General features: G+C 44.6%; 1 protein-coding gene across 2 annotated transcripts; it reads left to right on the forward strand.

Moving 5' to 3' along the window:
- Positions 1-635: 635 nt before the first annotated feature.
- Positions 636-49,268, forward strand: LOC126425254 (GILT-like protein 1). 2 transcript variants are annotated; one of them, XM_050088224.1, is made up of 6 exons: positions 636-850; positions 25,516-25,665; positions 29,165-29,338; positions 37,528-37,674; positions 43,157-43,225; positions 48,989-49,268. In XM_050088224.1, exons 1-6 carry the CDS (start codon positions 791-793, stop codon positions 49,031-49,033), a joined length of 645 nt encoding a protein of 214 aa, XP_049944181.1. In that variant the 5' UTR covers positions 636-790; the 3' UTR covers positions 49,034-49,268. The 2 variants fall into 2 exon arrangements, with proteins under 2 accessions (XP_049944181.1, XP_049944182.1); XM_050088225.1 differs by lacking the exon at positions 636-850 and adding an exon at positions 18,370-18,471.
- Positions 49,269-72,089: the final 22,821 nt, after the last annotated feature.

Raw genomic sequence — 72,089 nt, forward strand, 5'->3', positions numbered from 1 at the left:
TCCTCCGGTTAAAAGGAACCGATTATCGGTTATGTTTGGCTGCTTGGACACCATTTGCAGCCATTCAAGTGCTTCATGTCCCCAAACAATGACGAATTTTTATGGGTGACAATTCGCTATGTCACCGGGCGACAAAAGTTCGCTGATGGTTTGAAGAATATTCTGGACAGTTCGAGGGAATGATTTTGCCACCCAGATCGTTCGATATGCATCCCATCGAACATTAATGGGACGTAATCGCGACGTCAGTTCGTGCATAAAATCCTGCTCCAGGAACTCTCCCATTTACTGACTGCTATAGGAGGAACATGTCTCAGTTTCTCTGCAGGAGACTTCCAACCACTCGTTGAGTCCATGCCACGTCACGTTTCTGCAATACGCGTGGCAAAACGAGATCCGACTGGATATTAGGAAGGTATCCCGTGACTTTCGTCACCTCAATGCAGAAGCAGACGCAGATGCAGAGAGCTCCTGCCTGCGAGCGCCACACTTGTAAACGACATTTTGAGCGAGCCGTAGCGTCGAGGAAGGTCGCTATGGCTTGGAAGGTCGGCGAGTGTCTAGGTGGACGTGTGACGGCTCTTATCTTATCCTCGCACGGGCGACCATAGCTATTGCATTGGTGACGGCTGCGCGGCGGAAACCGAGGCCGAAACGCAGTCCTAGTAGGAGCTACGAGACCGTGAGACGGCCCCTGACGTTTCTGCCGGTACCCGTCTGTCTCGCGTGTGCTGTGCGTTCCAGCTCCAGCCGCCCCGCATCCCTCCACTGGACGCAGTCACCCCCCAGGATGTCCCTGCCGCGTAGCTTCGCGGCGTTCTGCCTCGTTGCCACCGCCTTCATAACTCAGGTAAGCGCTTTTAGTATCCAAGCACGGTGGAACTTCGTTCCTACGGACTTACTGGGACAGTGGGTCATCCGTTTTATTGAAAAGCCCCATAATTCGGGAATTCCGGAAAAAATAGTGTCGCTTGAGGTGAATGTCATAAAGACACACGTTTATTTATTTACATGTAAACACGAATGCTCTGTTTCAAATTCTAAACGTGGCAGGAGGAGAAAGGCTATTTACAATTTGTGCAGAAACCAGCTGGCGGTTATAAGAGTCGAGAGGCACGAAAGTAATGCAATGGTTGTGAAGGGAGTGAGACACGGTTGTAGCCTACCCCCGATGTTATTTATATACTCAGCAGGCAATAAAGGAAACAAAAGAAAAATTTGGAATAGGAATTAAAGTCCAGGGAGAAGATGGAAAAACTTCAAGATTTGCCAGTGACACTGTAATTCTGTCACAGACAGCAAAGGATTTGGAAGAGTACAGTAGTTAAACGGAATGGACAGTGTCTTGAAAGTAGGATATAAGATGAACATCAATAAAAGCAAAACGAGGGTAATGGAATGTAGTCGAATTAGTTGATGCTGAGGGAATTAGATTAGGCAAGGAGACACTTAAAGTAGTAGATGAGTTTCGCTATTTGGGAAGCAAAATAACTGATGACGCTCGAAGTAGGGAGGATATAAAATGTAGACAGGCAATGGCAAGAAAAGCGTTAGTGAAGAAGAGAAATTTGTTAACATCGAGTCGAAATTTAAGTGTCAGGGAGTCCTTTCTGAAAATATTTGTATAGAGTGTAGCCATGTATGGAAGTGAAATATGGACAATAAAAGTTTAGAAAAAAAAAAGAACAGAAGCCTTTGAAACGCGGTGCTGCAGAATAATGCTCAAAGTTAGATGGGTACATGACGTATCTTATGAGGAGGTACTGAACAGAATTGGGGAGAATAGAAATTTGTGGCACAACCTGACTAGAAGAAAGGATCGGTTGATAGGACACATTCTGAGGCATTAAGGGATCACCAATTTAATACTGGAGAAAAGCGCGTAATGGCTGAAAACCGTAGAGGGAGGCCAAGAGATGACTGCAGTAAGAAGGATGTAGGTTGCAGTAGTTTTTTTGGAGATAAAGAGGCTTGCACAGGGTAGAGCAGCATGGAGAGCTGCATCAGATCAATCTTTCAACTAAAGTCCACACCAACAACACAGATACCGAAATCAGTACATTCACAAACTAATGTAGTAATGCGTTGACTATGCCTCCGAAACCAGCCACCGCCAATCACTCGCTTTTGTGTCTGATGCTGCGCTTTGTGTCATCGAGTAGTGGTTGTGCGGTGGCGGCTGCTGTTTTTTTGGACAACTGAAGTGGTACGGAGTGCCCGAAGCTGTCGCCATCGCACCACGGTGGTCACCACGACACCCAACTAACAGAAGCCAGTATGTTGTCCTCGACCGCGAGTGTTGATCAGAGGCAATGGATCCCCAGGAGTGCCCGAGGGAAGTGTGACAGGACCGCTGCTCTTCTTGTTATGCATAAATAATCCAGCGGAGAGGGTAAGCAGCAGTGTGCGGCTGTTTACCGATGATGGTGTGCTGTATGGGATATGGTCGACGTTGACTGTAGGAGAATACAAGAGGACTCAGGCAAGATTTCTAATTGGTGTCATGAATGGAAGCTAGCTCTGAATGCGGAAAAATGAAAGTTAATGCTGATGAGTGGGAAAAAAATCCTTAATATTCGAAAGCAGGGTTCGTAGTGTCCTGCTTGACACAGTGGCGTCAAATAAATGTCTACTCGTAACGTTGCATACCGATATGAAATGGAGTGAATATGTAAACGTTGTAACAGAGAAGGGGAATGATCGACTTCATTTTATTGGGAGAATTTTAGGCAAGTGTGGTTGATCAGTAAAGAAGACCACATATAGGACAATACGAGTAGTGCGACCTATTCTCAAGTACTACTCGAGTGTTTGGCATCCGTATCAGGTCGGATTGAAGGAAGACATCGAAATAGTCCAGAATCGGGCTACCAGATCACATACCAGTAGGTTCGAACAACGCACAAGTATAACAGAGGCGCCTCGGAAACTCAGAAGAGGATCTCTGGAGGGAAGCCGACGTTCTTATTGAGGAACGCTATCGAGAAAATTTAGAGAACCGGACTTTAAAGCTGACTGTAGAGTGATTCTACTGTCGCCAACCTACATTTCGCGTAAGAACCACAAAGATGAGCTTAGAGTTCTCAGTGCTGGTACGGAGACTTATAGACGGTCGTTTTTCTCTTGCTCTGTTTACCAATGGAACCTAAAGCGAAACTACTAGTTGTGGTAAAGGGTACCCGCCGGCACTCACTGTACGTTGGCTTGCGCAGTATGTATGTAGATATAGATATAGACCTGTCCCTTTCGTATCAGTGTATTTTTCACGGAAAAAATATCGAGATTGTTCTGTAATGAGCTCGAGGTTTAGTTTACATTGTAAAAAGTTTTTTTGATTAAGTAGAACTGAAACGATTGAAATTATAATACACTACTGGCCATTGAAATTGCTACACCACCAAGATGACGTGCTACAGACGCGAAATTTAACCGACGGGAAGAAGGTGCTGTGATATGCAAATAATTAGCTTTTCAGAGCATTCACACAAGGTTGGCACCAGTGGCGACGCCTACAATGTGCTGACATGAGGAAAGTTTCCAACTGATTTCTCATACACAAAGAGCAGTTGACCGGGCTTGCCTGGTGAAACGTTGCTGTCATGTTTAAGGAGAAGAAATGCGTACCATCACGTTTCCGACTTTGATAAAGGTCGGATTGTAGCCTATCGCGATTGCGGTTTATCGTATCGCGACATTGCTGCTCGCGTTGGTCGAGATCCAATGACTGTTAGCAGAATATGGAATATGGAATATGGAATATGAACGCAAATTGGAAGCGTGCATTCGTCATCACCATACTGGCGTATCACCCGGCGTGATGATATGGCGTGCCATTGGTTACACGTCTCGGTCACCTCTTGTTCGCGTTGACGACACTTTGAACAGTGGACGTTACATTTCAGATGTGTTACGACCCGTGGCTCTACCCTTCATTCGATCCCTGCGAAACCCTACATTTGAGCAGCATAACGCACGACCGCATGTTGCAGGTCCTGTACGGGCCTTTCTGGATACAGAAAATGTTCGACTGCTGCCCTGGCCAGCACATTCCCCAGATCTCTCACGAATTGAAAACGTCTGGTCAATGGTGGCCGAACAACTGGCTCGTCACAATACGCCAGTCACTACTCTTGATGAACTGTGATATCGTGTTGAAGCTGCATGGGCAGCTGTACCTGTACACGCCATCCAAGCTGTGTTTGGCTCAATGCCCAGGAGTATCAAGGCCGTTATTATGGACAGAGGTGGTTGTTCTGGGTACTGACTTCTCAGGGTCTATGCACCGAAATTGCGTGAAAATGTAATCACATGTCAGTTCTAGTATAATATATTTGTCTAATGAATACCCGTTTATCATCTGCATTTCTTCTTGGTGTAACAATTTTAATGGCCAGTAGTGTAAATAGGGGAGCGAACTTCCGTAACAAAATAGTTCAGTGTTACCAATATGATAGAGCAAGAAAAGGTTCTAAACAATGTCATAAAAGCGGATAAATTAACAGGAAAAAGAAAGGCAAGACAGTACTTATTCGCGAATTCCTGTCATTTTAACTAATTTAACATTCAGCTTTAAATGTTTCTAATTTCTGGTAAGATTAGCGTGCATTTTGACTATCAGTGTAGCAGAAGGGCCAACAGTTGATGATAGTCGAATGTCTTAAAAAGAATAAATACCGTAGGCATATCAGTCAAAAAATAGAAAATGGGGGGAACCAATTTATAAAGTTTTGAAACTTTCGGAAAATACTCATATGGAGTGTAGTAGTGAGAAACCTAACCCCCCCCCCTCCCCCCTCTCCTGGTACCAAAGGAGCGTCTTCTCTTTTTCTATTCCACTTTTCAAATTTTTGCTCAAAATGATTCATTTTTGTAAGAGAACTGTAATTAGAAAATATATTTGGTACCGTATACGCAACTTAATTTTTAAACAATTTTTAAAAAATTAGATTTTTACAATTTTAATTATTACATTGCAAAACGAGACTAAAGAAAAATTCTTAGTTTATAAGACAAAACTGGCCTTTAAAACACCCGAAAATTGTCGTCTTCTGGCTTTGGCCATTTTGCATTCAGTCCTCTATTTACAGATTTAGTCTTCCTCATTTTTTCGAGCTCTTCTTTACTAGCCCGCCAGTCGTGGATGTTTTTTTCTGCTGGCGGAGGGCCGAAACGCCACTCAGCTGCTCTATTTCCACATTCTTCTCAATATGCCATTACTTTCTATTTACAACCCACATCATTTTTTTCCGTTACGAAACTAGCTGCTAACAAAAATATTGTATGTAGCCGATAACACAGATCACTTTCAGTTCAAGCTGAAGTCACTGAGGCTTTTTGCGGATGATGCTGTGGTATATCGAGCGGTTGTAACAATGGAAAATTGTACTGAAATGCAGGAGGATCTGCAGCGAATTGACGCACGGTGCAGGGAATGGCAATTGAATCTCAATGTACACAAGTGTAATGTGCTGCCAATACATAGAAAGATCCTTTATCATTTACCTACAATACATGAAGCAGTTAATTCCATAAATTATCTAGGAGTGCGCATTAGGAGTTATGACCATATAAAATTAACCGTCGGTAAAGCAGATACCAGACTGAGGTTCACTGGAAGAATCCTAAGGAAATGCAGTCCGAAAACAAAGGAAGTAGGTTACAGTACGCTTGTCCACCCACTGCTTGAATACTGCCCAGCAGTGTGGGATCCGTACCAGATAGGGTTGATAGAAGGGATAGAGAAGATCCAACGGAGAGCAGCGCGCTTCGTTACAGGATCATTTAGTAATCACGAAAGCGTTACGGAGATGATAGATAAACTCCAGTGGAAGACTCTGCAGGAGAGATGCTCAGTAGCTGGGTATGGGCTTTTGTTGAAGTTTATTGTTGCAGTTTCGAGAACATACCTTCACCGAGGAGCCAAGCAGTATATTGCTCCCTCCTACGTATATCTCGCGAAGAGACCATGAGGATAAAATCAGAGAGATTAGAGCCCACACAGAGGCATACCGACAATCTTTCTTTCCACGAACAATACGAGACTGGAGTAGAGGGGAGAGCCGATAGAGATACTCAAGGTACCCTCCGCCACACACCGACGGGTGGCTTGCGGAGTATGCATGTAGATGTAGATGTAGATGTAGGTCTAGATGTAGATGCAGACGAGCACCGTGTACTGCAGTGACGCCTCACAGGCCAGACGGTGTTCTGGGTTTGTGCCGCCGATGCTGGAGGGAGGCAGTCTCGGCACGCTTGCGAATCCCCGTAACTCATGTTCGTCGCATCGGTGCACTGCTGCTGCCAGTTGAGCCCAGTGTAGTCAGACAGAGACAGGTCTCGCGCGGCATCGAATATACGGCCATCTTTAAAACTGGCGGGATTATTAAATCAAACACTGTACGTTTTCATATTAATGTAGAGTATAAGACGCCCCGAAATTTTGTAGGCAATTTTTCTAAGAAATAAATGCGTCTTCGTAAAATACGGTATATTTTCTACTTGATGGAACTGTCTTGTTAAAATCCGGACTAGGTGCCCAACAATGAAATCGGGAAGTTCTCTTCCCATTCACTCACCGTTCGTCTTCTACTGTCACTGCTGTTTTTCTCGCATGCGCCCAGTTCAGTTGAGTTTATGTCGTAGACTTACTAAAGCCGTGCGGGGCGCTCCAGTTTTTTATGTTATGTGGTATTTCTTGTTAATCTCTTTTTTTTTGTCTTCGGAGAGAAGAATAACGCTGGACCCAACCATCTACTTTATTTGCCGTAAACCTGTTTCGGAAAGAGAGACGCCGGCCGCGGTGGTCTAGCGGTTCTAGGCGCGCAGTCCGGAACCGCGCGACTGGTACGGTCGCAGGTTCGAATCCTGCCTCGGGCATGGATGTGTGTGATGTCATTAGGTTAGGTAGGTTTAAGTAGTTCTAAGTTCTAGGGGACTGATGACCACAGATGTTAAGTTCCATAGTGCTCAGAGCCATTTGAATTTTGAAAGAGAGACGAAGAAATTGGAAACATTTGTGCCTGTAAGCAAGTAATGGAAGGATGAGGCTCACACTCTTCTACACGACTGAAGTGAGTAAGGTATGTCGGCATGAATATATTAAGCAACGTAATTAACCAGAAAGCTGCGCAAGTAGATAGCACGCTGCGCCGACAACATTCATGGGACACCTCTCTATGTCGGGTCGGAGCTCCTTTTTCCCGAGATAGTGCAGCAACTCGACGTGACACGCACTCAGATGGTTCAAATGGCTCTGAGCACTATGGGACTTAACATCTTACAACTTCTTAAACCTAACTAACCCAACGACATCACACATATCCATGCCCGAGGCGGGATTCGAACCTGCGACCGCAGCCGTCGCGCGGTTCCAGACTGCAGCGCCTAGAACCGCTCGGCCACCGCGGCCGGCACATGCACTCACCAAGTGGTTGCAAGTCCCCTCCAAAAAATATTGATCCATGCTGCCTGTGTAACAGTCCATAATTGGGAAAGTGTTGCAGATGTAGGAGTTTGTGCACGAACTGGCTTCTCAATTACATGCCGTAAATGTTATATATGGGACTCATGTCGGGCGAACTGGGTGGCCAAGTCATTCGCTCGAACTGTCCGGAATGTTCTTCAAACCAGTCGCGAAGAACTGTGCCCCAAGGACATGGCGCATTGTCGTCCATAGAAACTCCATCGTTTTTTGGAAACGTGAAGTCCATGAATGGCTGCACATGGTCTGCAAGTAGTCGAACAGAACCAGTTCCAGTCAGTGATCGGTCCAGTTGGACCAGAGGCACCCAGTCCATTTAATGTAAACACAGCCCACACCATATCACTGCAATCACCTCTTACCAACTGAAATCGGGACTAGTCCGAGAAGACCACCGTTTTCCAGTCCTCTAATATCCAACCGCTATGGCCACCAACCCAGCAGAGGCGCTGCAGGCGATGATGCCGTGCTGTTAGCAAAGGCACTCGCGCCGGTCGTCTGCTGCAGTAGCACATTAACGCCAAACTTCCCCGCACCGTCCTAACGGATACATTCGTCATGCGTCCCATTGTTTTTTGCGGTTATTTCACGAAGTGTTGCTTCTCTGTTAGCACTGACAGCTCCAGGCAAACGCCGCTTCACAACGCGCTTCACAGCTCCTTCCACACCACAGATAAATTCTTGGATAGGAACCAATAAATCTATAGGTATAATATATGCATTTCGTCCCATTTAACGGAATGGGGTAGGTAAAAAAAATTTAAGCTTCTTTCTTAAAAAACATTGCATGTTGTACCACCATACACCGAGACCTTCAGAGGCGGTGCTCCAGATTGCTGTACACACTGTTACCTCTAATACCCAGTAGCACGTCCTCTTGCGTTGATGCATGCCTGTATTCGTGGTAACATACTATACACAAGTTCATGAAGGCACTGTTGCTTCAGATTGTCCCACTCCCCAATGGCGGTTCGGCGTAGATCCCTCAGAGTGGTTGGTGGTTCACGTCGCCCATAAACAGCCCTCTTCAATCCATCACAGGTATATTCGATAGGGTTCATGTCTGGAGAACATGCTGGCCACTCTAATCGAACAATTTCGTTATCCTGAAGGAAATCATTCACAAGATGTGCACGATGGGGGCGCGAATTGTCGTCCATGAAGACAAATGCCTCGTCAATATGCTGACGATATGGTTGCACTATCTGTCGGAGGATGGCATTCACGTATCGTACAGCCGTTATGGCGCCTTCCATAACCATCAGCGGCGTACGTCGGCCCCACATAATGCCACCCCAAAACAGCAGGGAACCTCCACCTTGCTGCACTCGCTGGAGAGTGTTTCTAAGGCGTTCAGCCTGACCGGACTGCCTCCAAACACGTCTCCGACGATTGTCTGGTTGAAGGCATATGCAACACTCATCGGTGAAGAGAACGTGATGCCAATACTGAGCGGTCCATTCGGCATGTTGTTGGGCCCATTTGTACCGCGCTGCATGGCGTCTTCGTTGCAAAGATGGACCTAGCCATGGACGTTGGGAGTGAAGTTGCGCTTCGTGCATCCTATTGCGCACAGTTTGAGTCGTAACACGACGTCGTGTGGCTGCACGGAAAGCATTATTCAAATCTTGGCGTTGCTGTCAGGGTTCCTCCGGCCCATAATCCGTAGGTAGCGGTCATCCACTGCAGTAGTAGCCCTTGGGCGGCCTGAGCGAGGCATGTCATCGATAGTTCCTGTCTTTCTGTATCTCCCCCATGTCTGAACAACATCGCTTTGGTTCACTCCGAGACTTCTGGACACTTCCCTTGTTCTGAGCCGTTCCTGGCACAAACTAACAATGCGGACGCGATCCAACCGCCGTATTGACCGCCTAGGCATGGTTGAACTGCAGATAACACGAGCCGTGTACCACCTTCCTGGTGGAATGACTGGAACTGCTCTGCTGTCGGACACCCTCCGTCTAATAAGGGCTGCTCATGCGTGGTTGTTTACATCTTTGGGCGGGTTTAGTGACACCTCTGAACAGTCAAAAGGACTGTGTCTGTGATACAATATCCACAGTCAACGTCTATCTTCAGGAGTTTTGGGAACCGGGGTGATGCAAAACCTTATTTGATATATGTGTAATAAAGACAGAACAAATTCTAAACCTCAAAAATCTTATGGCCTACCAAAAATCGAGAGCAAAAGCGTATGTCATCACATTCATTGACTTTCAAAAGGCGTACGACTCCATAGACAGGGAATCTCTAATCTCCATATTAAAAGAATTGAACCTAGACAATAAAACTACAAACCTAATTAGAGAAACCATCACCAACACATACTCCAAAATTAAATTTATGGGAGAACTCTCAGACCTATTTGAGATAAAAACTGGAGTACGACAAGGTGATGGACTCTCTCCATTGTTATTTAACTGTGCCCTAGAAAAAATAGTAAGAGAATGGAACAAGAAAATCAATAGTGGAATCCGACTAGGAACAAAAAACAAAGGCATCAAGGTTAATTGCCTAGCATTTGCAGATGATATGGCCCTACTAGCTGAAACATGGGAAGAAGCCAAAGAACAGATCCTCGAATTACAGAAACAAGCAGAGAAAATAGGCCTTAAAATTTCTTTTGAAAAAACCAAAATAATCACAAATATAAAAAAGCCAATGAAATATCTTAAAGTAAGAGACCAAAAGATCGAAATTGTTAAAGAATTCAAATATCTTGGTGAATGGATTGAGAAAAAAGCAATAGAATTAAGAAGAAACAAAGTTGAACTAGCCTTTCAGCTTACTAAAAATACTTATAATAAAAAGTCCCTCTCATGGAATTCAAAAATAAAACATTACAACACTGTCATTAAACCAGAAGCACTATATGCAGCTGAGACATTATCTATCACTAACCATGGCCCAATTGAAAGGCTAGAGATCAAGGAAAGAAAAATATTGAGAAAAATTTTAGGCCCCAAATTTCATAATGACAAACTAATTCATACCAAAAATGAAACACTCTACAAAACCACAGAAAAACTTTCGGATACAATGAGGAAAAGAAGAATTGAGTTTTATGGGCACATTCTCAGAATGAACCCAAATAGACTTACAAAAAGAATGTTTGACTACTTCAGGAATAAAAAATCCAAACCAAATTGGTTTATCCAAACAGAGAAAGACTTAAGAGAACTACTCATCACAGAAAAAATGCTCACAGACAGGACCGCAAAAATGATAAGCAAAGACAGAAAAGAGGGATTCCAGCTCCAAAATAGAAAGAAAAGAACGATTGTCATCTCTGATGAGGAAAGAAAAGCAAGATCAGAAAGAATGAAGCAGTACTGGGCGAAAAGAAAGGCACAGAACACACAGAAGTGATTGATTCAACGTACCCCAAAGTTGGGTGAAACGAAGAAGAAGAAGAAGAAGAAAGACAGTAGTAGTTGATTAATTCTACAACAATTCTTAACTCTCATGTCAAATGATTTTGCATGTGATATGAATTTTAAGGAGCGTAATCCTGAACAAAGAGCTGTATAGTAGAGTTTCTCTGAATCAGTAAAAGTCAGTTTTAAAACGAATTTTTCTTTTTACCTTCAGATTTTAGTGCTAAAATTTATTTGCTACACATATGTTTCTGTATATACAAAAGGCAAGTAGTTTTGAAGAAACAGAAGAAAAATTTAAAATTGTGACAAGGTCTTAGGGTAATGGATATTTAATCTTCGAGACAGAATGTGTCACAAACTGGTTATCGTGCTTGAAACGTATATATGACCTTCCCTGAGCGGAATTTCACTATTTTTTATTTTTTTCATAGGAAGTGTCTTCAAGAAATGAACCGTTTTTTGATAAACATTGAAAAATGTTTAAAAGAAGCTGAGTTAAGGGGTGCGGACTTTCAAATAGAATGAAATGTGGTGTGGCCCTCAACTATATTCCCTCAGACACAGAGTTAAAATATTGAAAGTTTTGGCTGGTTTCGTTGTCTAGGGGCTGGGATACATAGTTACCGCATTACAAGCCAAATATTGCTGAGTCTACAATATACAATATGAATATACACATGAATCAAATGGTCGAAGGTTCCTATCACTCGGCAGTTGCGAATTTTGGATGTTACATAGAAATTTACAAATGAAAGATTGCAATTAAATAAAACATGCAGGTACCATTTTAACGACTTTAACTGACGAGTACGATAGCAGAAGTACCTTTAAGAATGGCCTTTATTACTGTAAAACACTTACTGGTGTCGATGGTCCAGCAATTAAATAAAATATAAGTTGAATAACAGGGAAACTACAAATTCCTACTTCACGTAATCAGTTATGAGCAACAACATGGCTCGCGACATATTCACTTCTAAACGCATACCATGTATCCACTGCAGAAGCCACTGGAATCTCACAAGTGCACAAGTCGGCACCACGAAATATTTCTATCTCCCGTGACCACGCACAAACCGCTCCACACTCTCCAAGTCTCTCCTCGTGTCCTGTGCGACTCTCCCTCGCACCGTACTGCCCAGGACTCTCCCGTGTCTTCTCCCGTACTGCCCACACTTCCACCCAGTCTCCCCATTCACGAGCGCTGTGATTGGCTAGAGTGATCCCACCATGTCTTCAAGCCAACGCACACTCACAAATATAATGAAACACATTCAAAATAATGGATTTACACTCAAATAACTTGAAATTAAATAAATATTCCTATTACTGGACCACGCTCTAACACACATTATTAAATACATAAACAAATCAAATAAACATATATCAAAGGAATAGAAACAAAAGGTAGGTCAGTAGCCTAATGTCTCTGTGCTTTCTAAAATACAGTAAATATTTAACCAATTTATATATTCAGTCTCAGGACTGAAGACAACAACAACAACATATCGAATATAAACAACGACATAGACGAATAAATATATTTATAAGCATGCTGCTACTGTTTTTTGGTGTAACTGTGGAGTACTTATGGCCTGACGCGATTAATAGTAATCAGCCACTTTGACCTCCAATAACTCACGTACTGTACAAGTTACATGCCTGTAGTTTATACCAATTTAGGTTTACACCAATAGCTTTCTAAAGACACGTCGATCGACAAAATCGGATGAACCATTTAGATTTTGGAAATTCGTTGTTGGGTGTTACTTGTACAATTTATCGTGAGATACTAAACTTTAAACTAATAAATATATTGAAAATCTGATTGCACTATCAGAATCGTTATCCAAATAATGGTAATGTACATGTTTCTTTTTGAAGTAACATGATTCGTCTGGCTACTATTAGTTTCTATAGGAACTGTGAAATGTCAGCCATTAAGGTTTCACAAAGTCCGCCAGCTTTGGCACTCCCGGCGTGTCTCCTTCATTGACACAGTGTCACCATGGAACTCCCAGCCACGCGGTCCCCGGACCACGTGCTTGGGCTACCCCTCTTGTCCGGTACCATGTGGTTGGCCTGCCGAGGGGCCTGCATGGCCACGCCAACACCAAAAGTAGTACGTTTTCAGGGCGCCACAACTCGCCTGTTGTCTCACCGGGTGTGGTGGGTGGATGCTAACACGGTAGAGGAGGAAACTTTTCTGTTTATTACTACTGCATCCCTTATGGGTGTTTTCCCAAATTTTCAAAACTTTATAAACTATTTACCCCACTTCCCCAATGTCCCTGGTTTACAAATATGCGTAGCGTGTCGAAATTCTGGATAAACACAGAGCTTACTCGCCCTTGCAACCGAAAAAATTTCAATTTCAGTTTGTAAAGAAATACTTCGAATAAGGTAGGTGCTACACAAATGAGACGATTAACCTGAACATTTTTCACCAGTTCAAGAAAGAAATGAAAAGAGAAAGCCCGAGCAAAGCATGTCCCGTTCAGAAAGGCTATATATTACTTTCATATAAATTATGGACAAATACTGAAAAAGAAACACATTGAGTTTAATAACCTCAAATAATGAGTAAGTTTGTCTTCAGCAAGATTCATAGGTCGCTGGTGTTCTGCACCAACATGATAGCGTTCCGCCAGCATCAGTTTGATTGAAGTCGTTTCTGCCTGGACTTCTAAACCAGTCGCCGGCCGCGGTGGTCTCGCGGTTCTAGGCGCTCAGTCGGGAACCGCGCGACTGCTACGGTCGCAGGTTCGAATCCTGCCTCGGACATGAATGTGTGTGGTGTCCTTAGGTTAGTTAGGTTTAAGTAGTTCTAAGTTCTAGGGGACTGATGACCTCAGATATTAAGTCCCATAGGGCTCAGAGCCATTTGAACCATTTTGATTCTATACCAGTCAACAGCGATCCCGTGTGTTGTGCCCTGTGTATGTTTCGCGATGTCCTCAAATTGAGAGCCAGCGTCCTCAGCTATAGCATGATCACTGTCGTCATTGTCTGCAGATGAGCAGATGGCTATAAGGCTATAATTTCGTAATCAGCGATCGTACGGTGGCCTGCATCATTGTCATTTCCATCATTAAGACCTCCTCCTGAACATCGTGGAATATTTGCTAATGCTTCAACGATATCATTTCTCAATAAATGGTTCAAATAGCTCTGAGCACTATGGGACTTAATATCTGTGGTCATCAGTCCCCTAGAACTTAGAACTACTTAAACCTAACTAACCTAAGGACATCACACACATCCTCGCCCGAGGCAGGATTCGAACCTGCGACTGTAGCAATCGAGCGGTTCCGGACTGAGCGCCTAGAACCGCTAGACCACCGCGGCCGGCTATTTGTCAAATAATTCTTCTTTATTCGTCCTATTCAAGTCATCTAACGCTAACTTATCTTTGCTGTAATTTTACACTTCTCTTTGCTGTGATTTTACACTCGCAAGAATCTCGCCAGTACCGGTATCGCACAGCTTCGTATTAACACGTGAACACGTTGCTCGAGGATTCTTAATTGTCGTAGTCGTTTGTTGCCGCTGTTACCTGTACAGTTACTGGACTTATAAAAGAAGTTCAAATGTGTGTGAGATCTTATGAGACTTAACTGCTAAGGTCATCAGTCCCTAAGCTTACCCACTACTTAACCTAAATTATCCTAAGGACAAACACACACACCCATGCCCGAGGGAGGAGTCGAACCTCCGCCGGGACCAGCCGTATAAACGAAGTGAAGAGAAATGGGGAGAAGGTTCACTTACATTACAGAAACAATGAAATGCATTAGTTTCCAAACTGGATCATGGCCTAAAGCCGTCGTGTGGTAAATGACCGAATCGTCTACAATTGTCACACGTAGCTGGTACTGACTTAGTGCATGGAGTACAGTGATGAAGGGCGGTCGGTGCTCTGTGTGCTAATGAAATGATATTAGCCACATGTGCTGTGAGAGTGCTGAGCGGGACACCTTTATGTGGTCAGGACGGTGATGTGGTCGTTTTGGCGCTAATAAAACGTGACTGGCTTGTTAAGAGTTGTTGGTTAAGACGCACAGTTGAGTGTCTCCTGGTCAGCCTCGGCTGACGCCTCCTGCCTGTGACACGGTGGAACTCCACTGGCCCCTGCCGTTGCCGCGTCTCGGTTCGTTGCCGAGGCTGCTACCCCAGCAGTTCAACTGAAGTGTTGCGGGCTGCCGCCCGGCGACCTGCAGGCGAACGCGTAGTGTACGAGTGAGCCGCCAGTGTTTGTAGGGTACTCAGTGTCGCTCTGGAAGATGAAGACGACCGGGACGCTGTCGGAAGTGCTGTGGTCAGATAATCCTGGCCTGACAGGAAGGTAGGCCCCGGCACCCCAAAGTGCCTGCCGAGACGATCAGGAACAGTGGCAGCCTCTCTCCCAGCAGCAACGGTGATTTCTGTGCGATAAGCACTGTGAGATGTGTTTGGAGTCCCTCTGTCTCTCAGTCAGCAATGCGGTAGGCGGCAACGAATGCAAAGTCCCACGAGTGGGAGGTGGTGGTTACTTTGGATGTTTTCATGTCAGCAGCAGCAAGCAGCGTTCGCGAGGAGTGCTTGCACATCTAACACGTGGCTGTCAATACACGTAATAGCCATCTGTATTCAGAACCGGACAACTGGGGTATTTATGGAGATTGGCGTGAAGTAATGACGTTAGGACTGAATGTCGCATGGAAGTATGAATTAAAAAACGCCCTCAGTCGCAAATTCTCGGGATTTATTAAACACACGATGCATTTGAGACCCTGAGTGGCAATCGTCAGGTGTAAGTTGTCTCAGTACATGATTTATTTTTGCTCCTGCATGAGGTGAAATGCACGTTTTTCTCACGAAAAGAACAGGAACATGCACTGACTTCATTTAAGAGCAAAAATAGATCATGTACTAAGACAACTTACACTTGAGGATGCGCCCACAGTGTCCGAAATGCATCGTGTATTCAATAAAACCCGAAAATTTGGGACTGAAGGCGTTTTTTAATTCATAATTCCAGTGTGTTGAATACAATCACGTCTGTAGGTGCAAAATAAGGATAAAATGTGGACTGCTTCCTTACGAGTCCTCAGCGGTTCTCGTTCCACTGCGTTTGCTTAACAGTTTGTTGTGGGCTCTGTAAAGATTCCCAACAAGAAGAGGATGGCTGAGATGGCGCTGACATCAGCAGAGCTCCCTGTCGTTCGGGACAGCGTTCTGCGATCTCTGGCCCAGCGACGCCCACTGCGATGACAGGGGGGGACTGCCGTGCGCGGGACACGACCCACTGCCCCCGGAAGGCGTGGGCGGCGGGTTAGCGGCGCCGTGCCGCCAAGCCGCAAGGAGACTCAGTGCTGGAGGCAGCTGGCCCGATCTGGTCTCGAACCCGTGGCGGTGCGCAGTCGTCTTGTCGTCTAGCGTGACCGCCGTGTCGTGATGTTGCTGCTGGACTCGGAAAATCTCTGCCTCAAAATCCGCTGCTATTTGTATGGCTCTGGTATGCACCTGTTGCAGTAAAACCTCAGTCGCTCATAACAAGAGTTTAGCGCTGGTATGGTGACGCCGTCATGCCTGCTCCAGCTATTACTGCTGTGCGCTGCAGTTTCCCACTGAGTACGACAGGCTCGTCCTGCAATCCTTTTCGTATACATTGCTGTGACGCATATGCTGTCCGGCAGCTTAATGCAGCGCTACACTATGGCTTCCTATAAATTATTCCAAGTTCTACTGAAACTATCTAGATACTGACACTACAGTGTAAATGCAGCCAATAGCGTGAGCATAAAACAGCAATACGAGGGGCGTTTGAAAAGTCCGTGCAAAAACAAAAACTACTTTCGTGTTTGGCGTAAACCTTTTTTATTTTTCGACATAGTCTCCTTTTAGACTTATACACTTCATTCAACGCTGTTATAATTTGTTGATCCCTTCCGAATAATACGAACTGTCCAAGTCTGCAAAATAGCTATTAGTTGCTGCAATCACCTCCTCGTTCGAATAAAATCTTTGTCCCGCCTGCCATTTCTTCAAATTTGGGAACAAATAGTAGTCCGAGGGAGCCAAGTCTGGAGAATAGGGGGGATGTGAAACGAGTTGGAATCGTATTTGCAATAATTTTGCGACCACAACTGCTGAGCTGTGTTCTAGTGCATTGTCGTGATGGAAATGGACATTTTTGAGGTCCAATCGTCGGCGTTTTTCTTGCAGTTTGGTTTTCAAGCGATCCAATAACGATGAATAATATGCACCTGTGATAGTTTTATCCTTTTCCAGATAGTCGATGAGGATTATCCCTTGAGACTCCCAAAAAATAGTCACCATAACCTTACCGGCCGAAGGAATGGTCTTCGCCTTTTTTGGTGCAGATATCCCTTGGTAACCCATTGTTTAGATTGTTGTTTGGTCTCAGGAGTATAGCAATGTATCCATGTTTCATCCGCAGCGACGAAACGACGCTTAAAGTCCTGCGGATTCTTCCTGAACAGCTGCAAACCATTCTCGGAACACTTTACACGATTCCGTTTTTGGTTAAGCGTGAGCAATCGCGGAACCCATCTTGTGGATAGCTTTCTCATGTCCAAATGTTTATGCAAAATATTATGTACCCGTTCATTCGAGATGCTCGCAGCACTAGCAATCTCACGCACCTTAACTCTTCTGTCATCCATCACCATATCGTGGATTTTATCAATGACTTCTGGAGCCGTAACCTCCACAGGTCGTCCAGAACGTTCAGCATCACTTGTGCCCATATGGCCACTCTGAAAAATTTCAAAGCACTTATAAACTGTTCTTATCGAAGGTACAGAGTCACCGTAATGTTTATCAAGCTTCTCTTTAGTTTCCTGAGGCGTTTTGCCTTTCATAAAGTAATGTTTAATCACAATGCGAAATTCTTTTTCGTCCATTTTTTGACAATCACTCGAGTTCTTTGATTCACACCAATGGCGAACACAAAGAAATAGACCAACCCAACATGGCTGAAACTTCGTGTGCGTTCTTTCCAAAGACGCTACTAACTAAACATGACCTCGATACGCGCCGGTGGTGCCATCTCTCGGACTTTTCACGGACTTTTCAAACCCCCCTCGTGGATTAGAAGTTGTCGTCCATGAAAAGGGTGACGTTTTTTGAGCACTCGCTTCTTTGAGGAGTCTTAAAATGGTCACGCCCTTACTGTCTGGAAGAGAAGCAACGAGGCTTCTAGCTGTTGTCAGGTATCGTAGAGATTCAGGTGAAGGTAAGTGTCGAACTGGTTGACAGGATACAGGTGACTTTCAAGCAATACTTACATAAAACACTCCGGGTTTTCGAGTACCTGCTCCTCTATCAATAGGTTTCTGGATGAGTGACACGAATTTATCTTATCGCCAGGAGACTTCTTGTGCTACTTGTGAGTCCGCTTGGCACAAAACAGCGCTGGTATAGCGTGATACGGACACAGCAGTTCTGGTAGCAGCAGCGGACGTTTCCTTAACACCCGTCTACTAGTTGTGCCATTGTCTGGCGAGCCGCGAGTCCTTTGAGGGATCCTAACGACAACTGTGCTTAAAAATGCACCCCGTGCACACTGTAGCATTTCTGTGCGTGGTCGCAGCACTTGGCGGACAGGTGAGTACTACAGTTATACACAGGGTTCCAGAATGAGATTTTCACTCTGCAGCGGAGTGTGCGCTGATATGAAACTTCCTGACAGATTAAAACTGTGTGCCCGACCGAGACTCGAACTCGGGACCTTTGCCTTTCGCGGGCAAGTGCTCTACCAACTGAGCTACCGAAGCACGACTCACGCCCGGTACTCACAGCTTTACTTCTGCCAGTACCTCGTCTCCTACCTTCCAAACTTTACAGAAGCTTCGCAGGAGAGCTTCTGTAAAGTTTGGAAGGCAGGAGACGAGGTACTGGCAGAAGTAAAGCTGTGAGTACCGGGCGTGAGTCGTGCTTCGGTAGCTCAGTTGGTAGAGCACTTGCCCGCGAAAGGCAAAGGTCCCGAGTTCGAGTCTCGGTCGGGCACACAGTTTTAATCTGTCAGGAAGTTTCATACACAGGGTTCATTACCAATGAAATTTATTCATATTGCAATGGAACTGTTTGAGCTCTTCGATGGTATTGTTTGCTGTTGTGACTTGTGGTTTGAGGCAGCTCTCCACGCTACTCCATCCGGTGCAACCCCCTGGTCACCTCTGCGTAGCCACTGCACCCTACATCTGTTTGGAGGTGCTAGTACTGTGGTCAGGTCTCTGCCCCAGATGCAATGATTACCCTCTACACGTCCCTCCTTACCAAATTAACCTTCCACTGGAGCATCAAGATACGTCCTGTCAACCGATTCCTTCTTTTAATTCTTGCTGTACGCCTCTTTTTTTTCTCCAGCTCGATTCAGTACCTCTCATTAGTTAGTCGATCTATCTGTCTTCAGGACTGTTCTGTAGCACCACATTCCAAAAGCTTCTATTCAGCCCCGTCTATCGCTCACATTTCACTTCCTCACAAGGCCACCCCTCAAAATGTGTGTCTGTGAATTCCTAAGGGACTCTGCTGAGGTCATCGGTGGTCATCGGTCCCTAGTCTTACACACAATGACTTATGCTAAGAACGAGACTCGAACCTCCGGCGGCAGGGTCCGCGCAGTCCATGACATGACCCCTCAAACCGCGCGGCTACTCTGCGCGGCATCCACCCTCCAGAAAAACATCATCAGTATACACGGTTTTCCAGGAGCAATGGTCAATATGCAGGAACGTGACAAGAATGACTATTCTAAACAAGAGATTCAAGTAAACATGGGTTCTAAAACGCGTTTCTTAGGAGCTATGAGCAATTCTTGATCTTCGATACCGTGAAACAAAACTCTTCTCCCGGAACCTCTTTGCTTTCCATAATTTGAGATGTGGCAGTGTGGACCAAAATAGGAAAACTAGTCCTCATGACGATGCTTGGAACCGTCCTGCTACGTGCATGCATCCATATTCTATTATGACATTAATTTACGTCGTGCTATGCATACTCTTCCAGCAGCCAGAAAAAGCATTACCTCTTGAAAGAATGCACACGAACAACATAAGGTAATAACAAAATACGGGACCTGAAGATAAGAGCATGTTGGCGAAAGACTGCCAAAATGTCGCTGTCGCGCGGGGTAACCGCCCGGTTTGAGGCGTATTTTCTCCGGCCGGGCGGCCCCCCCTGTCGGAGGTGCGAGCCCTCCCTCGTGCGTGGGTGTGTGTGTTGCCCTTACTGTAAGTTAGTTTAAGTTAGATTAAGTAGTGCGTAAGCTTAGGGACCGATGACCTCAGCAGTTTGGTCCCATAAGACCTTACCACAAATTTCCAATGTCGCCAACTAGTTTTGTGAAACGGATATAAAAAAAGAGTCTGCGGATTACTTTTTTAAATTAAAGTAGATTTGCTGTAGACAGATTACGTTTCAGTTGTTTTCCGTATTTCCCTTTTGATAATTATGTGCACGAACTGTTGCAATGTGTCACGTCTCTAGTGGTTAATGATATCAGAATCGTCCCACTCCTCGCTTAGCAACGAGGGTCGCCGACATCGACTGTTGTGTTTCCACAGAGTCCTGTTGAATACGAAGTAACTCTCACTTTATCCAGATGGCTACACTGATACGAGTGATAGAAATAACAAAAATTGTCACATTTATTCAAGGCAAAGCACATACAGTTGAACTCGTACGGGGAAAAGCAATGTAAAATAAGCAACTCCACTAATGATCACTGAGACAACAAAGTAAGTTGTATGTGACCGGTTCTAAGCGGAATCCGTGAGCACTGCATTGCAGCGCGTCGTCCACCAGGTAACTCGAAGGCCGTTCCGAGGTGACTCGACGACCGCTAGTTGACAACTCGCTGATACCTGCTGCTGTTGCTGACAACTCGTGGGGAAGTCGGAGCTAACTGCCGCTAACTCCCAACTCGCAGGTGACCGCTCGACTACTTACACGACTTGACTTGACTGCCTGTCGTGTATCTGTGTGGCCTCCTAAAGACAAGCTGGGCAGAACGTTAGCTGCCCTGGCCCTGCTCTGTTTCCGCACATCTGACTCGTGTAGGGAAGTATTGCGACGGCTTTGGCGCCTACCGTAAGCATGATCGTACACACATGTTGTTGTTACGCTGTTGACATCTGACGGGAACGCAACCCGTCAGACACGGCTGTACTGCAGGAGGCTATAAGCCCCAGGGTACAGCACCGACCCCATCCCTTTCCTTCTGCAGCGAAAAACCAAACATAAGAGCCACTTGGTTAAGCCCCGTAAGAAAGAAAGTGTCAGATTCAACGAAATTCTTTTATTTTGTTTGTAACCTCATGCCACAAAAATCGGTGGGTTTTCACTTACCAGTGAATCGTCAAAAGGTGGTGGGTTTAGAAATAGGAAGATTTAAGATATTACTTTGTACTTTTATGTACTTAACTGTAGCCTTAGTTTCCAACAATCAGAGGTGGATTGTTTACACCGCGAACTCTGTAAGAGGCACTAGTATCGATAGTCAGCCGTACCCTTTGCCCATCGCTGGACCTCTGGAACATTTGGACTGGCCGCGCCTTCACCGACAAGAGTCCTCGTTCAACACTGGTCAGCCACTGCTGTCTGCGCGCCTTTATTCGAGGCGAGGGTAGTCGTGGTTCACGTTTCGTGTTAAACGATAGCATGTTGTTGAGTCGCACAGATGTTGGTAAACTGTGAGTCTGGAAGTATTTAGTCGAGTGATAGGATAACAGTGAATAATTAATCGGATTATTCACAGAGGTTGCGCGTAATTACATAGGAAATCAGTGCACAAATCAGTATCGTATTTATTATCCATTAGCAACAGTTAACGGACTCTTAGTACTTGAACAATTATGAAGGCTACAGTCGACATTTTATAGCGTGAGAATTTAGTTTGGAAAAGCATTATAGCAATCACAAACTTCAGTGTGAAAGTGGAAGTAAAGTTAACTGCTAATACCAGCACCATTCGGTGTAGCCATTGTTAGACAGTGTTTTACTAACGAACTAAAAAAACGAAGTAAATGGTCTGAGCTACTATCCTTTCAGAATGAGATTTTCACTCTGCAGCGGAGTGTGCGCTGATATGAAACTTCCTGACAGATTAAAACTGTGTGTCCGACCGAGACTCGAACTCGGGACCTTTGCCTTCCGCGAGCAAGTGCTCTACCATCTGAACTACCCAAGCACGACTCACGACCCGTCCTCACAGCTTTTGGAAGGTAGGAGGCGAGGTACTGGCGGAAGTAAAGCTGTGAGGACGGGGCGTGAGTCGTGCTTGGGTAGTTCAGATGGTAGAGCACTTGCCCGCGGAAGGCAAAGGTCCCGAGTCTCGGTCCGGCACACAGTTTTAATCTTCCAGGGAGTTTCATATCAGAAGTAACCTCAGTTGTAGATGAGGCAGTTATCTATAATGAAGTACTGCCCGAAAAAAGATTCATAAATATTCAGTCAGGTCTTGATAAGACTTCAAAGTAGTGCAAAGATTGGGAACTTGCTTTAAATGTTGAGAAATGTAAAATTGTGCACTTCAGAAAACGAAAAAATGTACAATCCTATGACTATAATATCAATGAGTCACTGTTAGAATCTACCAACTCATACAAGTAGCTGCGTGTCGCACCTTGTAGAAATATGTAATAGAATGACCACATAGATTCAGTCGTGGGTACAGCCTTTGGTTTATTGGTAGAGTACTGGGGAAGTGCGATCTGTCTGAAAAGGAGGTTACTTGTAGATAACTCGTGCGACAGGTTCTAGAATGTTGCTCAAGCGTGTTCGACCAGTTCCAAATAGGCGTAACAGGGGATATTGCGCCGGCCGAAGTGGCCGTGCGGTTAAAGGCGCTGCAGTCTGGAACCGCAGGACCGCTACGGTCGCAGGTTCGAATCCTGCCTCGGGCATGGATGTTTGTGATGTCCTTAGGTTAGTTAGGTTTAACTAGTTCTAAGTTCTAGGGGACTAATGACCTCAGTAGTTGAGTCCCATAGTGCTCAGAGCTATTTGAACCATTTTTGAGGGGATATTGCACGTATACAGAGAAGGGCAGCACGAATTATCACAGGTTTGTTTGATCCGTGGGAGAATGTTACAGTCATGGTGAAGAAACTGAACTCAAAGACTCTTGAAGATAGATGTAGACTATCCTGAGATAGTCTACTAACAAACTTTCAAGAACCAGTTTTAAATGACGTCTCTGTTAAAATCCACTGCGTGTCGCTCACATAGGGATCGTGAAGACAAGAGCAGAATAATTGCAGCACGCACGGAGACATTGCAACAGTCATTCTTCCCGCGCTCCATACGTGAATGGAACGGGAAGAAACCCTAATAAATGGTGTAATGGAACACACCGTCTGCCATGCACTTCACAGTGGTTTGCAGAGTACGGGTGTAGATGTAGATGTAGATGCAGATCTATTAGACGTCACGAGCGACGTGGGGCACTGCCTAATACCCCGTGTTGAAAGTCACAAAGAAGGATCAGTTATGGTGAGAAATTACTTACGCAACTCTGTGGAAACGTTAGAGAGCGTTATTGAGAGATTAATATGAAAAAGACAAGAGAGTAGGTTTGTTTTGAGTGATTATTTTAAATAATTATTAAACCAATCTACTGTCTTATCTCTTTCATACTAATGTACTGAAGGAGAACCAGTGTACAAGCCGAACCGATACTACGAAACGCCACGAAGTCCCACCTAACCATATGTGCTGATGATCACAAAGTCTCATTGCGTAATTCAGATATTTGCAAATGCCGAAAGTGAGAAAAATATTTTAAAAACGCTGTTTCAACCATTTTAACGCCGAAGAGACTAGGAAATCGGTAACTGCATGTATATGGCCTCAGATTCTAACACTCTGATTAACAGGGGACCCATAGAGCTTCTGGAAGCAAACTCCGTCGGCCTGTGACCGGACCTGGTGGGAGTTTGAAGTTTTGTTACGATATCATTTCTTAAACGATGACAACACTTTTGCTGTAAGCCAGTCTTCTGGAATTTTAATATTTTAGCCAGCAGCTGTCGATCAGATGTTAAATTCTAAAATTAGCCAATACTCCCAACGCCTTTAATCTGTTCTACGCAAATTCTGTCTGGTCCTTGGAATTTCTTGAATTTTTGATTTTTTTTAATTACACATGGTTATGTCAACACATTTTCAACATATCCTCGATGGTGAGTGTTCATCGGAGGTGAGGGTATCATCTGGAGTGCCCCAGGAAAGTGTGGTAGGTCCGCTGCTGTTTTCTATGTACAAATGGCTCTGAGCACCATGGGACTTAACATCTGAGGTCATCAGTCCCCTAGAACTTAGAACTACTTAAACCTAACTAACCTAAGGACATCACACACATCCATGCCAGAGGCAGGATTCGAACCTGCGACCGTAGCGGTCCCGCGGTTCCAGACTGTTGCGCCTAGAACCGCTCGGCCCCACCGGCCGGCTTTCTATCTACACAAATGATCTTTTGGATAGGGTGGATAGCAATGCTGATGATGATGTAGTATACGGGAAGGTGTCGTCGTTGAGTGAATGTAGGAGGATACAAGATGACTTGGACAGGATTTGTGATTGCTGTAAAGAATGGCAGCTAACTCTAAATATAGATAAATGTAAATTAATGCAGATGAATAGGAAAAAGAATCCCGTAATGTTTGAATACTCCATTAGTAGTTTAGCGCTTGACACAGTCACGTCGATTAAATATTTGGGCGTAACATTGCAGAGCGATATGAAGTGGGACAAGCATGTAATGGCAGTTGTGGGGAAGGCGGATAGTCGTCTTCGGTTCATTGGTAGAATTTTGGGAAGATGTGGTTCATTTGTAAAGGAGACCGCTTGTAAAACACTAATACAACCTATTCTTGAGTACTGCTCGAGCGTTTGGGATCCATATCAGGTAGGATTGAGGGAGGACATAGAAGCAATTCAGAGCGGGCTGCTAGATTTGTTACTGGTAGGTTTGATCATCACGCGAGTGTTTCGGAAATGCTTCAGGAGCTCGGGTGGGAGTCTCTGGAGGAAAGGAGGCGTTCTTTTCGTGAATCACTACTGAGGAAATTTAGAGAACCGGCATTTGAGGCTGACTGTAGTACAATTTTACTGCCGCCAACTTACATTTCGCGAAAAGACCACAAAGATAAGATAAGAGAGATTAGGGCTCGTACAGAGGCATATAGGTAGTCATTTTTCCCTCGCTCTGTTTGGGAGTGGAACAGGGAGAGAAGAGGCTAGTTGTGGTACGAGGTACCCCCCGCCACGCACCGTATGGGGGATTGCGGAGTATGTATGTAGGTGTATGTAGATGTAGATATAGGTTCAATTACGTTCTCTGTTCCACTTGAACTTTTGATTCGAATGTGGAAACTGTAACGTCATCCCTTACGTTTTTGTTTTATCGTTTCAGTTGGCTATGCAGTTGGCTCCACTTTTCGAGTTTTATTCCTCTTTCACCTGTATTCTTTCATTCTCTATTCCTCTTTCACCTGTATTCCTTCATTCTCTATTCCTCTTTCACCTGTATTCCTTCAATCTCTGACTCACTCCACTTCCGACAATACTCTTTCTGCCGATACTCCACTTCGTTCGATATGTTGACACCTTCCGCCTCTAGTTGTTGTTGTTGTTGTTTACTTGCAGGGCGTGAGCTCCTCGCCGGTGCTGGCGACCGTCTACTACGAGGCCAAGTGCCCTGACTCACGCGACTTCGTGGTCCAGCAGCTGCTGCCCGCCGTCCTTAGGGACCCGGAGCTGGTGCGGCCGGTGCTGATTCCTTTCGGGAAGGCAACCGTGAGTCTGTCCCCTTGTCCAGATTACGTCCCTGTAACGATGCTACGATTTATCATGTTCTACTGTATCAAGCCAGAATATTTACACAGAATTGTACAATAACTTTCTTTTATTTCATGTCTGCGGTCACAAACTTGTAGGTCCTCAGACTACCAGTTTCGGTCAGCAATGACCATCTTCAGGTCCGTTTTATAAAAACATGTCCTAATAAACTGAAGCCATAGTGTCATCGTCAATTGCTCCACAATATTAGAACGTGTTCGTATAAAACAGATCTGAAAATGGTCATTGCTGACCGAAACCGGTAGTATGAGGACTTACAAGTTCGCGACCACAGACGTGGAATAAAAGAAATTTATTCTACATTTTCGGGTCACTGTTCCATTCGCGGCTATGTCGCAGCTTGGTAAACAAAACTGGGAAATTTGGACTGCCTAGCAGTCAGTAATCTTAACTGTTTTATAATTTATATTATTGGCTCACTTCTGCCTCTGCTACTACTTTTACACACTGTACATTTACCTCTTGTTATCCTATCTTAAACTAATATCTAGTTTTTTCAGTAACACATAGAAAGCCTGCAAAAACTAGCAGTCTCCCTTCGTAGAAATAGATAAGTTCACTCTGACACCTAAAGTCACACTTTATACGAGATTTACCCTGTTCACTGAAATATTTTTTATGTGCAGAAGAAAGTTTTGTAGCACTATTAAGAGACACTGGTACTCTTTGATGGCAGAAGAAAACTAAACTCCGTCCGAACAGGCCTTGGTAGGCGTGACGCCACCAGCAGCCGGCCATATGTTGGCCCTGAAGATGGCCCTGCCATTGGCTGAAACCGGTCGGCACTAAATAAACAAAAAAACGCTATTAAGGGGGGTAGGACGTCAAACTGGACGACTTGGAGCAGGAGAGACAGCACAGGAATTTTTAATATAGATTGTCTATACTTTTAAAAATAAATTCATAAAACTTGGCCAGAATGACCAGAAAGGATTCAGGATTTACACGTATAGTGGTGGACATTCAAAAATAAAAGAAAATAATTTATTTTTTTACATTTGTATTTCACCTTTTTTTCACTTACCATTGGCTGCATTTGTTGCTATAGGTACACTTTTCCTCATAAGTAAGGGAGATTCTTCAATGAATTTTGCACAGCATACAAACCATAGGGTACAGGTGTATAAAACTAGAATTTTCCAAATCTATTAAAAACTGTGGTAAAAGTTGAGTTAAGTAACTATAAAATTTGAGTTTTTTCTAAAGATGAAGTTTAAAATGTAACAGCACATTGATATTCTCATTAATTAAATAATTTCTAGTGTTTCGTACACCTGTACAAAATTCATCGAAGAATCTCTCTTACTTATGAAGAAACGTGTGCATATAGCAACAAACGCAGCCAATAGAAGTGAAAAAATGATGAAGTTTCACACGTAAAAAAAATTATTTTGTTATTTTTTTGAACTTCCACTGCTATGATTCTGAATCCTTAATCCTTCCTGGCCATGCTGACAAAGTTTGATGAATTTATTCGTAAAAGTATAGAGAGTGGAAATTAAAATGTCCTGTGGTGTCTCTCCTACTCCAAGACGGCCCGTTTGACGTCCTACCGCCCTTAAGACTGTTTTCTTAATACTAAGTCTCTGTACGATGTACGGCGAACGGTTCCGTTTTGCCAGTGCGGCGAAATTTGCCGTTGATGGGCTGTGGCAGCGGACGACAGACGCGAGTGCCTTTGCTAAAAGCACGACATCGCCTTCAGCGTCATTCCTGGTCTCGTGACCGTATCGTTTGGACCCTAGACGACTGGAAATCCGGGCCTGGCAGCTGACTACCGATTTCAGATGGTATGAGCAGATGGTAGGGTTCGAGTGCAACGTGGACCCCTCGAAGCCAGGGACACAACTTGTCGGCAAGGCACCGCGCCAGCTGGTGGTGTCTTGTGTTTACATGGGACGGAGTGAGTGCTCTGGTGCACCTTAGCCTCTGGCGTGCCACAGGGGACTGTTGTGGGACCATTGCTTTTCACAGTATATGTATGACCTAGTAGATAGTGTCGGAAGTTCCATGCGGCTTTTCGCGGATGATGCTGTAGTATACAGAGAAGTTGCAGCATTAGAAAATTGTAGCGAAATGCAGGAAGATCTGTAGCGGATAGGCACTTGGTGCAGGGAGTGGCAACTGACCCTTAACATAGACAAATGTAATGTATTGCGAATACTTGGATCCTTTACTGTATCATTACATGATAGCGGAACAAACACTGGTAGCAGTTACTTTTGTAAAATATGTGGGCGTATGCGTGCGGAAGGATTTGAAGTGGAATGATCATATAAAATTAATTGTTGGTAAGGCGGGTACCAGGTTGAGATTCATTGGGAGAGTCCTTAGAAAATGTAGTCTATCAGCCAAGGAGGTGGATTACAAAACACTCGTCCGACCTATACTTGAGTATTGCTCATCAGTGTGGGCTCCGTACCAGATCGGGTTGACGGAGGAGATAGAGAAGATCCAAAGAAGAGCGGCGCGTTTCATGACAGGGTTATTTGGCAAGCGTGATAGCGTTTCGGAGATGTTCAGCAAACTCAAGTGGCAGACTCTGCAAGAGAGGCGCTCTGCATCGCGGTGTAGCTTGCTCGCCAGGTTTCGGGAGGGTGCGTTTCTGGATGAGGTATCGAATATATTGCTTCCCCCTACTTATACCTCCCGAGGAGATCACGAATGTAAAATTAGAGAGATTAGAGCGCACACGGAGGCTTTCCGGCAGTCGTTCTTCCCGCGAACCATACGCGACTGGAACAGGAAAGGGAGGTAATGACAGTGGCACGTAAAGTGCCCTCCGCCATATATCGTTGGGTGGCTTGCGGAGTATAAATGTAGATGTAGATGTTCACCTGCTTGAAGACCATTTGCATCCATTCGTGGATTTCATGTTCTCAGACAACGACGCACGATGTCACTGGGTCACACTATTCTACTCGACTGGTTTGAAGAACATTCCGGGCAATTCAGCGAATCGTATGGCCACTCTCATCGCCCGATACGAATCCCCTAGAACATTTATGGGGCGCAATAGAGAGGTCAGTTCATGCACAGAATCCTGCACCGGCAACACTTTCGCAGTTATGGACGGCTGTAGAGGCTGCGTGATACATTATTTCTGCAGGGGACTTTCAGTTAGTTGTTGAGTCCATTCCACGTCCAGCTTCTGCCCTACGCCGGGCAAGAGGAGGTCCGACACGATATTGGGAGGTGTGCCACCACTTTTGTCGCCTCAGTGTACGTTGCTAGAGCTAATACTCTAGCTCTGCCCTGTCACGTGGAGACTGACGCCCTTGCTTGCAGTTATAAACAAAGGGACGGTGGCTCAGCCGACACCTCAAATTCTGGAAAATCTGTCATCACTGGTCTAAGTATTAGAGAGAGTTGAGCTTTACATATCACTTTACATCACTGTCTTTTTGCGCTAACGTTCTTATCCTCCTCTTTCCAGGTCACCACGACCTCAAGCGGCTACGAGTTTAGTTGTCAGCACGGGCCGACGGAATGTCTGGGCAACAAGCTACACGCGTGTGGCATTGCACTGGCTGAGAGCAGAACGCTGCAGGTTTCGTATGCCGCGTGTATGATGAGCAACTACACGGACGTTGAGTCAGCTTCAGAAAAGGTGAGTACAGTCTGAAACTTTATTTCTGCAAACCAGCAGCACACATTATACTGTGAGCAATCTTTTCAGGGTCCTTCGTAACCCAAGGTCACTGATATTTCAATACGTATGAATCTGTACACTGAGCAAGTACCGAAGGAAACAAACAAGAAATTTGGAAAGGGAATCAGAGTTGAGGGTTAATGTTGGTAGGAGGAGAAGCTTTGTTGAATTGTCGGTCATTAAAAAGGAGAGGATTTATGTCTCTATAAATGGGGTATGAATCCATTATCTCAATGTGCTTACTTTTTTGTAATATTACTTTACTCTAAGAGATTGTAATTCCGGCATATCTAGGAAAGGACTTGGAAGGCCATTTGAAACGAATGGATAGTGCATTGAGCAGACATAATGTCGTATGTTGTAACCATAGAACTCCGCAAGTTCATCATAGAAGTAAAACAAGAGCAAAGGAGTTCAGCCTACTTGATTCAGGCGATGCTCAGAAACTTACATTACTATATTGCAGTACCTGTGTTGTTCTAATGTACAATAACGCAAAAACATCGCACCACGAAAAAAATAATGTAGCGTAGTGAAATTTCTGGAATATATTAGTCTAGGTAACATGTGTAATTTATGAACAGTGCATGATCGCAGGTTAATGTAAGCGCGAGATAAGCCATTGAAAGTGTGAAATGCTGGTACATTAATAACCGATGTGACCGCCAGAATCTCGAATGCAAACATAGAAATGTGCATGCTTTGTGTTGTACAGTCTGACAATGCCACCACTTGCAAAGTAGGTTAGAAATCAGATTAGTAATGTTGCTCACGCAGCATATGTTCGCTTTATCGGGCAACAGCAAAGTTGTTGATTGTGGATGAGCCGGCCGGGGTGGCCGAGAGGTTCTAGGCGCCTCAGTCTGTAGCCGCGCGACCGGTCCGGTCGCAGGTTCGAATCCTGCCTTGGGCATGGATGTATGTGATGTCCTTAGGTTAGTTAGGTTTAAGTACTTCTAAGTTCTAGGGGACTGATGACTTCAGCTGTTACGTCCCATAGTGCTCAGAGCCATTTGAACCATTTTTTTGATTGTGGATGGTATCCTCAGAATGGAAATAATGAAGTCACTGTAAAAAAGTCATTAATTTTGGCACTTATCTTGAATGGATTCCCACGTAGATTTCTTCGAAGTTGTTATGGCTCATCTTCTTGATTCTAGGGTGATTTCACTTTGACTGCTGGAAGGCCAGATCTGTATTTTAGCAATATTTGAAGACCTAATGAATGCGTTTTTCAGGAAATTCTTAATGATCAAAGAATCCCAGATCAGAACAATGGTATAGTAGAAATAATTTTTGACTTGGTGTTCACGATCCACATTTTTATTGATTTTCTTGTAAATTCACATATACGTTTTCTTTATTGTCACATCATCAAGAAAACAGTTTTGTATCAATCTTCATATATTTAATTTCCACTTTAACCAAACACAAGACTTAACTCTTCTTTTATAAAGCGAAATAATAACTTCTGCAATGTGAAACATGGACTGCTCTGTGCGCATTCGCGCCAAAACGGTCACAAATAAGTCAAATATTATGACAGTCTCACAGAAATGAATACACACAAGAACCACATCACTGTAATATATCGATACATCGGAGTAACTATACATTAATAAAACCGAATGTGAATATTGTCACAAAAATATGTCTGTTACTTCGCAGAAAAGTAGTACGATATTATTGGTATCGAGAACTGGGGTTGGAGTGCCGTAATGGCCACGTAAATAGAGAACCATTACAAGAGGAGCCGAGTGTCAGTTTGTGACACGGAGGTTCACTTCCCCGGTCAGTACGGGGACGGTTAATGCTGTGTGTGAATGACGCTGCAGTTGTCGTCCGAAGATGTCCCATACGTGCTCCATTGGAGATAGATCTGGTGACCGAGCATGCCACGGCAACATGTCGACACTCTGCGGAGCATATTAGATGACTATAGCAGAATGTGGGCGAGCGTTATCCTGTTGGAAAACACCCCCTGGAATGCTGTTCGTGAGTGACAGCACAACAGGTCGAATCACTGGAGTACAAATTTGCAGTAAGGGTGCATGGGATAACCACGAGGGTGCTTCTGCTGTGATACGAAGTCGCACCCCAGACCGTAACTCCAGGTGTAGTTCCAGTGGGTCTAGCACGCAGGCCTCCTTCTAACCAACACACGGCCATCACTGGCACCGAGGCGGAACCAGCTTTCATCACAAAACAGAGGAGACCTCCACCCTGCCCTCGAATGATCTCAGGCTCGGCACCAGTAAAGTCGCAAATGGCGGTGGTTTGAGGTCCGTGGAACGCCCGCTTACAAGTCATTTGGCTCGGAGCTGTAGCCCAGAAGTAATCGATTTGTGACATTTCGTTGCATCACTGTGGCCTTAACTGCTGCTGAAGTTGAAGCTGCAGGTGCAGTACGATTTGCCAGAGCCATGCGCCGAACACGGTGGTTTTCCCTCTCGGTAATGCTACGTGGCCGTCAAGAGCACCTTATTTTTGCGTCTGGTCCCGGCGGAGGTTCGAGTCCTCCCTCGGGCATGTGTGTGTGTGTGTGTGTGTGTGTGTGTGTGTGTGTGTGTGTGTCTGTCCTTAGGGTTATTTAGGTTAAGTAGTGTATAAGCTTAGGGACTGATGACCTTAGCAGTTAAGTCCCATAAGATTTCACACACATTTGAACATTTTTTGAACTTCTTCTTGCGACCAAATATTCTTGTGAACTTCGCTGCCGGAAATCGTGTACTGCTGCCACATTCCTGCCAGGCGTTTGTGCAGTATCGCAGAAGGAACAGCCGCCTTCTCATAGCCGTATTACACGTCGTTCAAACTCAGTGAGGTGTTGATAACGGCATCTTTGTCACCTTAAAGGCGTTCTCGACTAGCTTCAACTGACAACGTCCGATCTGAAAGGTAAGTAACGATCAGGAACGTTACAGTGTACATTTAAAGCAACCTCATTTGCGCCACTCTTGTGCAAGTGGCGTGAATTTTCAATATACATCGTCTTTTGGATGTAGAAAGACGTTTATGTTGTACAGCTCCTTATCGATGTTCCAACTTTTTCCGTCTGTGTGTATGTAAATAGCTTTGTCAATAACGGTTATGTGCATATGATAACAGTTTTAATGAGCTCGTCGCACTAATGAGAGATGAACCCAGTGTTTAGATTTCTGGTATTTCGTCTGGAAGTAGATTTAGTGTTTTCAGAGAATATTCGAAACTTTAACATTGTCTATGTTAAAAAATGACGAAATTCCTCCAGCCGTATTAAGGTGTTGGTTTTATTGGCAGGTAGTTTCGATGTTGTTACAACATCATCTTCAGGCCTATACTTGTTGACAGCAACTGTATGTGTGTGTACAACTGTAGGTAGGTAGGTAGGTAGGACTACCTGCCTTCCGCATGGAACACGCCTATCTCAGCACTGACTACTAGTGTTAGACACATACAGTTGATGTCAACATGTATGGGCCTGAAGATGATGTTGTGACAACATCGAAACTACCTGCCAATAAAACCAACACCTTAATACGGCTGGAGGAATTTCGTAATTTTTTAACATATTATACCAGCTGACGTCCCAGCTGACGAAGATTTAACATTGTCGGTTTCTGGCCATTCTGCTCCACTTTCAAGAGCGTGCTCCGTCGACTCCCTCGGTATCTCTTTGGGATCTCCAGTTGGGTCGCCCACCCCCTTTCACTGCTCAGTGCCTGCTCAGCTCACATGGCCCAGCCACCACACGGCATCTTGCCAGCCATATACCGCCTATCGAAACATTCCGCTTTGAATATAACTGCACAGCGGACTCACCTTTGGTAATGCCACCAGCCCGTGTGCTACTGTCAGCTATTATTCTTATGGCCCTGTTCTTAACTGCAGAGGTAACGATGCACTTGCATGGGCGATTTTTTTTCGCAACCTACGATTGGTTGCAAAACTGAATCCACAGTGAAAATCCGGCGAAGCTTCGTGCAGATGTGCTGCGCTGTTTCGCTAGCATGTCCGTCTGTCGCATCATGTCGAACATTTTAGTTCTGATTGCACTATGATCACGGCAAGGTGCCCGAAAAATTTTCTCTCCCGCCAAGTCTGAACGACCCGCTGAAGGATTTCGCCTGATTTCATGCACCCCGTATAACGTAAATGCCATGCGTTTGCCTCTCCATGCCAGTTTCAGCCACACTCCGCACGTGCAATGATGACGCTCCTGCAGCGTTTCCCATGGGAAGTGTTTCATTACCCACCATACAGCCCGATCTTGTCTCCCTCTTATTTTTATCTCTTTGCTCACGTGAACTTCTGACTACGAGGAGAGCATTTGGGCCCAGACACCCTCGGGAATTGACGGAAATCACTAGAGGAACGGAGTGACGAAGGTATCGGAAAGTTGGTACAACGCTTCGACAAGCGTCAGAATCGGAGATGTGACTATGTAAAGAAGTACCTGAAAGGTGTAGCTAAGTATTGCAAATAAAACATTTTTGGTTTACACTGTGGTTTCCATAACGCGCCCGATCGCAAGTTGCGGCGGCGGGACGACACACACACACACACACACACACACACACACACACACACACACACTTCATGAAACGGTACATAAGAGCAAATCACTCTCTGTGTAAAGGGGCAGGGCATACGATTCATGTCGAAAGGTGTCCGACGTGATTGTGGCCACACGGTGGGAATTAAGAAACTTCGAGTGTGGAGTGGTAATTAGAGCTAGATGCATGCGACATTCCACTTCAAAAACTGTTAGGCAATTCAGTTTTCCGAGATTTATAGTATCAAGTGGGTGCCTAAAATACCAGATTTCGGGCATTACGTCTCACCAAGGACAATGCAGTGGGCGATGGGCTTCACTTAACGAACGAGAGCAGTGGCATTTGCGTAGACAAGTAGGTGCTAACAGACAAGCAATACTGCATGAAATAAGCACACCAGCCAATGAGGGTCGTACGGCGAACGTATCCGGTAGGACAGTGCGGCGAAATTTGGCGCTGATGGGCTACTGCAACAGGCGACCGACGCCAGAGCCTTTGCTAACAGCACGAGATCACCTGCAGCGCCGCTCCTTTGCCCGTGACCACATCGGTGGGACCCTAGACGGCTGGAAACCGGTGGCCTGGTCAGATGAGTCCCGATTTCAGTTGGTGAGAGCCGATGGTAGGGTCCCAGTGTGGCACAGACCCCAAAAAACCATGGAGCCAAGTTGTCAACAAGCCACTGTGCAGGCTGGTTGCGGCTCCATAATGGTGTGGGCTGTGTTTACATGGAACGGTCTGTGTCCACTTGCCCAGATGAACGGATCACTTCAGCTGGTGAGAACCGATGGTAGGGTCCCAGTGTGGCACAGAACCCGCGAAACCATGGAGCCAAGTTGTCAACAAGCCACTGTGCAAGCTGGTTGTGGCTCCATAATGGTGTGGGCTGTGTTCACATGGAACTGTCTGTGTCCTCTTGCCCAGCTGAACGAATCACTACCTCGAGACCATTTGCAGCCATTCATGGACTTGACTTTCCCAAAAAAGATGGAATTTTTATGGATGACAGTGCGTCAGATCACCACCATAATTGTTCGCCACTGGTTTGAAGAGCGTTATGGACAATTCGAGCAAATGATTAGGTGACCTAGCTCGCCGGGCATGACTCCCATTGAACATTTATGGGACGTAATCAGGAGTCCAGTTCGTGCACAAACTCCTACACCAGGAACTCTTCCGCAGTTATGGACGGCTATAGAGGCAGCATGGCTATTTTTGGAGGAGATTTGCTACCACTCGTTGAGTCTATGCCACGTCGAGTTGCTACAGTCCGCCGTGCGAAAGGAGGTCCGACACGATGTTAGGAAGTGTCCCATGACTTTTGTCACCTCAGTAATATATATACTCGGTAAGCCACTTTATGCTGTGTGGCTGGGGGTACGTACTCCCCTCCGCCACTCCCCTTCCATTGCCAAGGGTTCACAGGTAGAGCGCCTGGTGGCAAACCTCTATATGGCCGCATAAGATTGAGTTACACCAATTTAAAAACGTGATAATTTCACGAAATTTACGCATGCTGCCTGACTCTTGCTGGAACGTAAGGTCTAGGAATCTCGGCGGTTAACCTTTGCGAAATGCGCAACGCCTTTTATCGCCTGCCACTGGAGTTTGTCCATAATGTCGTCACGTTGGCGAAACGAAGCCGTGAATAATCGACGCTGTCTTCGTCGGACCTTTTGCCTCTCCTGCTTTAATCGTACTAAACTACGAAGTTAACGATTGGAATGTATGCGGGATTTCCACACTACCTGTTGCATGTGTGAATTGTTTTCCATTAGGATTCCACTAATGAATCTCGGCCTGGCATCTGCCACTACTCCAAGTAATTTTAGGAGGCCATTCCTCTTTAGGCCCCCACCAGACGTAACAATCGAGCCTCCACACGTCTTTCTGGACTTGACTGCGGTTTTCCAGCGTTTCGAGTTCCCCGTGTGTGACAACTTTATCTACTGCTTCCGACACGAGACCATATACGTGAATATAGTGAGCGGCAAGGGGCCTGCAACGACGCCTTCGATTTGTTCTCAGCAACTTTAACATTTGAATGCTTTTTGTGTGTTGTACACTACTGGCCATTAAAACTGCTACACCACGAAATGTATTACAGACGCGAAATTTAACCGACAGGAAGAAGACGCTGTGATATGCAAATGATTAGCTTTTCAGAGCATTCACACAAGGCTGGCGCCGGTGCCGACACGTACAACGTGCTGACATGAGGAAAGTTTCCAACCGATTTCTCATACACAAACAGCAGTTGACCGGCGTTGCCTTGTGAAACGTTGTTGTGATGCCTCGTGTAAGTAGGAGAAATGCGTACCATCACATTTCCGCCTTTGATAAAGGTCGGATTGTAGCCTATCGCGATTGCGGTTTATCGTATCGCGACATTGCTGTTCGCGTTGGTCGAGATCCAATGACTGTTAGCAGAATATGGAATCGGTAGGTTCAGGAGGGTAATACGGAACGCTGTTCTGGATCCCAACGGCCTCATATCACTAGCAATCGAGATGACAGGCATCTTATCCGCATGGCTGTAACGGATCGTGCAGCCACGTCTCGATCCCTGAGTCAACAGATGGGGACGTTTGCAAGACAACAACCATTTTCACGAACAGTTGGACAACGTTTGCAGCAGCTTGTACTATCAGCTCGGAGACCATGGCTGCGGTTACCCTTGACGCTGCATCAGAGACAGGAGCGCCTGCGATGGCGTACTGAACGACGAACCTGGATGCACGAATGGCAAAACGTTATTTTTTCGGATGAATCCAGGTTCTGTTTACAGCATCATGATGAACGCACATTGGAAGCGTGTATTCGTCATCGCCATACTGGCGAATCACCCGGCGTGATGGTATGGGGTGCCATTGGTTACACGTCTCGGTCACCTCTTGTGCGCATTGACGGCACTTTGAACAGTGGACGTTACATTTCAGATGTGTTACGACCCGTGGCTCTACCCTTCATTCCATTCCTGCAAAACCCTACATTTCAGCAGGACGATGCACGACCGCATGTTGGAGGTCCTGTACGGGCCTTTCTGGTCACAGAAAATGTTCGACTGCTGCCTTGGCCAGCACATTCTCCAGATCTCTCAGCAATTGAAAACGTCTGATCAATGGTGGTCGAGTAACTGGCTCGTGACAATAGGCCAGTCACTAATGTTGATGAACTGTGGTATCGTGTTGAAGCTGCATGGGCAGCTGTACCTGTACACACCATCCAAGCTCTGTTTGACTCAATGCCCAGGCCTATCAAGGCATTCATTATGGCCAGAGGTGTTTGTTCTGGCTACTGATTTCTCAGGATCTATGCATCCAAATTGCGTGAAAATGTAATCACATGTCAGTTGTAGTGTAATATATTTGTCCAATGAATACTCGTCTATCTTCTTCTTTTTTTCTTCGTGTAGCAATTTTTAATGGCCAGTAGTGTATCTATTGAAGTGTAACTTCACGCATTTTTAAAGCTATTCTTGCAGCACACAACCATCTTGCAGTGTTAGCTGGGTAGCTGTGTATTTGTATAGCTAATTAAATTTTTCATTATAGTATTTTTATTGAAATACTTCTATGTGTCTTTTATTTTTCCTTCCTCGAATGTTTGCAGTGTGCTGGCGAGTTGGGCCTGTCGTTCCCAACCATTTCAGACTGCGCCAATGGTCAGGCCGGCAATGAACTCCTGAGAGCGTACGGGAACGTTACCAGCGACCTGAGCCCTGCGCTGACCTTTGTTCCGACAGTCACACTGAACGGGGTGAGTCGTACTATATACCTGTTGTGTTCAGCTCAGTTCCAGCCTCATTGTATGTGAACAAGGTATAATTCCTTAAACTAGTGTTGCTTTCGAATGTACGAAATTGAAACGATAACTGTTAACGTGTCTGTTTAGCTAACCTAAATAACTTGCTCGTCAAATGTTCTGGAGGCAGCATAAAAATCTTCTTATTTCCTTTAAAAATATGCTGTAGTGTTTGTCTGTTTTCACCGACGTCCTTAATACTTCTTCATTCTTTACTATTTTTCTCCAGTTATGTTTTCCATCCGGTCTCAAATCTTCAACTAAGACTACTTCAGTCTTTTCCCATTTTCCTTCCATACCGTACGCATTCCTATGCCACACAAAACCACTCTACACTCAAAACATATGACCAGACTTTTTCTAACTGTCTCTAGTTTTCTACACCCCATTTTCTATTTGCTATTCAATGCTTTCTTGTACATTACATTTTTGTTTTTATTTCGTGATTGTATATTTTATCCTTATTTATTGAGGTGGCTAAGCATTTGAAATTCTTTCCATGTTGAACTGTACCCTGTTCTAATCTTATGGTTGTCTTGGTTTGCCTTTCTAGTAATAGTCTTCCTATTTTTAATATTAATTCTCATCCAATGCTTATCTCCACAAATGAACCATGGACATTACGGTTGGTGGGGAGGCTTGCGTGCCTCAACGATACAGATAGCCGTACCGTAGGTGCAACCACAACGGAGGGGTATCTGTTGAGAGGCCAGAAAAACGCGTGGTTCCTGAAGAGGGGCAGCAGCCTTTGCAGTAGTTGCAGGGGCAACAGTCTGGATGACTGACTGATCTGGCCTTGTAACAATAACCAAAATAGCCTTGCTGTGCTGCTACTGCGAACGGCTGAAAGCAAGGGGAAACTACAGCCGTAATTTTTCCCGAGGACATGCAGCTCTACTGTATGATTAAATGATGATGGCGTCCTCTTGGGTAAAATATTCCGGAGGTAAAATAGTCCCCCATTCGGATCTCCGGGCGGGACTACCCAGGAGGATGTTGTTATCAGGAGGAGGAAAACTTGCGTTCTACGTATCTGAGCGTGGAATGTCAGATCCCTTAATCGGGCACGTAGGTTCGAAAATTTGAAAAGGGGAATGGATAGGTTACGGTTAGATATTGTGGAAATTAGTGACATTCGGTGGCAGGAGGAACAAGACTTCTGGTCAGGTGAATGCAGGGTTATGAATACAAAATCAAATAGGGGTAATGCAGGAGTATGGTTTAATAATGAATAAAAAAAATAGGAGTGCGGGTTAGCTACTACAAACAGCATAGTGAACGCATTATTGTGGCCAAGATAGACAAGAAGCCTGTGCCTACCACAGTAGTACAAATTTATATGCCAACTAGCTCTGCAGATGAAGAGATTGAAGAAATTTATGATGAGATAAAAGAAATTATTCAGATAGTGAAGGAAGACGAAAATTAAATAGTCACTGGGGACTGGAACTCGATACTAGAAAATGGAAGAGTAGGAAAAGTAGTAGGTGAATGTGCAATAGGGGTAAGGAATGAAAGAGGAAGCCGCCTGGTAGAATTTTGCACAAAGCATAACTTAATGATAGCTGACACTTGGTTTAAAAATAATAAAAGAAGGTTGTATACGTGGAAGAGGCTTAGAGACACTGGAAGGTTTCAGATAGATTCTATAATGGTAAGACAGAAAGTTAGGAACCAGGTTTTAAATTGTAAGACATTTCCAGGGGCAGATGTGGACTCTGACCACAATCTATTGATTATGAACTATAGATTAAAACTGAAGAAATTACAAAAAAGGTGGGAATTTAAGGAGATGAGACCTGGATAAATTGAAAGAACCAGAGGTTGTAGAGAGTTTCAGAGAGAGTATTAGGGAACGATTGACAAGAACAGGGGAAAGAAATACAGTAGAAGAAGAATGGGTACCTCTGAGAGATGAAATAATGATGGCAGTAGAGGATCAAGTAGGTAAAAAGTTGAGGGCTAATAGAAATCCTTGGGTAACATAAGAAATACTGAATTTAATTGATGAAAGGAGAAAATATAAAAATTCAGTAAATGAAGCAGGCAAAAAGGAATACAAGCGTCTCAAAAATGAGATCGACAGGAAGTGCAAAATGGCTAAACAGGGATGGTTAGAGGACAAATGTAAGGATGCAGAGGTATATATCACTAGCGGCAAGATAGATTCTGCCTCTAGGGAAATTAAAGAGACCTTTGGAGAAAAGAGAACCACTTGCGTGAATATCAAGAGCTCAGATGGAGAACCAGTTCTAAAGAAAGCAGGGAAAACAGAAAGGTGGAGGGAGTATATAAAGTGTCTGCACAAGGGCGATGTACTCGACGGCAATATTATGGAAATGGAAGAGGACGTAGATGAAATGGGAGATATGATACTGCGTGAAGAGGTTGACAGAGCACTGAAAGACCTGACAACATTCCATTAGAACTACTGATAGCCTCGGGAGAGCCAGCCAGGACAAAACTATACAATCTGGTGAGCAAGCTGTATGAGGCGGGCGAAATACCCTCTGACTTCAGGAAGAATATATTAATTCCAATCCCAAAAAAAGCAGGTGTTGACAGGTGTGAAAATTGCCGAACTATCAGTTTAATAAGTCACGGGTGCAAAATACTAACACGAATTCTTTACAGACGAATGGAAAAACATGGTAGAAGACGACCCCAGGGAAGATCAGTTTGGATTCCAGAGAAATGTTAGAACACGCAAGGCAATACTGACCCTAAGACTTACCTTAGAAGAAAGATTAAGGAAAGGCAAACTACGTTTTTAGCATTTGTAGACTTAGAGAAAGCTTTTGACAATGTTGACTAGAATATTCTCTTTCAAATTCTGAAGGTGGCAGGAGTAAAAACAGGGAGCGAAAGACTATTTACAAATTGTACAGAAAAAAATAGTTTGTTATAAAAGTCGAGGGGCATGAAAGCAAGTAGTGTTAGGGAAGGGAGTGAGACTGGGTTGTAGCCTATCGTCGATGTTATTCATGTTATATACTGAGCAAGCAGTAAAGGAAACAGGAACAACGGAGTTGGGTCAAGACTGAATGTGCCAGAGGTCGTACAGCACGGCAGTGTCATCAAGGCCTTCAAGAGGCGTGCGGGGAATCGGCATTGCCGTACAGAACGGTGGCACGTTGGGTAAAAGCCTTCAAGTAAGGTCTGCAAACTGTGGCAGACATGCATCGCATTGCGTTCCTCCACGGCAGACCGTCAGTACGCAGTATTACTGTTCGATTTTGGAGCATCACCTGCGACCAGTTTTGCGAAATAAGCGGCGTCACTTACTGCGCAACACACCCATCATTTTGCACGACAATGCGTGGGCGCATACAACGCAAGCTGTAGCTGCTCTGTTCGGTCGATGTGACTGGGAAGTACTGTGCCATCCACCATACTCCCCGGACTTAAGTCCGTGTGACTTTGATTTGATTCCGAATATGAAGGAACCACTTCGTGGCATTCGCTTTAGATCTGTTCCAGAGATTCGACAGGCAGTATACCGCTCCATTAGCATCATCAACAGAACAGGCTCTGCTAACGGTATACTACGCCCTCCACATTGCTGGCAGCGGGTTGTGCACAACGCTGGTGACTACTTTCAAGGACAGTAGCAGGTGCAAACATGTAACTCTTTTGTATCGATTGTGAATAGATAGTTGTCACTATTTAAGTTCCAACGCTCGTAAGATGAACATCAACAAAAGCAAAACGAGGATAATGGAATGCTGCGGGAGTTAGATTAGGAAATGAGACACTTAAAGTAGTAGATGAGTTTTACTATTTAGGGAGAGGATATAAAATTTAGACTGGCAATGGCAAAATAAGCGTTTCCGAAGAAGAGAAGTTTGTTAACATCGAGTGTAGATTTAAGTGTCAGGAAGTCTTTTCTGAGAATATTTGTATGGAGTGTAGCTGTGTATGGATGTGAAACATGGACGATAAATATTTTAGACAATAAGAGAACAGAAGCTTTAGAAATGTGGTGCTACAGAAGAATGCTGAAGATTAAATGGGTAGATCACGTAACTAATGAGGAAGAACTGAATAGAACTGGGGAGAAAAAATGCCGTATAGGTCACTCTTTACATTTTCATTTATTACAAGGTCTCAGGTCGAAATTTTGAACTGCGGGTTGCAAGTTAGGATCTGATGATGAGGGTAGGCGAAACGGCGTAATAATTGAAAGTACATTGAGAGGTCTACACGACATTATTTAAAAAAATTAATAATGACTGCGGTGTCATGCAGTGAGTTTACTACCTTTATTAACAAACTGTGTATATACAGGGTGTATCACTTAAACTTGCACCGTACGTACCAGGATAATGGAAAGTGCTGTTGGCGCGGTTTCCACAGAATGAATTGACTATCAAGGGCTCGTATTATTATCCAATAAACAGACAGTAATACTACTAAGAAAGCGTATTTTTTGTGCAAAGGTAGACTTTTGTTAATGGAACAATGTGTATTGACATCAACAGACTAAAAGTAGAGTGAATTAGAGCGTCAGTGGTTTTCGTTGCAGTAGTCTAGCGTGAGTCATTATTCAGTAGATAAACGTGTTTGGAAAAGTTCCCGTGAAGTTGCTAGGTACGACGTTGTTATGTTTGCTTACCGTGTCTGGTGTGTTCCTCGAGTGCACTGCGACTTCCTGATGAGTCTGTCAGTGTCTGACAGTCCAGGCAGTAGGTAGTGAGTGGACGATGGGATTGGCACTGTAGGAAAAGCCGAAATGCACCGTATTTCCTTTTAGTGAATTTTCAATGTTGTTTTAGGAGTTAGGGTGAAACGTTATTCTGATCGTAACAGTACCTACATGATTGTTGTTTGGGTTTATTGTTTCCATTGTCACCAAGTTATTTTGACTCCATAACCCAGTACGTCTATAACCCAGTACATAAAGTACCCTCCACCTAGAAACCCGTGTTTGAGGCTACCCATCTCTTCACAAATTTTACACTGGTTAGTGGGGGGCCACACAATTTTTATTTAGATTTCTCTTTGTTGCGATTGTCTTCTGTACTACTATGTATCAAAACGTCTTCCGTCACAGGTGGCGAATTTAAAGTGTAGGTTGTCGCAAATGTGTCTCTGTTAATATTCGTATTTTTTTTCGTGGATTCTATTTGGTCGTAGTCCCTTTACTAGCCGATTGTAACGTATTTTTGTATTTATTTTCCCTTGAAAATTTATTTCTCTGTAAACGTAACACGGTCGTTTCACAAAAGATGTTATGTAGGTTAGTTCTTAGCGACTGCGGTTTAACGTTAGTGGAGCAGGACAACGTTGGTGATCTATATTACGCAGATCATAGGAACAGTAGAAGCGTGTGACCGCGGATTCAGATAACGAATGCTTGTGCGACATTGTCTCATCTGTTGATGTTGGGTTCGTTCTTTATTGCTGATTCGACACCTTTATTAATTTTTTTTTTCAGCTCAGAGGCAATCAGACGGCCGTCTTGGGTGACTTCTGGGAACAAGTCGTTGAAACGTCCTTAATAACAGTAAGTAAAGCCATTTTTTGTGATTACTATTCTAACTTACGTGATCTAAATAAGTTACATATGTACTCGCTCATTACATGTAGTGCGTGTAATTTTAAAGGTCTGTATGATTTTATTTTTGTAATGTTCATCTGTTGAGCCTGATACACACATATTCTAAATGCTACTCTCTTTTGTCAGTGGCTGTTCGTTTCAGTTCCATGTAAGTGTCACATCCTACATTCCTCTGGATGGCTTCCAAATACTTCATCCTACACCGTCAGCTTCTTTCCTTTCTCTGTACTTCCCTTCAAGAATATTATTGACGAAGGTGTTGTGTCTCATGACATATGCGATAAATTTTATTTTACCGGTTTTCGGCTTACAAGACCATCATCAGACATTTAAATGAGTATTGTATGTAAACAACATTGGAAGAGAAGTTACACATCTAGATTGAAGCAGAAACGTGCAGTAAATAAGTTCTTTCACAATGTTGGGGGTAACGCAATGTAAAAAGTAAAAGGTTGAACAGTAAATAAATAAAAACGGAGTAAGCAGGGAAAGATTTTGACACAAAACGGGAACAGCAAGCCTACATAACAGTTTATATTGATAAATGAAACCAATAAAATTAGTACTTGACAAGGCTACTTCAGGATGAATAAAACATGGAGAGTGATACACAAACCAATTAAAAGAAGAAAGACTTATCAGTGTAACTGCGGAGTATATAAGGAACTTATATCACTGAGATAAACAAAAACGAATAAATGCAGGAAAATGGAGGAGTGTGAGGGAACATACGGTAAATGCGTTTTCCTCCATTTACTCATTTCTGTTCATCTTTTTGATTATTGCTTAAGTTCCTTACCCATTCTGTAGTTACATTGATAATTCTTTCTTCTTTTAATTGGTTTGTGTATCACTCTCCATGTTTTATACCTCCTGAAGTAGCCTGGTCAACTACTAATTTTATTTTTGTTTTGTTTTCGTTTATTGGTATAAACTGTTATGTAAGGCTGCTGTTCCTGTTTTGTGTAAAGGCTTTGCCTGTTTACTTTACTTTTATTTATTTTATTGTTCTGCTTGCTAGTTTCTACATTGCATTACCACCACACTATGAAAGATTTCTCCATTCTAAATGTATTACTTCTCGTCCAGTGTTGTTTACAAACATTGTGACTTCTTTGGTGGCAATACTCAGTAAATGTCTGAAGATGGCCTTGTAAGCCGAAAACCGGTTAACACAGTAAAAATAATACTGTACAAAAAAAGCAAACTAGCACTTTTCGTTTTCCTATAATGTTATTCTGCCAAGAACCGACGGAAGATTGAGTTTAGTAAAAATTTAATCCTGGTAAATGTACAGCAGCTCGTTCAGTCACTATGTTACGTGTCCTTAGTTATCCTCGAACAACTACGTGGAAGGTATTTGTCATAAGACCGTCCGAAGCAGGTACACTTACAATACTGCGCCGGTCTTGTGGTTCGATTTGAAAGGCTACAGGCGACTGTAAGTTTACACCTTGACAGCAGTCAGTTTAATCTGTAAGCCTTCCGCTTGTCTACTTAGCGACGCATCTGCTGAATTGATTCTGCCCTCTGACAGTAGCTGCTTTGAAGCCTGCTTTGGAGGTTATCACTATTATCAGAATCTTAAATAAAGCTTGAATGCTGAAATAATTTATTGAAACGGTGGCCATGTCATTATTGTAGTCAGTTATTGATGGGTGATTAATATATCAACATGGGATTAATCTTTTGTAAAACAATGGTAAAAGTTTACTGATCATAAAATATCATAGACAATACAAGTTAAGCGAGATGACAAATAAATCGTGAACTGTTGGCAACGCAGATAGAAGCAACAAATGATTAGCACTCGTTTCGGAGGTGTCTGGTTGGCAAAGGCGACGGCTTATCTGTTTAATCTGTTTGCACTGGCTCAAAATGTGGATAACGTAATCTGAAATTACTTAACGCTTTGATGGATTTATTCCACACCAGAATTGTACTCCGTTGATGAAGCTGAGAACAGGAGGCGAGACCGTGATTCTGTTTGCCCTAACAAGATGGAGCAGCAATACTGTATCTCTTTCTGAACGCGTGGCACTGTCTGAGGTGACGTTCGTGGAGCAAATCTGTGCAGAGTAGCGATGCTGTGGCGCCTGCCCGTAATGTGTGGGCACGAAATATGTAGAGTGACGGGCAGGCGAAATGTTAGACAGATCGCAATTACCCTCAGATCGAGCCCTGTAAGCTCGCGCAGATCGCAGCGTGTGACGCTCCTGTTCACCGCTCACGCCATGGACCAATTTGAATCAGTTATACGCCAGTGCGCACAAGGAGGTCAGATGCCAAGGTGGCAGACCTGATACAAATAAGATTGCTCTCGACACAGTGAGTTGTCTGACACGATTGAGGTCTAAACTGACGGTAGAGCTGAGTCTTCACCACGGGCTCGCCAGTCAAAATCAGTGACAGTGCGAAGTCACGCTCAGGACCAGTGTTCCAAGTGCATCCCGCCCACATTAACACTCAAGATCAGAATCTCCTCTCCAGACCATATTCTGCATCAGAAGCCCCATTTCTCCTCTCAGACTTTCCATCAAACCTTGATAAACCCGCAAATAGCACCCACACAACCACCTCCACGAGGTTGTGCCAATTACAAGACTCCAAGAGCGCTATGTCTCCCCTCTAGCTACTCTGCTCTACCCTTTGGCCAATCCTAACCAAAGTTAATAATATTCTTTTCCCTATTGGAGAAGCAGCCAGTGCGCGACTTGTAAATTCCCATGCATGGAGGAGAAGATGTTACGCTCCCAAATTATTTTTCCGATGGCCACTTCGGGCAGCGTGTATTGAGTTTTCATTTAGGCCTGAAGTGAATAACACATTTATTACAGATATCACTACTTGGACTGGCCAAATGATACAGCATGTCCGACCAGGGGCCTTTGCTAAACTAAAAGAAGTGCTTTTGTGTCTCAACATAGACCGTATCAGAACCACCACAAATGTTGCGTTCCGTCCTAAAATTCTTCCTGAGGTTTCCCAAAAATCTCAGCAGGCAGGTGATGCTCCGAAAACGACCAGCTTTGCCAAAGAAGCGGCGACTCTTTCTGCGCAACCCACCCATCATTACGCACGGCGATGCGCGGGCGCAAACAGCGCAAGCTGTGGCTGCTCTGTTCGGTCGATGGGACTGGGAAGTACTGTACCATCCACCATACTCCCCGGACGAAAGTCCCCGTGACTTTGATTTGATTCCGAAGATGAAGGAACCATTTCGTGGCATTCGCTTCAGAACTGTTCCAGAGATTCGACAGGCAGTAGACCGCTCCATTCGCACCGTCAACAGAACAGGCTCTGCTAACGGTATACTACGCCTTCCACATCGCTGGGCAACGGGTTCTACACAACACTGGTGACTACTCTCAGGATTAGTAACAGGTGAAAACATGAAAAACTTTTTTATCGGTTGTGAGTAAATAGTTGCCACTATTGAAGTCCCAAACTACGTAGATACCAGCTTACTGTGAAACTCTGGAATCTGCTCAAAGGCAGATACTATTAGCAGGCTTATAAGAAGAAAACACAAAATAATTACTCTACTGGCCATTAAAATTGATACACCAAGAAGATATGCAGATGATAAACGGGTATTCATTGGGCAAATATATTATACTACAACTGACATGTGATTACATTTTCACGTAATTTGGGAGCATAGATCCTGAGAAATCAGTACCCAGAACAACCACCTCTGGCCGTAATAACGGCCTTGATACGCCTGGGCATTGAGTCAAACAGAGCTTGGATAGCGTGTACAGGTACAGCTGCCCATGCAGCTTCAACACGATACCACAGTTCATCAAGAGTACTGATTCATCAAGAGTAGTGACTGGCGTGTTGTGACGAGCCAGTTGCTCTGCCACCATTGACCAGACGTTTTCAATTGGTGAGAAACCTGGATAATGTGCTGGCCAGGACAGCAGTCGAGTATTTTTTGTATCCAGAAAGGCCCGTACAGGACCTGCAACATGCCACCGTGAATTATCCTGCTGAAATGTAGGGTTTCGCTGGCATCGAATGAAGGGCAGAGCCACGGGTCGTAACACATCTGAAATGTAACGTCCACTGTTCAAAGTGCCGTCAATGCGAACAAGAGGTGACCGAGACGTGTAACCAATGCACCACATACCATCACGCCGGGTGATACGCCAGTATGGCGATGACGAATACACCCTTGCAATGTGCATGCGTTCACCGCGATGTCGCCAAACACGGATGCGACCATCATGATGCTAAAATGTAGACTTTCACGGCCGGAAATATCATGTCCATTGTAATTATCCGGGCTGTTATGACGTGGTCGGTTGAAATCTGTGGTGATTCCCAACGTTTCGTTTCCGACTGCGGGAGACATCTTCAAGGGGGTCCGTAGCTTGATGTGTTGGACCTTCCATCAAGCTACGGACCCCCTTGAAGATGTCTCCCGCAGTCGGAGACGAAACGTTGGTAATCACCACAGATTTCATCAACCGACCACGGCATAACAGCCCGGATAATTACAATGGACATCATGATGCTGTAATCAGAACCTGGATTCGTCCGAAAAAATGACGTTTTGCCATTCGTGGACACAGGTTGGTCGTTGAGTACACCAAAGCAGGCGCTCCTGTCTGTGATACAGTGTCAAAGGTAACCGGAGCCATGGTCTCCGAGCTGATAGTCCATGCTGCTGCAAACGTCGTCGAACTGTTCGTGCAGATGGTTGTCGTCTTGCAAATGGCCCCATCTGTTGACTCAGGGATCGAGACGGGGCTGCACGATCCGTTATAGCCTTGCGGATAAGATGCCTGTCATGTCGACTGTTAGTGATACGAGGCCCTTGGAATCCAGCACGACGTTCCGTATTACCCTCCCCAACCCACCGATTCCATATTCTGCTAACAGTCATTGGATCTCGACCAACGCGAGTAGCAATGTCGCGATACGCTAAACCACAAAGTCGGAAACGTGATGGTACGCATTTCTCCTCCTTACACGAGGCATCACAACAACGTTTCAGCAGGCAACGCCGGTCAACTGCTGTTTGTGTATGAGAAATTTCACGTTCATTTGTTAAGACTTAGCGATACTACAAGCAACTGCTGATTATTGTGGGTAGTAAATGAGTTGCAAATTCGAATGAGCAGTAACTGTGGACAAGTATGTCAGTCATACTATCAATGGAAATTGAAATTCGTTTTATAAATTACCAAATTACGATGGCACTGTGCCGTCAGTTAAGGATATGTGCCTGCCGTACTGTGCATGCGCTGTCAGCTACGGCTATAGTAGGAGCACATATTTCCTCAGCTGCCTGGCGAGCTACGAATTTGCGTGTTTTCAACTTTTTTTTAAAGAAGTGCTTGGAGTGTGTCTTAGCGATTAAAATTTACACATTGTATACCTTTCGGTGTCTTCTTCCTGTATAAAAAATTTCCGGGCAGGTTTCGAAGTGTCGGATTGGACCATTCTGTTTTGGTAGAGTCTTTCATTTCAGGTTATGCACAAGCAACCAACAAATGTGGGCCGAATCGGTTTGCCGTGTCTGAGGCCCTTTCCTTGTCAGTGTAACTCAGAACGCGGCCCTGTCGCTGGTCACGTGAGCAAGGCAGCTATACCGACAGTGGTCCGCCTTGTCGAGTGACGGTTGCAGCCGTAAGTGTGGCAGTAGAGTGCTGGAGGCGACGCCGTGCTGTGCTGTGCTGTGTGTGTTGCGTGTTGCAGAAGTCGGAGAGCAGGCGCTCCGGCGGTACAGACGGCGGCTACTAGAGTCGTGGCAGCCGCCGCCTGCGAGGCCCCTGGAGCCTGCCTCGCTGCCATCCCGCCTGGCTCTGCCGCCTCTCCAGCAGGCTCACACCGACACCCGCTGCGGAGCCGCCAACGCCGCGGGCCGCACGTCTGCACGATCAAAATTCTGCGATCTTCAGCTTAAGAGGACGGACCACCTGCCGAGAGTCATAAACGTGCTCTGTATTAAACAATAAATGTACAACTGCACAACGAATACCACTTACTTTCCTTACACACATACGTAACCTTCCACTGCCTGCCACCCTCTCATTAAATCCTTCCTTTGTGGGTGTGCCACCGTGTCATCATACAGGGTGAAACGTATTTAATCCGACAAACTCTGGGAGGTTGTAGGGGACATCAAAACAAGCATCTTTCCCTAATGTCATTTTTTCCTATGAGGAGTATTTAAACCGGTAGAGGAAGATTAATTAAACCAACAAACACTTCTCTATTTTTTTATGACCAATAGACAACACATTAACACAACCCAATTTCAATTACAGTAGATTTTCAAAAATGCCTCCATTGACTCGTAAACAAAGGTTACACCGTCGGATCATGTTCTGTCTGACACGGGCAAAAACTCCAGGAGTATCCTGAATTGTTCCTGCTGCTGCTACTATCCGGGAAACCAGATCCTCTTCTGATGCAACAGGAGTTGTGTAAACAAGGTTGCGCATCTCTCCTCACACAAAAAAGTCCAGAGGGGATATATCTGGGGATCGAGCAGGCCATGGTACAGGACCGCCTCTGCCAATCCATGTTTCTGGGAACCGTCGGTCCAGGAATCGACGCACACGACGACTGAAATGTGCCGGCGCCCCGTCATGTTGGAACCACATGCGTTGTCTTGTTGGGAGCGGGACGTCTTCCAGCAATTCTGGCAATGCTCTGGCGAGAAAATTGTAATATTGCCTGCCATTCAATGGCCTAGGTAAGAGATACGGCCCAATTAAACAGTCCCCAACAACACCGACCCACACATTAACGAAGAACCGCACTTGACGAGAGCTAGTAACTGTGACATGCGGGTTATCCTCACTCCAAACATGCGAATTGTGCATGTTGAAGACTCCACCACGCCCGAACGCTGCTTCATCGGTAAACAACACAGAGGATGGAAATGTAGGATGCATTTCACACTGTTCCAGGTAGCACTACGAAAACTGTGCTCTGGGTGGATAATCAACTGGTTCCACGTCGTGGACACTCTGTAAGTGAAATGGACGTAAAAATTGCTCTCAAAGGACTGTTCTTACATTCGTCTGATTCGTCCCCATGTTACGTGCAGTTTCACGATTGCTGATTGAAGGATGCCGCTCCACATGCTGCAAGACAGCTTCCTCAAATTGCAGCGTTCTTTCCGTGCGACGGCGTCCCTGTCCAGGTAATCTGCTAAATCACCCGGTCTCACGCAGACGTTGGTACACAGCAGCAAAGGTCGTATGATGCGGGATACGGCGATTAGGATATTGCTGTTGATAAACCCGCTGTGCAGCTCGTCCGTTGTGGTGCGCTACGTAGTACACACCAACCATATCAGCGTACTCACTCCAGGTGTATCGCTCCATTAGTAAACAGAGACAATGCACTACTACACTGCTGGACAGCAACTGCCTACAATTGAAGAGCGTAATATGCCCTCTAACAACTGAAGAGCGTAATACGGCCTCCACCGGTTTAAATAATCCTCATAGGAAAAAATGACATTAGGGAAAAATATCTGATGTCCCCTACAACCTCCCAGAGTTTGTCGGTTTAAATACTTTTCACCCTGTATAAAATACTTAACGTCACACACGTTCCGGCCGTACAAGTTTAAGTATTTCATAAAATAACGCGGCAGTTATGCCAACTCAATTTTAATGAGCTTCTTTGCTGATGATCCACATTCTTTTCTTTTGTCTCGATTTGCAGTACATAGTTTCAAGTTTCCAGCCGATTTTATAGTGTTACTGTTTCAGCAAGTTTTTAGATTTATGTGGTGTAACACGAAACAGTGAATGTAGATTCAGTAAATAAATTAAGTGATAATTCGAAATACCTCAGCATACTGCAATACGCAACAAAGAAATTTGCTAATGACTTCTCTCATTCATGGAGGACTACCTAAATGGTTACTTGTTTATACGTCAAATGTAGAATTTCTCGTTATGTAACATCCTGAAATGTTAACCAGGTTACATGTAAATACAGAACTTTGTCAAGACATAAAAAAATGGTTCAAATGGCTCTGAGCACTATGGGACTTAGCATCTGAGGTCATCAGTCCCCTAGAACTTAGAACTACTTAAACCTAACTAACCTAAGGACATCACACACATCCATTCCCGCGGCAGGATTCGAACCTGCGATCGTAGCGGTCGCGCAGTTCCAGACTGAAGCGCCTAGAGCCGCTCGGCCACACCGGCCGGCGTCAAGACATAAATCTGATAGTAGAGTAGTGTTCACTACATAACAGGACGTGACAGTGTTTTCAGTAATTCTTACCGTTCACGGTGCAAATTTCGTAACTGAACGACACAGAGTGTTTGCGGGAAAGGAGGAGCGTGTGTCAACCTAGCTCTCCTTAACCTATACTTGAAAAATCCAGAAGCAGTGAGATAGCAAAATCCGTTTGGTGGCCTAACAGCACGTTTCGATCCTTCTTCCAGTCAATGAATGTATCGTAGTTGTAATTTCCCCACGTACTCGTGATTTTCTCTGCAGTACTAAATAGATAAATTTGGTATATAGAGAAATGTATGAGGGGAGCAGTCAAATGAAAAAATACAGATGGAAAAAATTAAGTAAACTGTTTATTATTTAAAAAGTAATTGCTATAACAGTTAATACCTTTACACCAGTGTGAGACAAGACGGTCATTGCTTTCGCTGAAAAATGTTTTCGGTCCGAAGCAAATCTATGGCCACGAATGTCTCTCTTCAGGGCTGCAACAATACGAAAATCACATGTGGAGAGATGTGTGACGGCTTCGCAGCTGAATTCTCGTATTGTACTATAAAAGGAATCATTAGGTTTCAGGTTAACGCTCAACGGAAATGTTGGCAAGGCTGTTTCGACCACGTTGCAGAAGTTTCGCCGGGAAGACATTATACACGTGCTCCACACAGTCTCCCCAGCTCTCCCCATGCGATTTCCGTATTTTTGGAGCCCTGAACGGACACACAAGTGGCCGTCGGTTTCCTTGGAACAATCGTGTTTCGCCGGCCGCGGTGACCGAGCAGTTCTAAGGGCTTCAGTCCGGAACCGCACAACTGCTAGGGTTGCAGGTTCGTATCCTGCCTCGGGCATGGATGTGTGTGATGTCCTTAGGTTACTTAGGTTTAAGTAGTTCTAAGTTCTAGGGGGACTGATGACCTCAGATGCGAAGTCCCATAGTGCTCAGAGCCATTTGAACCAATCGTGTTTCCAGAGGCATCGGCCAACATTTTTCCATGAAGACACTGACCGTCTTGCTTCACAGTAACATCACAATAACTTCTGAAGTAATAAGCAGATTACTTAGTTCTTTTCAGCTAGTCATTTGCTGCGTCTTAAAGTTAACTTATTTACACACACATACATACTTAAAGGTCACATTTGAAACAGGTTTACTGGAGTGTCCAGTGCACATTTGTTTGTACGTACTTGGAACTACGCAAACTGATAATTCCAAGACTGAAATTGTACTTCAGGGTGAACAGGGTACATACAGCATTTTGTTCCACTGATATTTGCTTACAACGAACCGGTTTTCGCTTCATTAAGTCATCAACAGTCCTCACTTTTTCATCCTTAACTTAGATATTCAAGTTGTGACAGAGTCATACATTGACAGGTCTGATTTTCCACTTAGTGATCAGTTACATCCAGCAGTGCACTTACAGAACGCGCGCGCGCACACACACACACACACACACACACACACACACACACACACACACACACCCTCACACACACACACACACACACACACACACACACACACACACACACACCCGCCCACCCATCCACGCACACACACACACACACACACACACACACACACACACACACGCAAACAGAAAGTCTCTTGTAGCAGTGAATGAAACTAAAAGAACAAAAAAATGTTGAAATCTGTGTGAAATCTTATGGGACTTAAGGGCTAAGGTCATCAGTCGGGATTCGTTAGACCGTGCAACGCTCTGCCACTGCGCCAACGTCCATAGCCGACAGTCACGTGTCCAGCTCAGTCATTGTTGACGATGTCGTGGTTTTTACATTGGCACATGCATGGATTGAGGGCTGTGGGTGCCCATCATTAAGAGTGTTCGGCGCACTGCGTGTTCGGACACACTTGTACTCTGTCCAGCACTCAAGTCAGATTCTAGTTCCACCACAGTTCGCTGCCTGCCCTGTTTTACCAGTCTGCCAACCCTAAGACATCCGACATCTGTAAATGTGAGGTGGCCGCCGAACCCCACGATATCGACCCATTCAGCACTGGCGGCAAGAGCTGGAGAGCAAAGCGAGAGATCAGTGGCAGAGAACGACCCATTCGCTGTGCAGAAGTGAGTGCTCTGTCCCCCATTCAGCAAGTAGGTACAGGATGACAGGAGAAGCCTCTCAATTGCTGTACCCCTGGGGCAGGTAATTGCAGAGCCCCAAAGCACATTGTGGGCATTAAAATCACCGCAAATAATGAACGGCTGGGGGAGCTGTGTAAGAAGGTTGGTGAGGGCCGCTTCATCAAGTGCATCATGTGGGGGCAAGTAAAGTGAACATACAGTCAATGGATGACGCACGTGCACGGACACAGCGACGGCCTGCAAAGTCGTCGTAAGCTAGAGAGTCCGTCCTGAGGAAAATACCTACGCCTATGTAGACGTGCCTTCACCTCGGTTTCGCCACGCGTTGAAGACACACACCACAGCACTCCTCGAGCACCCGAGAAGCCGTGCAGTTTCCGAAATGCTCGTGCCGAGCTTCCGGGCCATCACAATCTGCCTTCAGTCATGCTCAGATAGATAGCGCGCTTTCCCCATTCTACACATGGACAGCACACTCTCCGATACTACATGCTCGGCGCGTGTGTCTGGCTGGCAGTCATTCCTCGCCAGGTGATGCTGCTATCACCTGGAAGGGTTTATATCGATAGTAGGTCGGTGATGATAATGTTCTGGCTGATGACTGAATAACTGTCAGTCTCGACCATTTTTATTCTTTTTTATAAGTTATGCAGCCTATCGCGTTTCGCCTTCACCCGTCATCAGAAGCACGTTTAACATCTCGATGTTCTGTACCTTGTCAGTTCTCGTGTACAGTTGTACCACCATAGATTAATCTGTGGTGCGAAAGTAGGTGGTAACTCACAAGACACAGCGCATCCAGGTCTTAAATGTGATTCTGATGACGGCTGTGGTCGAAACACATTAGTATGCCAAACTTATTAAAAATATAAATAGGGATCAACAGGGACAATTATTATGACTAATGATAATGACCAAAGACTCGAATGAATTCAAATCATTTACAGACAGAAGAAGTATTTAAGAATGTGTGTGCCGAAAATTTATAATGAAGATGATGAAATGTTGCTTTGGTTTACTTGCAAATATGGGGTGCCTAGGAAACCTGATTTCTCAGATCGCTACACAATAATTCAAGCAAATAGTATTATTGAATTTTATTACAGAAAATAAATGACAATACTTAACTTTGAGAATTACAGAGGCGTCGCGAGCAAAGGGCGACAGACAAACAACAAATCTATTCACTACGAAGGTTGGAACTTCAATAGTGGCAACCATTTATCCACAAACAATACAAAAGAGTTACATGTTTGCACCTGTTACTGTCCTTCAAAGTAGTCACCAGCGTTGTGCAGAACCCGTTGTCAGCGATGTGGAAGGAGTAGTATACCGTTAGCAGGGCCTGTTTTGCTGATGGTGCGAATGGAGCGGCCTACTACGTCGAATCTTTGGAACAGTTCTAAAGCGAATGCCACGAAGTGGTTCCTTCATCTTCGGAATCAAATCAAAGTCACAAGGACGTAAGTCGATGGTACAGTACTTCCCAGTCCCATCGACCGAACAGAGCAGCCACAGCTTGCACTGTATGCGCCCTCGCATTGTCGTGCAAAATGATGGGTGTGTTGCGCAGAAAATGTCGCCGCTTCTTTCGCGAAGTTGGTCGCAGGTGATGCTCCAAAAACGAACAGCAATACTGTGCACTGACGGTCTGCCGTGGAGGAACGTAATGCGTTAGGATAACACCATCACACTCGTACACGAGGATCACCATAACTTTAGACCGCTCCATTCGCACCATCAACAGAACAAGCTCTCCTAACGGTATACTACGCCTTCCACATGGCTGGCAACGGGTTCTACACAATGCTGGTGACTACTCTGAAGAACAGTAACAGGTGAAAACATGTAGATCTTTTGTATCGGTTGTGAATAAATAGGTGCCACTATTTAATTTCCAACCCTCGTATATAGGGTATTACAAAAAGGTTCGGCCAAACTTCAGGAGACATTCCACAAATACAAAGAAAGAAAATATGTTATGTGGACATGTGTCCGGAAACGCTTACTTTCCATGTTAGAGCTCATTTTATTACTTCTCTTCAGATCACATTAATCGTGAAATGGCAACACACAGCAACAGAACGTACCAGCGTGACTTCAAACACTTTGTTACAGGAAATGTTCAAAATGTCCTCCGTTAGCGAGGATACATGCATCGACCCTCCGTCGCATGGAATCCCTGATGTGATGATGCAGCCCTGGAGAATGGCGTATTGTATCACAGCCGTCTACAATACGAGCACGAAGAGTTTCTACATTTGTTACCGGGGTTGCGTAAACAAGAGCTTTCAAATGTCCCCATAAATGAAAGTCAAGAGGGTTGAGGTCAGGAGAGCGTGGAGGCCATGGAATTGGTCCGCCTCTACCAATCCATCGGTCACCGAATCTGTTGTTGAGAAGCGTACGAATACTTCGACTGAAATGTGCAGGAGCTCCATCGTACGTGAACCACATGTTGTGTCGTACTTGTAAAGGCACATGTTCTAGCAGCACAGGTAGAGTATCGCGTATGAAATCATTATAACGTGCTCCATTGAGGGTAGGTGGAAGAACATGGGGCCGAATCAAGACATCACCAACAATGCCTGCCCAAACGTTCACAGAAAATCTGTGTTGATGACGTGATTACACAATTGCCTGCGGATTCTCGTCAGCTCACACATGTTCATTGTGAAAATTTACAATTTGATCACGTTGGAATGAAGCCTCATCCGCAAAGAGAACGTTTGCACTGAACTGAGGATTGACACATTGTCGGATGAACCATTCGCAGAAGTGTACCCGTGGAGGCCAATCAGCTGCTGATAGTGCCTGCACACGCTGTACATGGTACGGAAACAACTGGTTCTTCCGTAGCACTCTCCATACAGTGACGTGGTCAACGTTACCTTGTACAGCAGCAACTTCTCTGACGCTGACATTAGGGTTATCGTCAAGTGCACGAAGCATTGCCTCGTCCATTGCAGGTGTCCTCGTCGTTCTAGGTCTTCCCCAGTCGCGAGATACAGGCTGGAATGTTCCGTGCTCCTTAAGACGCCGATCAATTGCTTCGATCGTCTTCCTGTCCGGACACCTTCGTTCTGGAAATCTGTCTCGATAAAAACGTACCGCGCCACGGCTATTGCCCCGTGCTAATCCATACATCAAATGGGCATCTGCCAACTCCGCATTTGTAAACATTGCACTGACTGCAAAACCACGTTCGTGATGATCTCTAACCTGTTGATGCTACGTACTGATGTACTTGATGCTAGTACTGTAGAGCAATGAGTCGCATGTCAACAGTAGCACCGAAGCCAACATTACCTTCCTTCAATTGGGCCAACTGGCGGTGAATCTCGGAAGTACAGTACATACTGACGAAACTAAAATGAGCTCTAACATGGAAAGTGAGCGTTTCCGGACACATGTCGACATAACATCTTTTCTTTCTTTGTGTGTGAGGAATGTTTCCTGAAAGTTTTGCCGTACCTTTTCGTAACACTCTGTATGTTGTTGTTGGTGTGGTCTTCAGTCCTGAGACTGGTTTGATGCAGCTCTCCATGCTACTCTATCCTGTGCAAGCTTCTTCATCTCCCAGTACCTACTGCAACCTACATCCTTCTGAATCTGCTTAGTGTATTCATCTCTTGGACTCCCTCTACGATTTTTACCCTCCACGCTGCCCTCCAATGCTAAATTTGTGATCCCTTGATGCCTCAAAACATGTCCTACCAACCGATCCGTTCTTCTAGTCAAGTTCTGCCACAAACTTCTCTTCTCCCCAATCCTTTTCAATACCTCCTTATTAGTTACGTGATCTACCCACCTTATCTTCAGCATTCTTCTGTAGCACCACATTTCGAAAGATTCTATTCTCTTCTTGTCCATACTAGTTATCGTCCATGTTTCACTTCCATACATGGCTACACTCCATACAAATACTTTCAGAAACGACTTCCTGACACTTAAATCTATACTCGATGTTAACAAATTTCTCTTCTTCAGAAACGATTTCCTTGCCATTGCCATTCTACATTTTATATCCTCTCTGCTTCGACCATCATCAGTTATTTTACTCCCCAAATAGCAAAACTCCTTTACTACTTTAAGTGTCTCATTTCCTAATCTAATTCCCTCAGCATCACCCGATTCAATTTGACTACATTCCATTATCCTCGTTTAGCTTTTGTTGATGTTCATCTTATACCCTCCTTTCAAGACACTGTCCATTCCGTTCAACTGCTCTTCCAAGTCCTTTGCTGTCTCTGACAGAATTACAATGTCATCGACGAACCTCAAAGTTTTTACTTATTCTCCATGAATTTTAATACCTACTCTGAATTTTTCTTTTGTTTCCTTTACTGCTTGCTCAATATACAGATTGAATAACATCGGGGAGAGGCTACAACCCTGTCTCACTCCCTTCCCAACCACTGCTTCCCTTTCATGTCCCTCGACTCTTATAACTGCCATCTGGTTTCTGTACAAATTGTAAATAGCCTTTCGCTCCCTGTATTTTACCCCTGCCACCTTTAGAATGTGAAAGAGAGTATTCCAGACAACAGTGTCAAAAGCTTTCTCTAAGTCTACAAATCCTAGAAACGTAGGTTTGCCTTTTCTTAATCTTTCTTCTAAGATAAGTCGTAAGGTTAGTATTGCCTCACGTGTTCCAACTTTTCTACGGAATCCAAACTGATCTTCCCCGAGGTCCGCTTCTACCAGTTTTTCCATTCGTCTGTAAAGAATTCGCGTTAGTATTTTGCACCCGTGACTTATTAAACTGATAGTTCGGTAATTTTCACATCTGTCAACACCTACTTTCTTTGGGATTGGAATTATTATATTCTTCTTGACGTCTGAGGGTATTTTGCCTGTCTCATACATCTTGCTCACCAGATGGTAGAGTTTTGTCAGGACTGGCTCTCCCAAGGCCGTCAGTAGTTCTAATGGAATGTTGTCTACTCCCGGGGCCTTGTTTCGACTCAGGTGTTTCAGTGCTCTGTCAAACTCTTCACGCAGTATCGTATCTCCCATTTCCTCTTCATCTACCTCCTCTTCCATTTCCATAATATTGTCCTCAAGTACATCGCCCTGGTATAAACCCTCTATATACTCCTTCCACCGTTCTGCCTTCCCTTCTTTGCTTAGAACTGGGTTGCCATCTGAGCTCTTGATATTCATACAAGTGGTTCTCTTCTCTCCAAAGGTCTCTTTAATTTTCTTGTAGGCAGTATCTATCTTACCCCTAGTGAGACAAGCCTCAAGATCCTTACATTTGTCCTCTAGCCATCCCTGCTTAGTCATTTTGCACTTCCTGTCGATCTCATTTTTGAGACGTTTGTATTCCTTTTTGCCTGCTTCATTTATTGCATTTTTATATTTTCTCCTTTCATCAATTAAATTCAATATTTCTTCTGTTACCCAAGGATTTCTACTAGCCCTCGTCTTTTTACCTACTTGATCGTCTGCTGCCTTCACTACTTCATCCCTCAGAGCTACCCATTCTTCTTCTACTGTATTTCTTTCCCCCATTCCTGTCAATTGTTCCCTTATGCTCTCCCTGAAACCCTCTACGACGTCTGGTTCTTTGAGTTTATCCAGGTCCCATCTCCTTAAATTCCCACCTTCTTGCAGTTTCTTCAGTTTCAATCTGCAGTTCATAACCAATAGATTGTGGTCAGAATCCACATCTGCCCCTGGAAGTGTCTTACAATTTAAAACCTGGTTCCTAAATCTCTGTCTTACCATTATATAATCTATCTGATACCTTTTAGTATCTCCAGGATTCTTCCAGGTATACAACCTTCTTTTATGATTCTTGAACCAAGTGTTAGCTTTCTTTTATCTCGTCATACATTTCATCAATTTCTTCATCATCTGCAGAGCTAGTTGGCATATAAACTTGTACTACTGTGGTAGGCATGGGCTTTGTCTCTATCTTGGCCACAATAACGCGTCCACTATGCTGTTTGTAGTAGCTAACCCGCACTCCTATTTTTTTATTCATTATTAAACCTACTCCTGCATTACCTCTATTTGATTTTGCATTTATAACCCTGTAATCACCTGACCAAAGGTCTTGTTCCTCCTGCCACCGAACTTCACTAATTCCCACTATATCTAACTTTAACCTATCCATTTCCCTTTTTAAATTTTCTGACCTGCCTGCCCGATTAAGGGATCTGACATTCCACGCTCCGATCCGTAGAACACCAGTTTTCTTTCTCCTGAATACGAGAGAAGTAATACAGTGGATGCTGCTATGTAGGTGGCTGGTCTTACCGCTTCTGTAGAACTCCCAGAACTGGGAGAAGTGGGCCACGACCAGTCGTGTGCAGCGCTTGTGTTGTCTTCGCGTAGAGGACGCTGCCGTCACGTTGTCGTCCTAGAGAGGGGTCGGTTCGCGTGCAGTTGGCTAACTTCTTCTTCACAGCCCCCTCTGCCGTAACTTTTCAGACCGGGGTGCCGGCGCTTGACTTTACGCCGGAACAGCAGACGCCGTTAACAAGCAGTTACCGGGGCCACGCTGCAGTAACGCTTGGTTTCCGTTACACCGTGCATACTTTACTGTGTCATCCACTTGGGAAAGTGTCAGCGTCCTCCCACAATGAATGATGTCAGCGCAGGTAGGTCAAATGGAGGCAGCACCATCCATCACAACTCTTGGACGTGAAGTAATTCTGCAGCAAGCGGTCGACCGCACTGTCGGGGAAGCTTGTAGATCCGTCATCCGGGCGGTGGCTCTGTACGGCCCGCAGTGTTGTCCAAAACACTGCAAAGTTCTGTGTGCGAATGGAAATGGAAACTTTGCTCTCGTCCACGGCTGCTGTATGACTGGGTCTCATGGAAAAGGAACAACGACGGGATGATCGGGTTTGGCAGCAGTCGTCAGCGAACGGAGGGAAATGGCCGCTACGGTTGACAATGGCACAGCATGAACCACACTATTCGTAGCGACCCGGGAGGGAGTCGATCCCGTGACCGTCCCGAAAAGCGACGGTGAGACTACCGTCAGGCAGGACGTGTGTGTGACATGCTGGCTTCAAACTCCGCGGATTCACTCGACGGGAATTTGGGACTGGAAGCAGCAAAGCAAGCATATCCTGCGTCAGTGCGTGGCACACGCTATGAAAGGAGGCCTCATTATTTTTTCTCAGTTTTCCTTTTAATCAGTCTTCTGACTCGTTCGATGTGACCTGCCAGAAATTGATCTGTAGCAACGACGACCGCAGTTATAGACTATTGGCCATTAAAATTGCTACACCACGAAGATGACGTGCTACAGGAAGAAGATGCTGTGATATGCAAAAGATTACTTTTTCACAGCATTCACACAAGGTTGGCGCCGGTGGCGACACCTACAACGTGCTGAGATGAGGAAAGTTTCCAGCCGATTTCTCATACACAAACAGCTGTTGACCGGCGTTGCCTGGTGAGACGTTGTTGTGATGCTTCGTGTAAGGAGGAGAAATGCGTACCATCTCGTTTCCGACATTCATAAAGGTCGCATTGTAGCCTATCGCGATTGCGGTTTATCGTATCGCGACATGGCTGCTCGCGTTGGTCGAGATCCAATGACTGTTTGCAGAATATGCAATCGGTGGGTTCAGGAGGGTAATACGGAACGCCGTGCTGGATCCCAACGGCCTCGTATCACTAGCAGTCGAGATGACACGCATCTTATCCACATGGCTGTAACGGATCGTGGAGCCACGTCTCGATCCCTGAGTCGACAGATGGGGACATTTGCAAGGCAACAACCATCTGCACGAACAGTTTGACGACGTTACAGCAGCATGGACTATCAGCTCGGAGACCGTAGATGCGGTTACCCTTGACGCTGCATCACAGACAGGAGTGCCTGCGATGGTGTACTCAAGACCAACCTAGGTGCACGAATGGCAAAACGTCATTTTTTCGGATGAATCCAGGTTCTTTTTCCAGCTTCGTGATGGTCGGATCTGTGTTTGGCGATATCGCGGTGAATGCACATTGGAAGCGTGTATTCGTTATCGCCATACTGCGTATCACCCAGCGTGATGGTATGTGGTGCCATTGGTTACACGTCTCGGTCACCTCTTGTTCGCGTTGACGACATTTTGAACAGTGGACGTTACATTTCAGATGTGTTACGACCCGTGGCTCTACCCTTCATTCGATCCCTGCGGAACCCTACATTTCAGCAGGATAATGCACGACCGCATGTTCCCGGTCCTGTACGGGCCTTTCTGGATACAGAAAATGTTCGACTGCAGCCCTGGCCAGCACATTCTCCAGATCTCTCACGAATTGAAAATGTCTGGTCAATGGTGGCCGAGCAACTGGCTCGTCACAATACGCCAGTCACTCCCCTTGATGAACTATGGTATTGTGTTGAAGCTGCATGGGCAGCTGTACCTTTACACGCCATCCAAGCTCTGTTTGACTCAATGCCCAGGCGCATCAAGGCCGTTATTACGGCCAGAGGTGGTTGTACTGGGTACTGATTTCTCAGGATCTATGAAACCAAATTGCTTGAAAATGTAATCAAATGTCAGTTTTAGTATAGTATATTTGTCCAATGAATACCCGTTTATCGTCTAAATTTCTTCTTGGTGTAGCAATTTTAATGGCCAGTAGTGTATATTGGACATATTCCACTCTGTGTCGGCCTCTACAGTTTTTAACCTCTACAGCCTCAAGTACCGTGCATGTCAATCGCTGATGCCTTAACACATGTCCTATTATCATATCCCTTCTTGTCTCGATGCTCTCCTCATATTATCTTCCTCGCCGAATCCGCACAGAATCCCCTCATTTCATATTATAAATTTTCACCACCCTTCTAAGGAAGTATATCTTGAACATAATATTCTTGAAGAATCAAGTTTGCCAAGATCTCTAGTGATTCTTTTTATTGCTGTTACCAGTTTCGATAGATCTACGTTGTCATCGTCGGATTTTTTAACATCATCTAATGATGACAGTATAGATCTGTCGAAACCGGTAATAGTAATAAAATGACTTACTAGCGACCTTGGCAAACTTGATTCTTCAAGAGTAATGTAACCTTCAGATCAGTCTCAACGATTGACCCAGTATCAAACATGTATATCTGTTTTACTGTTTTCTCTCAGTCTGCGCTTCATTTCTAAACGTCACTTTGCTGGAAACGTACGTTCAAAGATGTTTATTCCCCAAATTAAGGCCAATGCTTGATACTAGCAGACTTATTTTGGCTACGAATGTTGTCTTTGCCTGTGCCATTCTGCATTACTTCTCCCCCTTGCTTCTGCTCCCTAGGTAGGAGAATTCCATAACTTCGTCTACCTCCTGCATCACATTTTTGATAAGTTGTTGATCACAATTCTGCTACCCCTCAACACTTCCGTATATTCTTTTCAAGCTGTAGTACGTGCTCATTAGACTGTGCTGCAGGCCTCCATCACTGAGGATGGCTGTGTCATCAGCGAGTCTTAGTCAGCGCTGTCCTTGCACCCTGAATTTCAATTCCACTCCTGAATTGCGTCATTGCTTTTTCGACGTGAAGATGGAACAGTGGGAACGAAAGGCTAAATCCCTGTATTACACCCTTTCTAATCTGAGCACTTCGCTCTTGGCTTCCAATTCTCATTTTCCCCTCTTCGTTTTTGTACATATTGTATATTGTAACAACTGAAACGGCTTCTGACATCAAATGTAACAGTTGTGTTACTAAATGTGACACTTCTGTCACTCAATGTAACTGGGTTTCTCTTTGGATGCTGTCAATTGTCAGGATGAGCATTCTAAAGCATTCTGTCAGGGTGAAAATATTAAATAAATTAACTTTTCTCTCTTAACAACATGTGGGCAGGGTGGGTTCTCCCTTGGCTCGGGTATGAGGTCGAATGAAACATCATTTTTACATAAGATAACTTTTATTGAAAGTTTCGTACAACTGTATCTTACTGGGACGTTCTGGTTCGGAGAGCGGCAGCCGTTCTGCTGCGGCAGCGGCGGCGGCGGCGGCGGCGGCGGCGGCGTCTGATTACGCGTAGCGGTGTGTATCTCGTGTTGCCGTCTCGCCCAGCTGACCGGAGACGCGCAGCGCGAGGTGGCCCGTTTAATTATTGCGAGCGACGTCGTGCATCGGATGGTGATACCTTGAATGTGGCGTCCCAGTGTTTCTCTTCTCTAAGCGGCCGCGTGTGTTGTGCGTCGACCAGCGGAGCGGCGCGGCGGGGGAAGGCCAGTGTCCCGAACTCGAACCACGGACTCCCGCTTGCCAGTCTTTGGCTGTCAGGTCTTCATTACCAGCTCACAGGTGACTGCTGATGTGAGGCCGTCTCCTTCCCGTCCTCACGAGTCACCCGGGTACGTAAAAATCAGACTTCCAATACCTTTTAACTTCTGTCTTCTGGCGCCGCGGCTGCTGCTTGCTATTCCATTACAGCGGCGGACTTGGTGCGACTGTGCATGATGTAGTCTCTTCTTGCATGACGGTCTTCAGCACCGAAACTGACTGAAAACTACTGCTACTCTTCTTTTCTTCCTTCGTCTCTCGTCTTCGTCTCCGTTCCCGTCTCCGTCTTCGTCTTCGTCCCCGTCTTCATCTGTCTTCCTCTGTCTTCATCCGTCTTCAACTGTCTTCATCTGTCTTCATCTGTCTTCATCTGTCTTCCACTGTCTTCATCCGTCTTCAACTCTCGGGCCCACCGCGTCTCGCGTATTTATTCACTTCAGTTCACTGGAGGTGAACGACTTCACGGCCATTGCCTCTTCTGTCACGTTGAAAAGCTTCTCGAAGAATCTTCTTGACCTGGGTCATTGGCTCTTGGAATGTAGGCGGGGGCCTCTGATCGCATGTGACGACTGAGAAACACGTGAGCCGGCCATTGCCTCTTCCGTCACGTTGAAAAGCTTCTCGAAGAATCTTCTTAACGTCGGTCATTGGCTCTTGGAATGTAGGCGAGGGCCTTTGCTCACATGCGACAACTGAGAAACACGTGAGCCGGTCGGGCGATGCCCTGACGGCTGAATCGACAGCGCCCACTTATGTGGAACTTGCTGACTTCACGGTCATTGTCTCTTCTGTTCTGCTGTTCTGCACGCTGTGTGCCAGTATGTAACTCTCTAAACTAAACCAAGTTTTCCATTTATATTCTAATTTCTAGTTCACTTTGATTTCACTAATTTATTTACTTAAGTAACACTCAACATTCCTCCACCCTTCGGAGAAATTCGCTCTCGAATTTACCACTCAACATTCCTCCACTCTTCACACGGAAAAAGCACAAGCACTGAAAACTCTCGAGTTAGAAGATTACACACGCTTCACATTAAGTATGTGGAAAATACTTTATCACTTTACAAAAGCACTGTACGGTCATGAATCACATAGTTCTTACATAAATGGTTGTAATAAGTGTAACATATCTTGATGACAATGAATAAACAAAAAATAGATTTTGCACTTAGAAAGTTACATAGCAACAGCTGTTTAATCTACGCTATACTAATGCAAGAATATCTATTCTACAGGATTGTTTATTTTAACAAGAGACTGTTTAATAAAGAATGAAGTACAATAAACAAAATTAATACACTAATGCTCAAAAGTAACTGCTGAAGTACACCAGTTAAGAGTGTGGTATCGAGTTAACAGGGATTTGATGAAGTGGTATATTATTATTTGGCTTATTTTTTCGTCGTAAATAAAAGAAAACTGTACAAAGCAGAAACACCAACACAAAGGTTCCAGTTATACCCGTTCCTAGCATTATAATTTTAGTTTTGTGTTTACCTTTTAATTTTAAGACATGTTGCATCATAACATGGGCATCAATTTTGCCTTGCTGTGAGTTTATGAACATATCTAATGACTTCAGAAGGGAACTGTCAAGGGAGTCATTGAGGTAGGACAGGTTTTGTGTAGGAAATGCTTGCATGGCGTTTTCTGAAAAAGCAAACAACATGGTTATAGACCTACGAACCTAGTAAAAACAAAAATAAAGAAAAGAGGAAATAAATTGTTAACTACAAGATCTACATATTTCTACGTTCAACTTTTCTTTCTTAAAAAATAAACCATTATAATTTATTAATTATTTATATTTGTATACTGTCCACAGTCTACTAAGATTCAACTAGGACATTCGCACCCTTGAACGAAGATTGTATGGTGCCATGTCTGTATGTTGTGCTGGCGTGGCCACTCTTTTTCCTTTACGGGAACTTCCTCCACCCTTCGGAAAAGCAGACACTATTGTTGAAAGAATTACATCTGGAGCGCCCTTAAAAGGTTTTAACCGACTTGCATGGACAATGGTAGTTCGGGTGGGCAGTTGCAATTTGACGTTGACTGGTGACGTGATCTCAATAATTTGATAAGGACCTCTGTAGTTTGTTACAAATTTCTTCGTTTTTCCTTTGGCTATGTAAGGAGTTGAAAGCATAACCCACTGACCGATTTTGTAATTTGGATATTTAGCTTGGGTATTACCTAATCTTTCCTGTCGTTCCAAAGCCTTTGTATTAGATTTTTGAACCTTTTTCCATACATCCTTCATCATTCGACTGAAATCTCTTACTGTTTCTCCGACTTTTCCGTTTTTCTGCCTGATTACATCAAAAGGGGACGGCATTTTTTTTCCATAGACCACTTCATAAGGTGACATGCCAGTTGCTTCATGCGTTTTGGCGTTGTATACCGACACGATTATTGGTAAATACGTATCCCAATTAGAATGTTGTTCGTTAATATAATAACTAAGCATCTTGCCAATTGTCCGATGAACTCTTTCTGTGCGCCCGTTGCACTGAGGGTGTAACGGAGTTGTGCGTAATTTGCGTATTTTTAGTAAGTGGCATAGCTGTTTCATTAATGTCTTTGGAGAATACAATAATATCGTCTAGATATACACAACATTGCTGAGTTTTGAGTCCTCGCAATACTCCATCGAGTAGTCTTTGAAAAGTTGCTGGTGCATTTTTCAAACCGAAAGGCATTCTTTTAAATTGCCAGTGGCCTCCAGGGGTAGAAAATGCTGTTTTATGCCTATCTTCAGGAGCAACTTCCAATTGATGATATTCACTACGTAGATCGATTGTTGAAAAGTATTTACTGTTACCCAAACTGTCAATGATATCTGTAATGTTTGGAAGAGGATAAACATCTGAGATTGTTTGTTTGTTAAGGTGTCTGTAGTCACAACAAAATCTATATCGTTTCGTACCGTCGGGAGACTTCTTTGGAATAATTACAATATTTGAATTATAAGGCGAATCAGAATATTCTATAATTCCATCTTTTAGATGCTGTTCTATAAATTCATCCAGTACTGGCTGTAAGTGATGCGGAACTATATAAGGCTTCCTATAAACTGGGGGGCTATTTCCTGTTGGGATCCTATGCTGTGTGATGTCTGTTGCTGGCAATGGACCTTCTGCATTAAATAAATCTTGGAACTCAACTAAAACTGCTTCTATCGTGTCTCTATCCATTCCTTTCAAATGCTCAATCTTCTGGCGCAATGCGGTTTTATAGGCGTCTGGTTTCTGACCATCAGTAATATCTGACCAAATGAAATCTTCCTCTTCAAAAGTACTGACTGTAGCTACTAATATTCCCTTATGCAACTCTTTGTCCTCCACTCCGAAATTGTCAATATGTACCGGTACTTTTCTTTCTCCCTCAACGTCTTGAACCCGTACAACACTCCTACGTACAAAACAATGTGATACATCTAATTCCTCATTTTCCTCTAAGGGCTCTATTAAACACACTGTATCTGTAGGTACTTCGTGGTCAACGGTCATCCAGAGCAGTTTTCCTGAGCCCGATGGTATCTGATCCCGCGAATCAACCTTCAAGGACGTTGCACGCAGTATAGTTGATTTCGCCTTCCGGTTAGGGAAATCTTGCGGCAGAGGGCCCTTTGCAGCGGTGTCACCTAGCTGAAACACTATTCCGCTAAGTTCTACAGTTTGCTGTCTGAGGTCGATTTTAGCGTGATGTTTATTCAGGAAATCCAATCCTAGGATCGCGTCGTACCCGTCAGTTACCTTTGTTACCACTTCTACATCTTCCTGAAATTGTACACCGTGAATATAGAAAATCAATGATGTACATCCTAATGACTTAACTGTACCTCCTCCTACTCCACTCAATCTATACCTTGGAGGGTCATATTTCTTTTCTCCAATACATTCATTACTTACTATTGATACGTTTGCGCCTGTATCCACCAGTATCCTTGCCTCTTTATCCTGTATGGTAGCAGATAACCAGCATTCCGCCTTCACATTCGCCTTAATGGCATGAAATTTTATTGGGAACGCCTGGCGGCGGCTCCGACATTCCCGTTTGAGTTTAACTGATTTCTATTTCCAAAAACTTTCTTAGACCTGCATTCCTTGAATGTGTGACCTATTCTTTGACAATTAGTGCATTGAGGTTGTCTGCAGTTTTTTGCTATATGTCCGTGTCGATCGCACCTAAAACATCGTACTCCTGCTGAAAATATATTTCGCTTCTCCTTGTATCTGGTGGCAATGTCAATTTCTTCAAAAGCTGTCGCCACATATACAGCTTCTGCTAAATTTTTAGGAAACTCTGCCCTGACACGACGGGACGTTTCAGGAGGTAACCCACGTAAAAATGTATCCAGAGCTCTATCTTCTGCCTCTTGTAAAATAACTTTATTTGCTTCATCACTAGTTGTCAAATGATAGGTGTTAATATTAACTTTTCTAATCCTATCTACAAAGCTTTCTAACGACTCGTTTTGCCTCTGAGTGATAGTGTTTAACTGTTCCCTATAAAATCTACAGCTGTTCTGTTTTTGAAAACGTTTAAGCAATCCTTTCTTCAATTTCTCAAATGTTGGAGCATTCCGTAATTCTTCATGGTATAAAACGTGTGCTTTAGCCTCTCCTGTCAATCTTAACTTTGTCATTTGTAAGAGCTGTTCATCTGACCATGATCCTAACTTTGCAGCTGCTACTAAATCATCAAAAAAGGCTGTTATGTCCTCGCCAGGTTTACCTGAAAAAGGAGTTACTAAGGCTGCTGCTGAGGAATCTAGGGTGGGAGGGATTGAACTGGTTTGCCTAACCTCACTCAACTGTTTAAATAATGCATTATTATCATTTTTAAGCTGTGCTATTTGATTAACTAAGCTCTGAATAGCTTCATCAGTAGAAACCGCTTGTGGTGCTGACTCTGACTTTGTACGATTTCGTGTCATCATTTTACAAACTGTTAGTTACACAATCCTACTACACTGAATAAAAAAGATGTTTAAATATTTTCGACAAACCCTTAAAATCATGAGAGAAAGTACACTTCTAAATAAAGAAAATATTACGACTGCTATGGAAACCTCTATCCTTTCACACATTAAACAATACTAACTGTGGACCTTTAGTGACTGTCATTCACACCTCATATTGAGCCAAGGGTTCTTTCTCTGACACCAATTGTAACAACTGAAACGGCTTCTGACATCAAATGTAACAGTTGTGTTACTAAATGTGACACTTCTGTCACTCAATGTAATTGGGTTTCTCTTTGGATGCTGTCAATTGTCAGGATGAGCATTCTAAAGCATTCTGTCAGGGTGAAAATATTAAATAAATTAACTTTTCTCTCTTAACAACATGTGGGCAGGGTGGGTTCTCCCTTGGCTCGGGTATGAGGTCGAATGAAACATCATTTTTACATAAGATAACTTTTATTGAAAGTTTCGTACAACTGTATCTTACTGGGACGTTCTGGTTCGGAGAGCGGCAGCCGTTCTGCTGCGGCAGCGGCGGCGGCGGCGGCGGCGGCGGCGGCGTCTGATTACGCGTAGCGGTGTGTATCTCGTGTTGCCGTCTCGCCCAGCTGACCGGAGACGCGCAGCGCGAGGTGGCCCGTTTAATTATTGCGAGCGACGTCGTGCATCGGATGGTGATACCTTGAATGTGGCGTCCCAGTGTTTCTCTTCTCTAAGCGGCCGCGTGTGTTGTGCGTCGACCAGCGGAGCGGCGCGGCGGGGGAAGGCCAGTGTCCCGAACTCGAACCACGGACTCCCGCTTGCCAGTCTTCGGCTGTCAGGTCTTCATTACCAGCTCACAGGTGACTGCTGATGTGAGGCCGTCTCCTTCCCGTCCTCACGGGTCACCCGGGTACGTAAAAATCAGACTTCCAATACCTTTTAACTTCTGTCTTCTGGCGCCGCGGCTGCTGCTTGCTATTCCATTACAGCGGCGGACTTGGTGCGACTGTGCATGATGTAGTCTCTTCTTGCATGACGGTCTTCAGCACCGAAACTGACTGAAAACTACTGCTACTCTTCTTTTCTTCCTTCGTCTCTCGTCTTCGTCTCCGTTCCCGTCTCCGTCTTCGTCTTCGTCCCCGTCTTCATCTGTCTTCCTCTGTCTTCATCCGTCTTCAACTGTCTTCATCTGTCTTCATCTGTCTTCATCTGTCTTCCACTGTCTTCATCCGTCTTCAACTCTCGGGCCCACCGCGTCTCGCGTATTTATTCACTTCAGTTCACTGGAGGTGAACGACTTCACGGCCATTGCCTCTTCTGTCACGTTGAAAAGCTTCTCGAAGAATCTTCTTGACCTGGGTCATTGGCTCTTGGAATGTAGGCGGGGGCCTCTGATCGCATGTGACGACTGAGAAACACGTGAGCCGGCCATTGCCTCTTCCGTCACGTTGAAAAGCTTCTCGAAGAATCTTCTTAACGTCGGTCATTGGCTCTTGGAATGTAGGCGAGGGCCTTTGCTCACATGCGACAACTGAGAAACACGTGAGCCGGTCGGGCGATGCCCTGACGGCTGAATCGACAGCGCCCACTTATGTGGAACTTGCTGACTTCACGGTCATTGTCTCTTCTGTTCTGCTGTTCTGCACGCTGTGTGCCAGTATGTAACTCTCTAAACTAAACCAAGTTTTCCATTTATATTCTAATTTCTAGTTCACTTTGATTTCACTAATTTATTTACTTAAGTAACACTCAACAATATCAACTGTCTATCCCTACCGCTAACGACTACTTCGCTGAAAGTTTACAACATCTTGTACCACTTTATGTTGAAGAACACTTTTTCCTAAGTCAATAGATACTATGAACGTTTGTACCTTAACCGATTGTCTGCTTCTAACTGAATGAATCTTCATGAAACTGTCTACCAAAACTGCTCAAAAATGATTACGAAACGAACTAATTGCTGTGTACCCGTTCAAACGTCGGACTACGCTGAGTTATGCCAAGGCCTAATGTGATTTGCTCAACACTGCCTACGAACTGATACTGACTGTTTCTATAAAAATGCAGTGCTACCCTGAATGCAACCTGGCGCCTGAAGGAAATACGCAACTGAACATGGAAAGAAAATCCTGACCCTGAAGTGTATTTTCGCGTGTCTTGTGTCTTGCCAAACATTTTTGCAGATTTCTGAAACCAGCGCACAGCATTGAGCAGTAAAGCAACATTGAAAAATTATAACGGAAAATTCCGTACCACAAAGATTGGATTTAGATTATGACATGATCGATATGCTTGCCATCAGTGTCGATGATGTGGCGCAGACGAATAGGGAAATTCTGCGTGACCCGCTAAAGTGTCGAAACATCGATGCTGTAGATGACCTCCTGAACGGCTGTTTCCAACTCAGCAGTGGTTTTGTGGCTATTACTGTACATCTTGTCTTTAATATAGCCCCACAAAAAGGAGTTGCATGTGCTCAGATCCGGAGAATATGACCGCCAACCGAGGCCCATGCGTGAAGCCTCTGTGTACCCCAGAGCCAGAATTGGGTCCCCAATGTGCTCCTGCAAGTCATCAAACACTCTCCTGCTTCGATGGGGTCGAGCTCCGTCTTGCAGGAACCACATCTTGTTGAAATCACGGACACTTTGGATAATGGGGATAAAGTCATCTTCCAGAACCTTCACGTTCCGTTCGGTAGTCACCCTGACATCGATTATTCCGTGACTGGACATTGCACCTTGAGGGTGAAGAGACTTCTCGATCGCGAAATGCGGATTCTCAGTGCCCCAGATGCGCCAAGTTTGCTTATTAGCGAACCCATCAAAATGAAAATGGGTTTCGTCGCTAATCCAAACAACAATGCATATAGCAGTTCCCATCATGCCCCGCAGCCAACCATGCAGTTTGAACGTCCTAACGCAAACCGTTCAGAAGTTAAGACGATTTTATTTCATGTAGTTGAATAACTGTGACCCTGCACGTAATAACCAGAATTTTCAGACTAACCAAAATAACATCCATGCCTCACACATGTACTGATTTTTGTTAAGCGAGATTTCTTTCGTAAATCTCAGCTTCAGAGCTGCCTCTCTGGCGCTGTTTCGCTTACTTAGCCTGCGGCCAGGGGCCTCACAGACCTTACTCAGAACTTGAAAATTGCCTCCTACAGATCCTCTGCTGTGCAGCTTCCATCCTGTCTGTTGTGAACCTATTTGCTGCAGGTGTTTCTGTAGTCCGTCCTCCCACCTTGCTGTTACTAAATGTCAAAGA

This window comes from Schistocerca serialis, chromosome 10 (assembly GCF_023864345.2).
Source record: "Schistocerca serialis cubense isolate TAMUIC-IGC-003099 chromosome 10, iqSchSeri2.2, whole genome shotgun sequence".
NCBI lineage: Eukaryota > Metazoa > Arthropoda > Insecta > Orthoptera > Acrididae > Schistocerca > Schistocerca serialis.

Bases quoted from the DNA above. Each gene is read 5' to 3' on its own strand.
- LOC126425254 (XM_050088224.1), top strand. From the start codon at position 791: ATGTCCCTGCCGCGTAGCTTCGCGGCGTTCTGCCTCGTTGCCACCGCC. The intron at 25,666-29,164 runs GTGAGTCTGTCC...TCCTCTTTCCAG, and splicing joins TTCCTTTCGGGAAGGCAACC to GTCACCACGACCTCAAGCGG. The intron at 43,226-48,988 runs GTAAGTAAAGCC...TGCGTGTTGCAG, and splicing joins TTGAAACGTCCTTAATAACA to AAGTCGGAGAGCAGGCGCTC.